A 72,089-nucleotide genomic window follows, 5' to 3' on the forward strand; every position below is an offset into this window, starting at 1 on the left:
GCAACACGTCTCAGCAGTTCTATCTTGGCCTTCATGCGTGCAGTTCGGAGAAATCTGACATTATTTTTTAAATTGTGTACTTGACTCGCCAGGTTCACGATACTTAAAGGCTTGTTGATTTGATACAAAGGATTCGACTGTTCCTCACTGCATACAGTTTGGGACAATATCCCAACAAAAGCAAGAAATACTAATAACATTCTTTCTTTGTGATAAATTGCCACAGAGTATTCCAACGCAACCATATAGGTCTGCAAACAAGCAGTAAGCATGTGCATTTCTTCACGCTTATCAAATCGTAGCGTGGGTGTAGTACCTGCTGACAAACCTACTTGAGTTGATGACTTGTATTGTTACCTCCTTGGTTGATAACAAGAAGTAGAGCAGCATGTATGTTTTTATTTCGAGATTTCATGGATTCTTGGTTAATTGTTTCTACGACTTTACGTAATACCGAAACCCAAATTTCCCCTGGAATTCCCATTCGGTGGTAGACTGAATTTTGTATCACAACTTTTACGTTGTTGGTTATTAATGTACACATAGTGTTTGTAGCTTTTACTGTAAGTCCACGAAAATAGTCGATTTTAAATACTTTTTGGTTGTAAAGTGTTGATTGATTTGTTAGGGAATGTCTCGTTAAGCCGCTTTGTCTGAAGTATTCTTCCGCAGTAATTATCAATATAAGGTTTTTATTTTTGGTTGAGTGTCAAATCTTTCTACTTTAGATGTCTAGGTAGAAGGATAGATGATGCTCGGTAGTTACAAATTAACATTTCAACACAAAGCAAATCCAAAATCAATTAGAGACAAAATAAAGAAAATATTCACGTGGATATCCTTGAAATTATGAAAGGAAAATTTGAACATGTGATGCGGAATGGTAAGCGTCTTCTTCTTAATCGACAACACTCCAAATATCAATGTTAGTCAATCCAAGGTTATGACATGTTCTCAAACGCCTTGAACGTTTCAAAATTACTTTATCTTATATCAACATACAAACAAAAATACTGACTCGCCAACAGATTTACAATTCAAACTTAAAATAAGAGATCTTTAATGAAAAATTCTAACCAGAATAGGACCAAGTGTTCCTGAGGAAGCTGCGTCATTGCCGACACTCACTAAGAATACTTAAATAATAAACACTATTGTTCACTAAAACAACGACGGTCCATGTGCATTGATGGTATGTTGTCATCTTATAACACTTCAAGGCCACTGGTTATCTTCAGCGTCAGCCTATAACATTAACCTCGATTTTTAAAATCTATTTTGATTACGAATTTCGCCTCCTTTTACAGTGGCTATGTATTCCTACTACTTAATTCGATGCACATGGTCTGGGTATGATTTTTAAAGGATAGATACTGATTGCTGACGAACAACTGACAACAACATATTTTGAGAGTTACATGTTGATAAGGAATGGATAACTTTGGTTAGAATTATCCGTATGTTTGATTGAATGTGCATATTAGCTCTAAATGACCCCAGGAGTCTGATGTGCGGAGCCGAAATCGGACTTATTGACCTTAATTTTGATAATCTTTTCACGAATCAGATATAGTAGAGTCCCATACCTTTGTTACATTTGTATATGGAAGGGTCTAAAGGTGTTTTCCTAAAATAGAATTATTCGTTGTCCCATGGTGTCAGGGTGTAAAATAGAGGTCATTGTAGTTTTGTATTATTTACACACCGATTCCTAATCACCGTTAAGCTGGACTGTCTGGATGAAGCATCAATGACAAATCTAAAAGATCTTATTCTAAACTGAGGACTACGTACAAAAGAGAACTGTTTCATGGCGACATTTGAAAAAGTACATGGATAATTTAGAATACTATATAACCACACTAGTTTGTTAAAACCATCCTGTCTTCGTGTACAACTCTGCACATCAATTTTATTCACTGTATCAAACATCAATAAAAGAAAGCTTCCCTTATTTTATATATAACGCAGACGTTAGTTGTCCTCTTTTAAAAATGACCTTAACCATCTGTTTCAATACCCACGGCATTATCTGAACAAGCAGTGGGTGACTTTTTAACATCACTATTTATCATGGAACGCAAAAACTTCGTACTGAAAGCCTTAGTCGCTGTGTCTTCCGAGTGAAGGGTAAGCATGTTGACTAGAAAGGTTCTAATTGTATTGGTGGCAAGCGTGATGCTGTCAATGGCCTATTCCGAAGGTCTAGGTAATCCGACACTGTCCAACCTCATCGAGAGCTTCAACGATTTGGCTATATATATCCACGATATGGAAAGCGCAAGTGGAAAAGATTTACGTGAACTGGAAAACCGTGTTGAGGAACTGGAAAAAGCGCGCAAATCGGACATACACAAGTTTTCTGAAAGTGTTTTAGAATTGCAAGGACTACACGAGGCCGATAAAGAGGCTGTCAGACAGTTGACTGATGAAATGACCGAACTAATTGCAGAAAACAAATATATACTTGAAGAGTTTCATGTTACGAAACAATCGTTTCCATTTCATTCAGACAAGTCACGTGACATTCACTCAGCACCCCCTAAGTCAGTTCCCCTTGAAATGATGCGCGCAGGTAAGTCCAGAAAACTGTGGTAAAACTGAATTTTGAAACTATCGCAGTTATCACCACTTAAAAATTGTTGATATCGATTTTTTAAAACCACGGCCTGCATTTACCATCCTTTGATTCATTGTCGTATTGATTATATTTGTTCAGGGAGGGAGTATTTCTGTACATGTTACCCAAATGTAAATACACTTCGTGTTCAATTGAACTGTAATGGTATATCGAGAGCAGTAGGTGGCGCCACTAGGCGTCACTGACAACGCATTAACGACAAATAACTCCAAGAGCAAATGATTTCATTGGCCTTTTTATTTACTATATGCAAATACAAATACAATATAGTGTGCAGATGTCTTACATGCCAACTCACTATCAAATCACGTGTATGTAATTTATGTAAGCATTTATCGTGCGTTTACAACTGATATAGATAATATCTGTATGTATTCTGTTATGCCTTGCGTACATGTTGATAGATGCATGCGTTGTAGTTGGTATGCTGCACCCAGAGCTTATGCAACTCGGGTGCTCACATTGATGTTTGGCTGATGTGATACCTAATGTGTATCAGGATTTCATATTTATATATTTTAGGACCCTCACTAGTTGCTGTTGCTTTCTATGCGATAATGACTCGGCAAATGCTTAATCCCGGAGTTCATCAGAACATTGTTTTTGACTCTATCGTGACCAATGTGAACGCTCAGATCAGTAATTACACTGGCGTATTTACGTGTTCCCAGCCAGGAGTTCACGTGTTTGCATGGCAGACATTGCTGAACGATCCCGACTATGTTATCACCGAACTCGTTCGGAACGGTGTCGCCCTTGCCTCGGAAGAGATTGGTAATTCAGGGGCTCCAGAATCTGGATCCTCAACAGCTGTATTAAACTTAGCAAGAACAGACGAAGTGTGGGTAAGAGTAGCCGCTCACTCCATCGGTGCAGATATACAACCCCATCTCACTACTTTCGCCGGTTTCAGACTTCCTTAGCAATAACTGTGGCAGATACAACAATTTTTCTCAATCTGTAAACCGTACAATCTCTCTCTCTATGAATACGGTTTACAAGATTTCGCAAGACTGTCTGGAATTTTTAACAAAATAATTATGCTACTATGTGAATATTCAGAAAAATACCATTCAAACGAGTTGTTAAATTTGTGGTGAAAAATGCAAAAAATAAACAAACGATATTTCTTCAAATTTGATTTTTTTTTCGTCATTTTTTCCTTGAAAGGCTCTGAAAATCGTAAAGAAATAATAAACTAAAAAACAAATTTACATTTTCTTTACAAATATTTTAAATATGATAAAATATACAAAACAGCGTTTAAAAGTTAAAAAAAACTACAAATAAAAGCTTGAAACATTATAACATATATAGAATTGTTCCAGGGTACCGTTTTGAAATGAATTCAAGTAAAACACATGTAAATAACACATAACATAGGGAATCGAAATACAAAGAAGGTAACGAACAGTAATGATGGGGATACAGATAAGAGAAAGGTGGAAAGGGAGACAACCGACGGAGGAAAAATGATGTTAGATACAATTCTTAGTTACAAATAAATATCTCGTATCACTCTTAAGAAGGTTCAATAGTTCGAAAAGAGGAAAAATACGTGTTCCCGGTTATACTTATTGGACAGGAAGCGAGTTAACTGCTCCAATAATCAAAAAACCGATAACAAAGAATGATATGTCTGCAATCAGAGACAAACATCACAGTCGTCTTTATCAAAGTCATGTCGGTGCATTCACAAGTACTAAAATATTGTTTTTATCACTTCATTATAAACATGATATATAGGTTGACTACTTAATATACAGAGTATCGGGCTATGATACAACACAAGGGAAATAACTCTTACTAGTATAATTTGGCCATGGTTATTCTCCCACTGCCTACCTATTGACTAAATAATTTTGATGTGACTATGTATGTATGTGTGTGTGTGTGTGTGTGTGTGTGTGTGTGTGTGTGTGTGTGTGTGTGTGTGTGTGTGTGTGTGTGTATGTGTGTGTATTTAAATATAAAGGTTGAATTCACAATGTTTGAAATATATTAAAATAACTGTAAACAACACGCTGTTGCTCTCCATGAAGATTCAGATATGAATGCATTGTTCAACGTGCTATTTGAAGTTATTTTAATATATATATACATAATCTAGTAAGTAATATCGACGGTATGGCCCAATGTTGGTACTGGATCCTAACAAATGTTCGTTATATGCGTCTTACTGGAATAGATATATGATCAATGAAGTAACAACGACAGTACTGACAAGTGAATTGTCAAATTTTCGAGGCAATCTATCCCTTTATCAGGAAAATATTACATAGAACATAAAACAAATACAAAGTTATGAATTAAACACAAAAGCATGTCCCTACAGATGAGGTGGTCTTGGGGAAATATGTATCCGTTGTCCCGGGAAAAAGAATAATTGTTTACTTTCGGATAGAGACAGATACTTCTACATCTATAAAAAAAATTGTATGACGTCACATGCATTAAATTTGACTGTATTTGAATGTCAACAGTATACCGATGATATACCAGTCTGTGATGTAATTCAGGCATCTCCATAGTAAATAAAACATAGCCACCAGTTACTTCTCGGTACACGTAATCACGGAAAATTAAAGTAACTTTAGGAAATATTTCAATCATGACATAATAAATGGATTGCAAAAATCTAATTTGACTCGGTGTTTTCAAAGCATTAAGTTACCTACACTACGATATGATAATCCACGCGTGTAATCTGATATTGACAGAATTTCCTGGTGGTCGTTGTAATTTATTGACAAGACCGGCTTTTATCTATATCAAGAGATGACATCAACAAAATCTGCATGTCCAGTGATATCTTGGCAAGTCGATATTTTCCTCTGTACATGAAATGTTTATATGTGTCTCTTTACACCATAAACTTGTTGATCTCTTTTCACGACACAAATGTTTATTTGTATCGTGCATGACTTGTTTGTATGATAAGATTACTTTCTTCAGTAAAGTAGGGTTTGTTTGTGTTTAGCACATGACACGCTGTTTTCTCTCACGAAGATTAAAAGTAATGAATAACGACTTTGGTCAAAACAATTTTTGCACATATAAAGGCAGCAACCGGACCCTCTGTCCTAAACACACGATCCAGTAACTATCAGTCTGGATGGATGGAATTTCGAAACATATATATGGTAATATTTATTACTATGTAGTCACATTTAATTCATAAACAAAATTGCATTTCCTTTCACTATGAAAATCTCAAAAAATTGTTTATCTGCTTCCTAATACTCACTGAAATTTCCAATAACAAACTGACCCAAAACATCTCGTATGTCATCAAATTGATATGTTTTCTCTTCATGTCAATTAACTAATTTCAATAATCATATCGGTATCTCGAAAACAAATGAAAGATAAATAAAAGAATATATGATACAAATAATTTTAAGGTACATCATCATGTGGATATCTATTAACCAGTGTTTAGGAGTTACTTCCCCTGGCTGTCGTAACAGTATTTCCTGTTTTTAGAATTCGCTATAAGTATTTTCTGTTTTTAGAATTCGCTATAAGTATTTTATGGACATCGTACATTCACGATGTGAATACGGTAGAGGTAATGAAAAGAAGCTTAAAGAATTCCCAATTCAACAGGAGATAACAAAGACATTCCCACAAAACACCGGGATCGATGAAAGGTTTAAGGAGGCCTAAATTAATCGCCATATATCGTCTCCCTTTAACTAGCATTTTAATATGTAAACAATACAGCAACGCTATAATGATCCGGTGTGATTTCATAACAACATAGATAATGTAGTCTCAACTGATCTGAGAAGACAGGGACGTTAAATGTCATCATTCATATCATCATAGATTATTTGTTATATTTAGTAACATTTCTATGAAAATATGTTGATTATTACTAATTACAAAAAAATACTTCCTCAACTCAAAGTCAAGTTATGTGCGTCACAAATGTCGAGTTAAGTTCATTATCACCAAATATCAACCCCTCCTTTAATTATTAGAATAGTCGAGTTAAGTTCATTATCACCAAATATCAACCCCTCCTTTAATTATTAGAATAGTCGAGTTAAGTTCATTATCACCAAATATGAAACAGTAACAGAAAAGTACTTGTGTAATGATTTATTTTCTTTAAGCTATGTTATAATCATATTTAAACGTTCGAAACATATATATATATATATAATATCTGTTAGGGAATCCGATCTCTCTCCTTCAGAAGAATCCGATCTCTCTCCTTCAGAAAAATCCGATCTCTCTCCTTCAGAAAAATCCGATCACTCTCCTTCAGAAAAATCCAGTATCTCTCCTTCAGAAAAATCCGATCTCTCTCCTTCAGAAAAATCCGATCACTCGCCTTCAGAAAAATCCGATCACTCGCCTTCAGAAAAATCCGATCTCTCTCCTTCAGAAAAATCCGATCTCTCCCCTTCAGAAGAATCCGATACCATGTTTTAGGTCTAGAGGACTTCTGTTCTGCACCAACTGTCGATAATGTCAGTATTGTGAATTTAACTCTGCAGATCAATTGCGGTTTAGGTTGTTTTTTATATTAAAAAAAGTAAAAAAAAAAATCAATTATTTGTTTCAGTTATACATGCAATTGCTAATCGGATAGAGGCACACGCCATTGTTTACCTATACAATATATATATAAATATGTAAAATACAAGATTCCTATATCTATAAAGTACGTAATTCACTAACACAGGGAGACAGTTACCTTTATCTAGTAACAGTTACATACACAGACAAAGTCACCCTGTACATGTATTTCCTTGTACTGGGATACGACACCTGAGAGTAAACATGTCCTACAACAGGTGGAAATCTAGAACGCTGGCACTCTGTCAGGTCAACATATCTTTTATCATTCCATGTGACTACCTGTAAATTGTGGAGGTATTATCAAAGTATTCAGGAAACAAGAAAAATGTATTTAATGAAACTTTATGTGATATATTTTAACATCCATACATATCTAGATTTTATAAGTTGTTTCATATGATTTACCAGGTATTACACAAAATACTGTAAATATTGTTGTTGATACAGTTATAGTATCATGTATTTTTAAAAAAACGTATAATTTGTATAACATGCACAAAATACATTTCGGAAAAGTTTCTCCAATTTGGTGAAATATATGCAAAACTTGTTCTTACTTAAAACCAATTATAATTTTGAGTTAACATTGAATATGTGTTCTTATATCACAACACCCGGAAAATTACTTGTAAATAAATATTCTTGTGTAACAATTTAAATCTTTTTTTGTGTGTGTGAACTGTTGTTTTTGTATCACATCCAAACATATTTTTAACAGATTTAAATGTAAAAATATCTATTCGATATTTATTACTCGAAAGATATGTGTCAACATGACTTGCCATCGTGTCTAAGTAAGTATTCGCCATATCTACAATTATTAAGGATTTCAATTAGGTAGAATTTGTCTTCTATAACAACCACCTGTCTTTGTCCAATAATGTAACATCAGATAAAAAACACACAAAAAAACAAAAAACAAAAAACAAAAAAAAAAACAAAACAAAAAAACAAAAAACAAAAACAAAACAAAAACAAAAAGAAAGTATCGACTTGTCAACGTCATCATAATCCAAACTCAAATTCATTAGAACTAGGACCAGATATGAACAAAAGAAAGATCTACACAGAGACTTTTGAAAATGTACCAGGATAATAAAATAGGGTGTTCCGGAAGAGCAAGCGCCTTCTGCTTCATCGAGTTATGGCATGTTCTCAAATGAGAGCAAGGTATACATTAACGGAAGCAACAGGTAAACGATTGTTTCCTCGCATTCAGTTTAATTTTTAAAAGCATTCCAACGAATGTGCATGGTAAAACTAACAAGTCAAATTGAAAATGATTTTAGTCCGTGATACTTGTACATATCATATTTATAAATACACCTACAAAAACAAAGAAAATGTCGACATGATCTTAATGCAAACTCACATCCAATGGAACTATGGATAATATGAACAAAAGAAATATTTTAACGGAGACTGCAGAAAAAAGAAAAATAAAACCAGGTGATCCGGGAAGATATATGTCTTCATCAACTACACCCGCTACTTGAATCTTGATGAAACTGCAATTTTGGTGTTAAACTGATTTCTATATCTACAAAACGAAGATTTCCGTTCGAATAATTATATACATATAAATACATGTTATACCTTATAAGTGACATTTCAAAATTATGTTTTTACCATTAAACCATGGCTGTGGTGTTTAAAGATATACTTATATACCATTCAATAAGGTAACAACGTGATCTTATAAAATAAGCATATATACATCATGTTTAATTAATAGAGTTTAGCAATTCATTCCAAAATAGGTTTCGTCCAACTGGATCATTTGTCCACTCTATTGCAGATTTGTTCTGAAGTAGGATCCCTAGTGGACCGGACATCTGGTGTAAAGCCACTCTCTCTAGCATAACAAGAATAACGGCATTAGACCCTTCTCTAAGAAATCTACTCTGAGCCATCAATAGTTCAAACTGACACCACTCGTCGGAGGTAAACGATTTAGATAAAATCAAAATCAACTTCCGACTTTTGTGCATATTATCAACGATGTTGTCAGCAATTAATTTCCCAAGATCAAAGCCTGAATTTCTGCTGTTTTTCTAAGAATGGCATTAGTTTTGTCATCACCCACGTACAATCTCCACTGTTGTAGGATACAAAGGCATCAAAGTGGAAGTTGTCTTCTTCTGAAATCTTTCTATATCCCTTTCGCGCACAACAGACGTACATATAGTATTTTATGTGCCATCTATATCTGTAAAGCCAAATTCCTATGAACGTAATGACAAAAAGACACACAGATAAGACTATGGCCATCACTACCAAGGGGTCCAAACAGCTAGCAGCACTCGGGTTGTATTCATCAACCTGTCGACTCTTCATATTTTTTGGTGACTCACAGTAGTACTTATTCGGGTACTGTCGTAGCGTTTTGTAGTTAGCAGGGATCCATACCCGTCTAAACCAGTATAATGAACAGGAACACACGAATGGATTCTTTGTTAGATCCAGCATTAACAAATTATTCCATACGTCAGTCGGGAAGGAGTTTTCGTCGATATCTGTTATGTGATTGAAGCCGAAATCTATATAACGCAGCGACTTAGATGAGGGGAAAATGTTATTATCCCATTTGCTGAAGACGTTTCCAACGAGTGTGAGGGATGTTAAGTTCGGAGTATGGTCAAGAAAACGTTCTGGTAGACTTCCGATATCTGCAAACTTCAATGTCAGATTCCTTAGATTTTTCAGGGGAGAGATAAGCTGTTTAAGATAGGTAGGATGATTCATAGGAAATTTGAGTTGAATGGTGGTCAGATTTGTTAGGAGGGTTGTGTTCTGAAACAAATTCATCGAGTCATTGCTGACTTGGAATGACTTAGCACTCCCAACAAGAATAATTTCCAATGATGAAGATTCAAATGCTTTTGGGTATATGTTCCTAAGTCGACCAATAAAATCCATCGAGAGTCTTTTTAGTGATGTAAACTTTGAAAATGTGTTATTTGGAATCTTTCGAAGAGGTAGGTAATCCAAAAATAGTGAGCTTAAGTTGGGAAAACAGTGACCATGATGTTGAAATTCTGACAAGCTTGTCAGGAAGTTCTTTGATACATCCAGCGATTCCAGAGAGTAGTTGACACCAGACCCACAAGACAGATTCAAATCTATTAGCTCGTTACCTCGGACCGATAAGACAGTGATATTTCTGGGCAGACTTTGAAACGGTATTGTTCTGATCCGGTTGCCATTGGCGATTAGAGTGTTCAACTTTCGAAACATAGACGGAAATCCATTTCCATCAATTTTACGAAAGCTGTTTCCAGATATGTCTAACGTTGTGATGTTAACAGTGCCGAAGAGAGAAAGGTTAGATCAATGATTACCACTTAGATTTAAACTTGTTAGGCTTGGCAGTTCATCAAAGACATCTCTATCGATGTCATTTATATCACTGTAACTGACATCGAGATGGATGATTTTCAGGCGTTTCACGTACATGAATGTGGTCTGTGATAGATGATAGACTGGATTATGATCATACAGTATTGTTGTTACATCCAATGGTAATGACGGAATATATGAAATGCCTATTCCGGAGCAGTTGGCGATTTGGCCTGTGACAGAACAGCTATGGGCGCGCGGTATAATTCGTTGAAAGTTCGAGTACGGTTTTGCCACGACAAATAAACTCAGTGTGCTGGTTATACATAGTGTTATAAATACGACCATGCTGATAACGTGGTCTTCTTAGATGTACTACTAGTAGTATACTAAATTTTCACCCGCGTGATCGCTTTTTTAAAAGAAAACAAGATAAGATGGTGTAAACAAGGAAGTGAAACGCGTCACGATGACATTTTATAAATTCGGACCTCTAGCGTGTCTTCTACGAGGAAGTACAGATATATTATACAATGGACGTCAATTTAGAGAAGGAAGTTAAACCAAAACATTTTTGAAATATATTGCTTAACAGATTATGTTAATGAATACCTCAAATTTGACGGGTAGTTTTTAAAATTAAATTTTACAATTGTATACTGCAAATGTTGTTTTAATTTTAGCTTATTGAAAAAAGTAAACATTGTACCTAAATCGATAGAAGTCACGATGTTTACGGCGCAACTATTTTTATGAATTGGTTAACAAATCTCATGATCACGTTTCAAGTATGCAGAGTTAAGAATTACAATGTAATTACAATGCATTGTATAAGAAATTTTACCAGATTCCGTGAGAAACGCATCATCGCTTTTATCTTTTAAACAAAGTGCCAAAAAGTTTTTTATGGACTCCTCTTAATTTGCTGTGGATTCTTTAACTGATGCACTTTTCCCCTGCTTTCTTAAATGTTTTCTGTTTTATGTACATTTTGTAATTATTGTACATTTTATGTATACTTGACCAGAAGGTAGACAAGTCTTTGACTCATTCTGTTATCAAGTATAAATAAAGACTATTATTATTATTATTGTTATTATTATTAATGAATGCCTATATACATTTAACAATAATACTTCCAGTAAGTATGATTTCTTATCCGAAGGCCCAGCGATTCGTCTCTGTAGATCCAATTACATTTTGCTGCCTTTTCGAATAGAATTTTGGAAGGTTACTGCAAGTATAATTGAAAACAACTTTAAGCCTGCTGCTACGGACGTTTTTATAGAAGTAGAAGCACGGGCGAGTAACGCGAAAGAGTTACATCCACATTAACATCAATGTCTTCAAAAATTCTTTCAAAAAAGCGACATTGTAGCCTATATAGAAATGGAGGCAACAGTATCCTTAATATTCAGAATAAATCCAGCAATCTGAATTTTAAGGTCACCTTGACAATTTGGACAATAAATCATTAAAATATCTCATTTTTATAAAAATATTGCTGTAACCTCGCCTAAAAATATTTCCTGGACACAACATACGACATCGATATCGATGTTACCGTTGATCCCTATCAATTTCTCGTGACAAACGCAAGGCACATATCCTTAAACGTCAATATGATGATGGAGGTGACACAGATAGCTACTTCAGGGTGTATGATCCCTGTGCCGGATAGGAGTTGATGAAACCAAGGCTGTAAATGGACGTTGGTGTAATTTCATTAATGGAACACTGAACAGCAATATAAGTGGTGATAATTTAGCAATAAAGTTTTCCAACCATTCGTTTTGGAAATTGATAGGCACTTGTTACTGAATACCTGTAATCAAACGAAACCAGTAACAGTTTGTGTTCCGAATGTTGACTTCATATTAGTACACTGACCCAGAGCAATGTTGTTAAGGATAATGTTGTAAATGCTTGACAACAGTCAATGGCTATTTCAGGCTATCGGTCTCATTTTATTCATTATATACAACACATTTATGGTTCAAGGTGACTATCTTGCAGTTTAAAATTACATAATTGGACCTCTGCTATCATCTAATTGAGAACATCCATTTACAGTGTAGTCCGGCAGACAACAGAAAAAAGGAAAAATGATAATAAGAATAACTATAACAAAAAATAAACCTAGTTTTTCATTAAGTTATACCCTTCAATATATCTATATAATAACTCAAATAACAAAAACATTTCGTATCGAACATATCAAAATATACAATGCTTAACAAATATGAAATGAAAATAAACATTGCTTTGGCAAAAATAATTTTTGAGTCATCAGATAGTATTTTTATTTGTGTGTGTGTGTGTATGTGTGTGTGTGGGGTGTGTGTGTGTGTGTGTGTGTGTGTGTGTGTGTGTGTGTGTGTGTGTGTGTGTGTGTGTGTGTGTGTGTGTGTGTGTGTGTGTGTGTGTGTGTGTGTTATTGCTTACAGGACCAGAAAATATTATAAAGTTGGTATAGTGGTTTCTTCATACTAAGATTTTTTCCTATTTGATAAGTGAAACCAAATAGCTGGGCTAGTCTCTTCCTAATGTTTTTAATCGATATATTATAGTGTCTCTATGTAAACAGTTAGTAAATACTTCTTCCTGATACTCAAACCATAAAATACTTGACAATTCTGTGCAAAGATATGGGTCTCTACCTTATATAAACATACATAATATGGATGAATACCTGTGGGTCTTTAACTTTAAACATTAGAAGAGGTTGTGATATGTGTATGATATATTATCAATAGTCTGAGTCAGATCATTTCCATGTTAAAGCAATGAAAGAATCTTAACTCAGAATTGTCACGCAAATGCATTTGTGTACTTGTTTTTTACCGAACTAATTTATGTTTATGAATTCATATTTTATTCCTCTAAGCTCTTTTCATCTACATTTTGACATGACTGTTCTTTCGTCCCTTTTCCTAAACCACGTGTTTACATTTGACTTTTTGTGTACTGTTATGTATCTTTAGTACATAGATTATGTCATATGCTATCAGTATATGTTTACATAGCAATATAGATTGGCTTAGTGTTGAGTCTGCTACCTGATTAATCCCCTTTTCTGATGCTGAGATTGAGTATAAAAAAGTCCATGTTTTTATTCGAGTACATATTGCAGTCAAGATGTCATGTTACATGTAATAGCCATGTACGTGTAGTTGCATACTGATAGAAAATGTAGTCCTTGCTTATCAGGAAATATTTTATCAATACCATTTAGGATTCTTCATCTCAATTTACTATCATACGAAACATAGGCTGTCTTTATTCGATGTCATACTTGTAACTCGCTATCAATAGAAAACACGTGCATCATTTCGGGAAAGGCCGACTGGTTATCACATTCAAAGGAAACACTGTTACTAAAAACACGAAGCTGATACATCAGTAAGTTGTGATATATTCTTTATCAGTGCTTGTAGAGTGATGTGAGCACAATGTACACTACTTCAATCTTATAATTGGACGTCCAAGTTTGTTAACTTTAGTCATGAGACGTGCAGTGTCTTCTGAAGTTGTGATTCTTCGGAGCGGTACGAGAGTTACATGAAAAGGTTAAAATTGGTGATGAAATTATGAAACATGTACTTCCACATGTTAAATTTTTAATTGTCTCCAATATAACTTTTTTGAATATACATTGATACATTCCGACAGTGAAAATGGTTGCTAAATGTCGAAACTTCAGCGAGTAATGAAACATTCAATGGAGTGTCCCATTATTACAATAGTACAATTGACAGAACACAATTCTATTACGGATCAAATACTCACGTCATAGCATATAAACAAAGACATATTATCAAAAGGTTTTAGTAAGTCATGATTAAACATGAATGAAAACACGTGAACATGTACCGTATCTAAGAGGGTTTGTCATGCAAGCCTTCTTACGGAAGTTTCTAAAGGTTATGGGATTTTCTTGAATTAAATGCTATTACCAATGTTTTCATGGACATCTAATCACGATCTCAAATAACCGATTCTAACTGTTACCATCTGAAATAAACGGCCCTAACCTATCGCCATCTCAAATAACAAGTCCTAACTAACACCATCTCACAGAGCCGGTCCTAACCGATCAGCATCTCGAATAACCGGTTCTAACTTATCACCATCTCAAGCAGCCGGCTGTTATCGGTCACTATTTTCAAACAACCAGTCTTACCCTAGCACTTTCTCAAACCTAACCTATCACCATCTCCAATGACTAGTGCTTCCTTATAACCACCTCAAATAGCCTTTCTTAGCTACCTCACATACCCATTCCAATAATACCATATCTCAAATTATCACTCCTTACCTGTCACCATCTCCAATAACCAGTCCAAAGTTACGACCATCTCAAGTAACGATCCATCAGCATCTCAAATTACCACCTCTAACCTATCACCATCTTAACCTCTCCGTTCTCATTTAACAATCCAATCAATCGTTTATTCCAACTACCCCTAATAACGGATTGGTTCATCAGTTCATCAGTTTTATCATTTCTTAAACACGTCGAAGATGCGGTTAGATATTAAACGTCTTGAAGATGCGGCGAGTTCTTAAACATCTTGAAAATGAGGTTAGATTTAGAATATGGACCATTTGGTCAATTCGAACTAACTCAAACTATTTGGTCACTTCCTCAACATCGGTTCGGTCAGAATTTTCAGTATCGTTATTTAATTTATTCTCAAGTGCCCAAACATTTGGACAATTCGACAACATTGAACATCGTGAGATAAAAAAATTAGTTTACTCATATCTTAAGCATATGATCGGTTAACTAACACACACATTCAGTCATAAAAAATTCTTGTGTATATCCGTCCTATATCATTTACTTCAATATCAAAGCTGACAATTATAATACATAATGAAAATTATAAAGAAACCAGAATGATATCTAATGTATGGTGACATATTCAGAAGAATTCGGTTGAAATATATCTGTCATAGTATCATTGAATACAAAAGAAATGCACACATCTCTATAATCAAGCGCCTGATGTTGGGACATTGCCATCACCTGTAGGATGTCATATTTCGAGTTAGATGGATATGATATCACATCCAGGTCCCTTAAAGAAGGCACTGCCTGGATGACCAGGGAGTCTGTAACACATGGTCCGAGATCCGTCATGTTAAATATAGCAGTATACAAGGTGTAGTCCACACCAGACACAGTGAAATTTAACGTGTCGCGTTCAAACACAACAGACGAATAATTAGCTTCTCCAATTGAACTGTTCAGACAAACACAGTAACTTGGAAATCCCAATGAGATGTCGCCTAGATGGTAAAACTGCTGGGTATTCTCAAACACCAATACTAATAGTACGAGTGAAAGTAAGCCTGCTTCAGCTCGTCTGATAGTGTTGACTGGAACTGGCATTTCCTTCTTTGTGTTAGTATTTTTCATCATCCAACATTTGTTGACCTGTATGAAATGTATGCCATCTTTCTACATCGTTTTATCCGTCACCATAATGCATTCACAATCTTTTACTGAAATAAATCCAATGCATACTCCATTGAAGAGACTTTGAAGTGGAGGTATATTTTCTGGTTACGATAACAGATATTAGTGTTTAGGAGAGTATGAGTGTAACTACTAGTCATTGTTGAATAGTCAATAAACCCCTCGATATATAATAATGTCGCCAGCAGACGTGGAAAGAACACACTAGCAATAAGCTCATAACGATGCTCACTGATGCATAAGTGTTTTGTTATTTTCTAAGCGTCATATTCCTTTCCAATTATAACAAATTACCTGTTATTATCACTACATGTTCACGGATCGACAAATGTCATACAGTTCAGTTAAAGGCAATATCGACTTTGTTAAAATTTTAGCTCATTTCCACTACTTGCCAATATTTTTCAGTATTCCAACATATAAATTATTTATCACGCATGTATCCATTACATCAAGAAGCGTATTTGGAAAGTCAGTTAACATTGATCATAATGTCCACTCCTTTACCAGGTTACACGCCATACAATAAATAAGTGCCTGAATAGAATCTCTCGTCAGTTTCAACCTAACAACAGCACAAAGTCCTGATTTATAGACTATATATCACTGCTGGTATCTACTACTTGTAACAACTGTTTTGTTATGTCAATATTGAACCAGTACTTGGGTTGCGCAATGACACATACATCCGGCAGGTCGCTGTTGTAGTCCATAGGTGATGGACGTTAAGTGTTCTTAATACGGCTTTCTATCTGTAGTAAAGATTATCAGTTTAAACATTGTTAACCCACTTTTTATGTCAGTCTTCAATATATTTTAAAATTATTTTTATCAAATTTTAATTATACGGTGTACGAAACCATTATCGTTATAATAAATAAAACATGCTCGACATTTTCTCATTGACTTCCACTCGCAGTATGCTGGCCAGGCGATATAAGTAGATGTCCACAGACAACCAACAGTAAACAACATATGTACAGTTATATCACAATGATCCTTTAAGAATACTGTTGAGAAGACGAGATGATGCGAATCAAACATGAGCTTTTTTTGGAATGACTGCATTCAGTTTTACGAGATTTTGTTAAAAATGAGCTATCTGATTCAATAAAGTCTATTAAGTCTTCATTGCCTGATTGGCTTATTGACTTAAAAACGACAGAAAATTCATACAATATTACTATACGTCTGTTCACGATTATTGGTTGTGTTTAATAGCCTACAATTTGCAGCTTGAGCATCAAAATTTTACACCATTACAACTTTTTGAGTTTATTACATGTTTTATATATACACTAGGGTGATGATGTTCGTATTTTCATTTTATACCAGTTTATCCGGGGAAGTTCCCCACCAGTGGCTGTTTTGAAGCTGAGAAACGGACCAGGCTGTGCTGACATGCCTGTGCTGTTTGACAAGCCACTTAATCTGATTGCTCTAGCTGGCATTCGACGGGTCTCCCGTATGTTGTTCAGCAGTGAAGCAACATATATTGACATCGGGACAAGACATATCACTATTTCACTTAACTAATTTTTTTTAAAAAAATTTCCAACATTTATATTTGTCTCAAAAACATTGTTAACACGAATAATGAATGGTTCTTTTACAACAATGATATGTCTTTCCATATCACAAATCCTATAAATTTCAGTAACATGTTTTGTTCTTGTAATAGGTCTGGCCGCAATACCAGTCTAATAATCTGCTATCCAGTATCACGTACAGATATGTCACTACCACATACAGCCTATACCACTATAAATTACCACTATATCAGAACAAATGACCGCTATATCTTTACCATCTTTACCACGCCGGTGATATCTGTATCACTGCCATATACAAAACTTTACTAACACAACACATTATATTAGTACTACAAAAACGCTGTGTAAATACTGGAGAAAATAGTTACTTATGTTTTATAGCTGTAATTAAAGCATAATTCGAATTAATATCAAACACAATGAAGAGTTTTCAAATGAGCAATAGGACAGGTTCTGAAGTTTGAAATCAAGTCGTAGTCTCTTATTAGAAATCCTGAAATTGGAATCAGCTGGAAGTAGAATTAAGTACATAGGATACACAGGTGTCAGTTAAAAATGACGTTTGTAAATGATGATAAGCAAGCTGTTGAAGCACGTCCTGTTGTGTTGTCATAACTTGAGCTGATAAATCCAAATTCGTGATAGAATGGAATGCAGTTGTCAGAATAGAATTAGTTGCACAGTATCCTAGGCTTTTATCGATGTCGAACACCACACTGTACAGCGAGTACTCTCTGTTGTCCACTGCTGTAGCCAAGGTGTCTCTTGAGAACACCACAGAACCACCATTCTCCCCAGATGAAGAACTGCTGTCACTTTCTTCTTCAATACAGATGCAATAACTTGGAAGACTAAAACGACTATCACCTAGGTAGTATGTGGATTCCACCATTAGTACTGATGATAAGACAACGACTATATGTAAGCCGGACATCACTGTTGTCATGATAAATATTGGTATCTTATCGCTTGCTCCAGGCTGAATTTGTAAACCCACAAAAGTGAATGTGGAATGGTAGTTAGAGTTTGTAGACATCAACTTACGTGTACCCTGCACTCGTTACATGCTTTATCAATCATCTGAAAATGAATTGATTAATTTTGTATTCACCGAACCGAGGACTACTTGTAAGTAAAATAGTACAATGTAAGTAAGGCTGTCCTAGAGAGATATATCGTTATTGTGAATTTCACACATACTCAATGATCAGTATAAGACTGGTGGACGGTAATTATGCAGCAGGTACATAGTACATAATTCTCATGTTTGTTTATGTATTCTTTGGTCCTGTTTATCATAATAAACCATTTATATCGTAGTCTTACAACTTCAAAATTGATTTCTGCTGTCTACAATAGAAGAAAAGGTTTTAAATTTAAATATTTACAGAAGGCCTTTGGTGACAATTTCACTGGAGTCACCGGCTACCGTGTCCGCCTTTCCTGGCTTATCTTAATATATTCATGCTGTTTGTATTCACTGTTATATATTTAGTACATATATGGAAGCTGCCGTAGTATCTGAAATATCATACTCGAAGCTGTATCAATGATATAACTCTCAAACATGATATCCATTTGTGTGTATGAACTTTGACCTTCTGTCCTCTCTTATTGAAGCAAGGATAATGAATAACTGAAGATTAAAAGTGCTAAACTTTAGAGTATTTCGTAATAAAGCACGAGAAATGATTTGACGACTTAAAAAACTATGATAAAAACAAGAAACGATTAAGTCTGTGGTAATGTTAGTTATCAATACACAGTCGTTAGATAAACATTAGCGAGACAAGCGTTTTTTTCAGTTCTGAATTACTTGTCCTTTAAATGTTTTATTAGCAGGTTTACTTGTGTAGGAAATTATGTTTACACAAGTACCCATATGGAATATTGGTGTGGTTATGAAGGACACCTGTAAAATAAACCCAAGTTTGTAACCCTAATCTAGAGCGTGAATTCGTTCTTACGCAAATCTTTAATTGGATTGCTTAAGTAAGTCAAATAATGGTTTTGTGTCAGCAAACTTTGAAATAAAATTTTATACTCTTTTATTTTTGATTCATTATTCATCACGATGATTCAAGTTTCACGACACTGACACCGGATCTGTCGGTTATCTTACGTTACTGATTGGTGTACGGTAGACACGTATTCCCGCACAAGTAGAGGTCGGTTATCTTACGTTACTGATTGGTTTACGGTAGACAAGTATTCCCGCACAAGTAGAGGTCGGTTATCTCTCGTTACTGATTGGTTTACCGTAGACACGTATTCCCGCACAAGTAGAGGTCGGTTATCTTACGTTACTGATTGGTTTACACTAGACACGTATTCCCGCACAAGTAGAGGTCGGTTATCTCTCGTTACTGATTGGTTTACCGTAGACAAGTATTCCCGCACAAGTAGAGGTCGGTAATCTTACGTTACTGATTGGTTTACGGTAGACACGTATTCCCGCACAAGTAGAGGTCGGTTATCTCTCGTTACTGATTGGTTTACCGTAGACACGTATTCCCGCACAAGTAGAGGTCGGTTATCTTACGTAACTGATTGGTGTACGGTAGACACGTATTCACGCACAAGTAGAGGTCGGTTATCTTACGTTACTGATTGGTGTACGGTAGACACGTATTCCCGCACAAGTAGAGGTCGGTTATCTGATGTTACTGATTGGTGTACGGTAGACACGTATTCCCGCACAAGTAGAGGTCGGTTATCTGATGTTACTGATTGGTGTACGGTAGACACGTATTCCCGCACAAGTAGAGGTCGGTTATCGTACGTGACTGATTGGTGTACGGTAGACACGTATTCCCGCACAAGTAGAGGTCGGTTATCTCTCGTTACTGATTGGTTTACCGTAGACACGTATTCCCGCACAAGTAGAGGTCGGTTATCTTACGTAACTGATTGGTGTACGGTAGACACGTATTCACGCACAAGTAGAGGTCGGTTATCTTACGTTACTGATTGGTGTACGGTAGACACGTATTCCCGCACAAGTAGAGGTCGGTTATCTGATGTTACTGATTGGTTTAAGGTTGTAACATATTCCCGCACAAGTGGAGGTTGGTTACTTCTACACCCATTCACATTTATAGCAAATGGGAAATTAATATATACGATGTCTTTTTGAAACGGATTTTAACTGCTAGTATTTGTTGAAAATACTACTTGAGGGGAACAGAATGGACCATATGTAGGTTCCTCTTGGTTTCTAGGGCAGTAGTTTTGTTCTGTATTAAGTCTGATAAAAAACGACCATCTTTTATTTGCCATTAGTTAATATTATTACTTTTTCTCGGAAGAATTTTTCAGTTTTCCTATAATTCAGAGATAAAAATGAAAGAAAGAAGAGAAAAGAAGAAAAAGATCCAAAGAACAAATAAAGATTAAACAATGGTTGACGTCAAGATCCCTCTAACATGTCTTATATCACTGTTAATCTTAGGTTTCGTGTATGTATTATAAGTACACGTAATATCTTTTTTTAAAAAAAAGATCTGAAATGTTTTGAAAGCTCAACAGTATTTTCCTTAATTTGCGACTGAACTTGAATACGCTGTTAATTGTTGTACCCTCATGTCAATTATATGACAACAATTAGATAATTTGATAATTTATTGAGGAAGAAAATTGAATATGTACATAAACTATAGGTACAAATAACAAAAACACTATTATAAACAAGGCTATCTGTCTACAAATGCATGATTTTATGAGACGGTTGCGAAACACCTGAGTGGCAAAAACAACGATACGTTTGAAAATCTTGTAAACAGTTACATGATCATAGCTTAATTCAGATATCTTTTCAGTTATTGAGAATTGATAAGAACACGTTGGTGACAGACTAACAACGTTTGTCTAAATCAATGATCCCTCCCAAGGATTTTTTAGGCCGGAAAACAGCGCTGTAAGTATGATATATATAACAGCATGGATACACGATGATTCGGGGCGAACGATTCGGAAAGTGACCAGCGCAACATTGGGAGTCAAATCATTAACGGAATAGTAATATTGAAAAAAAATAGGCAAATTCCTGTTACAAATTAGTGATTGGATGGTGGTTTAGACGAAGTAGAGGGTAACGTACGTAGATTAAAGGGCTGACAAAAATCAATATGGTTGTGGTCGGTTGTGATATAACAAATGACTAGATACAAGTTCTGAGTACAAGTTGATCAATCAGTAAACACTATCTTCATTGTGTGTTTTCTATATCACACAGGCGGTAGTTCCTATATTGCCCCAATACACACCGTGTTATTATGGGACACTATCAGTCAAACTCCACCTTTATTGCATGTAATCAAACACTGTGTACGACTCATCCCACTTGAATCACAGTCTCTGTTTTCTTCTGTGGTCGAGAAAAATGTAGACATCGCCTTCTCAAAGTCACATTTTACACAAGTAGTTTTAATGTTATTCCACTATTCTACTTCAGAAGTCGCTTTGAACACGTGTCGTTAAGAATTTCACTGCCAAAATATAAATATCCCTGTACCTTATCCAACTTTCACTGTCACGTTATACACGTGCAGATAGGAAATGCACCCGTTTGTATAAGATAAAGAAAGAAATTGAGACACCGCCATGGCCTTCAGCACATCATGAATGGATGTAATCGAATTCTTACTTAAATCCACACTATGGATGGATGGGAAGGATTTCAGGTCTAAGGCGTTCGCAACACAATATCCCAGCGTGGAAACATTGGAAACGACACTGTACAATCTATATGCTGTTCCTGGTGTCGTAGTATTTAGTGTGTCGCGCTGAAATAATACCGATGAGTTATGTCCATGTTTATTATACCTCATACAAATACAGTAACTTGGGTAGCCAAGACGTTGATCACCAAGAAAAAAACTGGCCGAAGTTATCATTACCAGACATAAAAGGCATAATCCACAGATGTTTCTTCTCAAAGACAGCATGTTAGTGTTGACTGCTGGATCTTTACAACAGATGTCTTACTCCTGGATTTAGAACTCGTTCTATGTAAAATGTTCTGAATATCATTCTATCTCCTGTACCCTTCCCAGACATTAGTTATTACTTTTAAAACAAAATGGCGATCGTTTGGTCTGTCAACTTAAACAAGAATTTCTGATAAGATTGTTTGATGTATCGATCTCTTTTATCCCTCCCGACCTAGGGGCTAGATCATACGTCATTTACACCATATAGGAGATACAGAACACATGGTAGTATTGAAGTGTATGACGATCTAGTACCTGGTAAAGCTGATGTGAGACGCAGTCCATGTAAACATAATGGCTAATCCGATAAACTAAAGCTAAATAGAAATTTCCTGTTCAGTTGACAGCAACACATTTAACCAATAAACATGGTGGCCGACATAAAATTTTGATATATACACATATATCCACAATCTAAACGGGGCAAGTAAACTTTTTCATATAATTGTAATCTTTCCCGTCTTAAATCTGTCTTTATCATTATACCCTCTAAATGTTCATAATCATATACTGATGTATCTATTATATGTAAATAATTATTTTCCAGCCAAGCCTTCTGACAGTGTAAAGATGACCAGTCAATGATGACAAAGGTAGGAAGGGGATGAAATGGAGACTTACGGTAAACATTGGTCAAGGGTAGGATAAGATAGAGACGAGGGTCATCTTAGGTGATTAACTCTGTATCACTTCGATCCTATGCAAAGGCAGTATGACACGTTTGTAAGATAAAGAAGATTCTTTTTTGAGCTTAACGTCCTTGTTCCGGGTATAAGATAAAGAAGACCTATAGACCGCCGTCTTTATCGATAATATTGAACCACGTGACTTGTTGCACTGAACATTTGATTGGATGATCACATTCTTTAGCGTGTAATTAAAGCACAACGAGTAAAGCGGTTCGTCTGTCCACCATCCCAACATGAACATCGTTTCACCTGATCGTGCACGTGATTTGTGATAGCGAAATGCAAACACTTTTCAGCGAGAAATGTGTGTCTATCTTATATCGCTATTATATCTAAACATCTTGTTTGTCATAAGCAGAATGTAAAGAATGCATTTCTCTTATCTTGTTAACAATGTTGCTTCTAACTGATAGATTAAATCATCCGATAGAACGCCACGTGAAGGCCGCCGATACATCTATAGTCGGCAGATTTAAACAAGGCACGATAATGTTGTTTGTGTACCAATGTCATCAGGGTTTGCATAGATTAGACAATAATGAACAGAAGAAGTCGATATGAGATGAAATGATGTCATTTCTTTATCTTTTGACTTAAATCTAACTTTAAACTTCATATATTGTGTGTACAATAAAAGAAGAAAGAAAACGGCCTACTTCAATCATAAGACAGAAATAAATGTTTCCTCGTGTTTTACGTAATGCCAATCTGGCGGTATCATATACATGCAAGTTTTGTAAATCTGATTTTCCGGCTGTTAATGAAGTCCTCCAAGGAAGTAAAACAATGTTTTCAAACATAGGGCGTAAGTATTGTTATAAACATAGGGCGTAAGTATTGATATAAACATAGGGTCTAAGTATTGATATAAACATAGGGTCTAAGTATTGATATAAACATAGGGCGTAAGTATTGATATATATATATATATATATATATATAGGGCCTAAGTATTGATATAAACATGGGGTCTAAGTATTGATATAAACATAGGGTCTAAGTATTGATATAAACACAGGGCCTAAGTATTGATATAACGATACGGTCTAAGTATTGATATAAACACAGGGCCTAAGTATTGATATAAACATAGGGCCTAAGTATTGATATAAACATAGGGCCTAAGTATTGATATATATATATATATATATATATATATATATAGGGTCTAAGTATTAATATAAACATAGGGCCTAAGTATTGATATAAACATAGGGCCTAGGTATTGATATAAACATAGGGCCTAAGTATTGATATAAACACAGGGTCTAAGTATTGATATAAACATAGGGTCTAAGTATTGATATAAACACAGGGCCTAAGTATTGATATAAACACAGGGCCTAAGTATTGATATAAACACAGGGCCTAAGTATTGATATAAACATAGGGCCTAAGTATTGATATAAACACAGGGCCTAAGTATTGATATAAACACAGGGCCTAAGTATTGATATAAACATAGGGCCTAAGTATTGATATAAACATAGGGCGTAAGTATTGATATAAACACAGGGCCTAAGTATTGATATAGACATAGGGCCTAAGTATTGATATAAACATAGGGCTTAAGTATTGATATATATATATATATATATATAGGGTCTAAGTATTAATATAAACATAGGGCCTAAGTATTGATATAAACATAGGGCCTAGGTATTGATATAAACATAGGGCCTAAGTATTGATATAAACACAGGGTCTAAGTATTGATATAAACATAGGGTCTAAGTATTGATATAAACACAGGGCCTAAGTATTGATATAAACACAGGGCCTAAGTATTGATATAAACATAGGGCCTAAGTATTGATATAAACACAGGGCCTAAGTATTGATATAAACATAGGGTCTAAGTATTAATATAAACAAAGGGCCTACGTATTGATATAACCATAGAGCATGAGTATTGATATAAACATCAATATTTACTCATATTAAAACGCTTTCTTTAATAAACTTAAGTCGTGAAGACCAGACAATCGTTTAATTCTATTACCTACTTTGGTTATATAATTGTTAGATGCCCTTTTCACTAGTTTGTTGCATTAAAATGAATTAGTGTTTGATAGTCAGCTGGATAATGATTCCCATCTACTTCAGGTCAACTTTATGATATTGCTCGTGAAAACTTTTTAGTCTCCTTGATATCCATGTTTTGTTGGCAAAACAAAGACAAGAAGCGAAAAGAAAGTCTTTGGTACGATAGTCAAAGGGCGATAATTGGAGAAAGCTTGTGAGAATGTTGCTTCTGTGTGGATGTGTTGTGCGTGTTGCAGTTATCGCCCTTCTGTCGTGAATCAAAATTCCGTCATAGTTAGGCACGAAAGTCAAAATCATCACCAATGAAGTGTGAAACTGTTCTGGATAACGGAAAGAATAAACATTTACATAAATAATATTACTTATCTGGGATCTACACACACATTTTTGGAGCATCTGTTGGTTTTTGTGATGTACTTTCTTCTGTTCTATTCTTAGAATGTATAAAGCTATATTGTATAAATATTATGTAACAATAATTTATTGATCAAGAAGCAGTACATACTGAATACAACTTAACATCCAAATAACCGTGAGAAGTGTATAGCATTTTGACTTAATAACGTACCAGCACTCTACATGAAAGCAAAGCTTTGGTGAAACCGACGGAGACCTGTCTCATCACTTCCCTAAAACCACGACAAGACTGATATAAATATTGCAGCTTGTGGTTACCTTCTAAAGCAGTGGTTCATAGCGTAAACAATTTCAACTGTCTCAAAATATTTCCATATTAAAAAGGAACCAATAAATAAGCTATACAGGCATCCGTGTAGGTCAGTATAGGAAAATGCAACAAAGCGACAGCCCCGAACATATCTTGTCGTGTGAGAATTGTGCTGTTGGTGGCGGCCAGGGGTTTGAATGACGGAAAATGTCCTCGCTGTAGGTATTCCGTGACACAGTACCCGAGTTTTGTATTGATACTAAATGCTATACTGTATATAGTATAGGCTGTCTTAGACACTGTTAAGTCCAGATTATCACGTTCAAACACTACTGACGTCCTGTTAATTCTCCTGTTAGTCTCCTGACAGATACAGTAACTGGGATACTTAAATGTTGTATCACCTAAATGGTAGGGAGATGTTTCCACACCTGTCAACAACATCAGGGTAATCCATAAGTACACAAGGAATATACTCTCACATCCCATCCTGACGGTTGTCCCAGCTATAAATGTTGATTAACTTTGACCGATTTGTTTGATTTTATACCCACATCTGAAAAAAAGAAAACAAAACATGATTCATTATTTTGATAATATTTTGTTTGTCAGTAAGCGTTGTCAAGGTAAACCACACGTTATGTAGTGATAATGGACGTTGATATTAATGTAATACCCACCTTCAGCCCTGACCTTGTAAAGACATATTGACATACTACATATACAACGGTAAGTAAATCAACACTTAATTAAAGACACATATTGCTGTATAGTTTTTTTTAAATATATATATATGCAGATATTTTCGTCGCGATAAATTCATCCAAGTGAATGACAAGAGAAAGAGTTCAAAAACATATTGATATGTTTCAGTAAATAATTCTAAATATTATATAAAAAAAGAATTAGGAACAGTGAATCACGTGTATAGTAGCAGACTCGATGTTCTCTAGGAACTTATGAAGTAACTTAATTGAATTTTTTGAATTAAACATATTTTATTGCAAAAATTATTACAACAGGATTAGGTACAAGTTATTACAACTTATGAAACACTCTCTAGAAACTTGTGAAATAATTAGTAATTATCTCAGATTTCTGATACTATACGCTGCTGAAGTCGCTAGAAGTATAACTACAATCATGTATAAATGTAGCATTAATGACTTTCTCATAAATACGTTTGTATTATTCTTACTGACAATCCCTTTTCACGACAGATATTGTTTGAACAATTGGTTTGTCTGGGAGGAATTTCAAATCACCTTCAATAAATGCCACTTTCTGCGTATCCTTAAGAAATTTGATTTTGGTATTGTTTTTACCAAAACGTTTAGACAAAAACACGCAAAAATTTAGAAAACATTATTTTAAGTAAAGTACAGGTTTTTTTGTTTTCTGTTTTCTGTTTTTTTTTATACATAAATTCTTTTTTTTTTTAAATATGCTTAATATATTTCTTTTCTGAGAAAAACAACAACAATCTAGCCTTGATTATCATGAAATGTTATCTACTGATGAGTGCTTGTAAATAACGGTTCTTTTTTTGTTTCTCTTTTCTTCATACTTACATAATTGCTTATATGAATCCTGCCACCGCTGACCTTCACTGTTAGTAAAATATACAAGTGTTGTTATTATCTATTTATTTCAGTCCATACATTTACTTTACTACTTACAGAAAAAAAATCAGCATTTGAACATATAGACAGACATTTCTGTATAAAAATTGTAATTACGGTGGTAAAATTGAACTTACCTTGTGAGAAATTCCAAATGTGTGACGACTGCGTCGTACCGGCTGATTTTGTAAATTTGTGTGGATGAAGATAACATTGTGTTGCTTTTCAACACGTGTAATCTATGAATGACGGTTGCTGTGTTCACAATTTTACAAATAGGTCCATGTCTACGTGAAGTGTGTTTATCAATGTAACAACCTCTCTAGAACTACCCAAGTCACAAAGGACGTTGATACAATGTCTGGCCCCTGTCCTCATTTATACAGTTTATTTTGATTTTAGAAGTTCTACTACCCCGGTCTGTGACGACAGTTCCACGAATGTTCTGTCTTAATTAAAGTGTATTAATAAATTATATCTATGTCGTTACTACAAAGATGCCGGTATGTATATCCTGCAATATATAGATGGTAAGTAACTTACACAACTCACTGACCAGGTATACCTATCACCAACACTACATACCTTGTTCTGTAGTAATAATGACTTGAAGAAATATATATCAAAAGATCATTTTATTAAGAAACTTCTAGGTTAAAGCATGTGCTAGTAAAATAAATGAGATGCGATATCATAATCATCAACATGATGACCTTGTATCAAAACCATGCAGGATACATTTATAATACGTAAATATACATCAACCAGTTCTATAAAATCATACAAAGATCTGTTATATAACACCTTACATTAACCTGTTATATAAACTCATACGTACACCTGTTATATTAACTCATACATACAACTGTTATATACACCAATATGTACACCTGTTATAAACACCAATATGTACTCCTTATATATACACCCATACATACACCTGTTATATACACCAATACGTACACCTGTTATATATACTCATACGTACACCTGTTATATACACCCATACGCCCACCTGTTATTTATACACATACGTACACATGTTATATACACCCATACGTACACCAGTTATATACACTCATACGTACACCTGTTATATACACCCATACGTACACATGTTATATACACCCATACGTACACCTGTTATATACACCCATACGTACACCTGTTATATACACCAATACGTACACCTGTTATATACACCCATACATACACCTGTTATATACACCCATACGTACACCTGTTATATACACCCATACGTACACCTGTTATATACACCAATACGTACACCTGTTATATACACCCATACATACACCTGTTATATATACTCATACGTACACCTGTTATATACACCCATACGTACACCTGTTATATACACCAATACGTACACCTGTTATATACACACATACATACACCTGTTATATACACACATACATACACCTGTTATATACACACATACATACATCTGTTATATACACCAATACGTACACCTGTTATATACACCCATACATACACCTGTTATATACACACATACATACACCTGTTATATACACCCATACATACACCTGTTATATACACACATACATACATCTGTTATATACACCCATACATACACCTGTTATATACACACATACATACACCTGTTATATACACCCATACATACACCTGTTATATACACACATACATACACCTGTTATATACACACATACATACATCTGTTATATACACACATACATACATCTGTTATATACACCCATACATACACCTGTTATATACACCCATACGTACACCTGTTATATACACCCATACATACACCTGTTATATACACACATACGTACACCTGTTATATACACCCATACGTACACATGTTATATACACCCATACGTACACCTGTTATATACACCCATACGTACACATGTTATATACACCCATACATACACCTGTTATATACACCCATACATACACCTGTTATATACACCCATACATACACCTGTTATATACACACATACATACACATGTTATATACACCCATACGTACACCTGTTATATACACCCATACATACACCTGTTATATACACCCATACATACACCTGTTATATACACCCATACATACACCTGTTATATACACCCATACATACACCTGTTATATACACCCATACATACACCTGTTATATACACACATATATACATCTGTTATATACACACATACATACACCTGTTATATACACACATACATACATCTGTTATATACACACATACATACATCTGTTATATACACCAATACGTACACCTGTTATATACACCCATACGTACACCTGTTATATACACCAATACGTACACCTGTTATATACACACATACATACACCTGTTATATACACACATACATACACCTGTTATATACACACATACATACACCTGTTATATACACACATACATACATCTGTTATATACACCCATACATACACCTGTTATATACACACATACATACACCTGTTATATACACACATACATACATCTGTTATATACACACATACGTACATCTGTTATATACACACATACATACACCTGTTATATACACACATACATACACCTGTTATATACACACATACATACATCTGTTATATACACCCATACATACATCTGTTATATACACACATACGTACATCTGTTATATACACACATACATACACCTGTTATATACACACATACATACACCTGTTATATACACACATACATACATCTGTTATATACACCCATACATACACCTGTTATATACACCCATACGTACACATGTTATATACACCCATACGTACACCTGTTATATACACCCATACGTACACCTGTTATATACACCAATACGTACACCTGTTATATACACACATACGTACACCTGTTATATACACACATACGTACATCTGTTATATACACACATACATACACCTGTTATATACACACATACATACACCTGTTATATACACACATACGTACACCTGTTATATACACACATACGTACATCTGTTATATACACACATACATACACCTGTTATATACACACATACATACACCTGTTATATACACACATACATACACCTGTTATATACACACATACATACATCTGTTATATACACCCATACATACATCTGTTATATACACCCATACGTACACCTGTTATATACACCCATACGTACACCTGTTATATACACACATACATACACCTGTTATATACACCAATACGTACACCTGTTATATACACACATACATACATCTGTTATATACACCAATAGGTACACCGGTACTACAAAACTACATGTATATTACTCATAGGAAAGGGAAAGCTCTGAACTCGCCCACACAGACATTTGTGTTTTTTCGTTGAGATCACCAAATCGATTTTAATTCAAAGTAAACACTGACGGGATTGATATTTATTTACTCACAGGCTTTAGATTAAAACTAGCCATGGTTCTCTATAAAGCAGTGACTGTTTTGACAGTGGCTTACAATGGAAATGTCGAATAGATAACGGGCTGTTGAAAGGCATATATCGGTAGGCTAGAGATATTTAACAGAAAGATTTTTTTTTTTATTTAATTTGTATGAATTTTTTCCTTAATAACAAGTTTATCATATTTAAGATCTTGAGAAGCTGACAGTGATCGATCAGTCCACGCTATGATTTGCAGGGGAAATAGATCGTCTTTATTTCGGAAATTGTTAGTCCTTTTGTTAGGTTAGAGGTTGTATGTGGATCTAAATTTAGTTGCAATGTAGTTTATTACGTATCTTTGTTGTAACAATAGTGCTGGAGCATATATCATGTTGATAATTCACAACGATTGTACCAGGGATAGTGTTTAGTGATAGGTCTGTCATCGTCTCAACCACACGTAATATAAAATATCCTATATGATGTTGCTGGCATAGTTTGCATGTATATAGATGTTAATGAATTTTAGATGAAATAACAGTGTATTTACATAACGTAACTTAAAATTTATTTACATTTTATACGATATATATATATATAAATTGTCCTGATATTGATACCAAGGTCACAAGTCTTTGCGTCAACTTTGGTCTTTACTAACAAAGAAAACACATCTACTGTATATACCAGCCTGATATTGGCACAAAGGACACTACAGCCCCGTCTACATCTATCTAGATATTTACTGTACCAGCCTGATATTGACACAAAGGACACTACAGACCCTTCTTAGTGGGTCTACATCTATCTAGATATTTACTGTACCAGCCTGATATTGACACAAAGGACAATACAGACCCTTCTTAGTGGGTCTACATCTATCTAGATATTTACTGTACCAGCCTGATATTGACACAAAGGACACTACAGACCCTTCTTAGTGGGTCTTCATCTATCTATATATTTACTATACCAGCCTGATATTGACACAAAGGACACTACAGACCCTTCTTAGTGGGTCTTCATCTATCTAGATATTTACTGTACCAGCCTGATATTGACACAAAGGACAATACAGCCCCTTCTTAGTGGGTCTTCATCTATCTAGATATTTACTGTACCAGTCTGATATTGACACAAAGGACACTACATATACTTCTACATCTATCAAGATATTTACTGTACCAGCCTGATGTTGACACATAGGCCACTACAGCCCCTTCTACATCTATCTAGATATTTACTATACCAGGCTGTTAGTGACATAACGGACAATACAGATGATCAAACATCTATTTTAAAATAATAGTACGAATAACAAAACAGAAAATAATGAAAAGCTCCACTTTTGACACAAATACGTTTATCAAGAATCTTGAAATGGCTTAAGCCGTGTACAGTGGTGCCATTGCGGTACCGCAATGCACTCTGGGAGAGATGGTACCTGACGTTGACGGACGTCAAAGTAATTGCTCCGCACGGAAATATAGTACCAAACTTCATTAAATATAACAGCGATTTTATGAATTTTCATAGGTCGACATATTCATTACAACACGTAACATCGCTGATTTCAGCAACTATTTATATTTCTAAATGTAATATTTAAGTAAATTCAGAGAATAACTCGAGCTATTTTCCGTCAATACCGAATACAACAAAGATATAAGTGACAGGTGTATTCCGACAAGGATCAAGAAGAGTATATAATCCAGAACATATTTATTATAAACATGCTGCTGTTTGTTGAAACTTATTTTTATAAATACCGCACAATGTATAACGACAAGACGGATGAAAAATTCTGATAACTTTCTTTATCGCCTTCTGTCATAATGAGTTTTCATTTCATATAAGATTTTATACAACGAATCTTAGAAGTCTTGTTATCTTGGTGTACAGTGGCAAATCAAAATTAAAACTTCAATAAAATGTGTTATAAAACCTCATCAAAAATGAAAACGATTGTAAGATACTTCTTATCGTGTGGAAGTTTGCAAGGTTAAATGGACAATTCAGTGGAATTAGAACGTTACTGTGAACGTCGTTATTTTCGAAGGGTCGTATTTTTTTTAAAGACTCAGTAAAGAAAGCAATTGTTGATTTCATGAGTTCCGCAAAAGATACATTTCTTTTGCATCAGGCTTTAAATAAAAGTGCAAAAAAATGAAACATCGAGAAAAAAAAAACTTATCAAATGTCTTAACATATTTCAGCAAAGGAACGTTAGTCCCCATTTTGTGTCAGTTGGTATGTGATATGTGTTCAATACACGTGGTATACGTGTGAAATAAATCAATGATAAACAGATTTACTCAGAAATCCAAACGATGGATTCTTTTATATAAATTTGTTACAAACACAAAGGCACTGCACAGAAATATCACTATTGATACACAAACTCCAGAAAGGCGATCTGCATAAACATAAAGTCACTGCCGATGTGAGATCGCTACAAAATTACTGCCGATATAGGATCACCATGGAAACAAAATCACTGTGGTTATAGGATCACCATGGATACAAAGTGTCAATGAATGATTACAAGTCGCTGTGATCACTACATCACTGATCCCAAAATCACTATGAATACAGAAGAGCTTCCGATTGAAGATCATGTTAAATGTAAGATAATAATAATTAATACATACCTTGTTCGTGACGACATATTGCCATGATAAATTATTTATCAGTGTCGGTTGACAGGGGTATATTTTGTTACCACGCTGTCGATGTCATTACGGCCATGAATGTCGAGACCCGCCAGCTTGTAAACACTTCAGCCTAGGTATATAGTGTCCCTACAGTATGACTTTCTGACAAAGTCCTTTGACAATGAAAATTACCATGTGTATTCATTGGCCTTTAAGTCTATATTGTACCAGTCCAATTATACTGGTTTGTATGATATACAAGGTCTTTTGTACGTAAATTTGAAAGTCCAGAAAGTTAGAATATAATTTGTTTTTAGAGAATAAGACATAGTCGTCATACGTTAGCAATAATAATAAACAGGTGAATGGATTGTCGCCGACATAATAGGTGGTCTGAAGCAAAGTACGTAAACACCATTACTCCTGTGATATTTACATTGTAAATTTATTTCCAAAGTGGAGTCCATTAGCAATTTCAAAGTACACATCATATTGATTTTAACTTTCACACAAAATGGAAACGTGTAAATGCGATGCCTTCGTGAGGTGTCTGTTTGATAGTGGTCTCTTGGGTAATGAAAATGCAAATAAGTCCGATAACTTTGATAAAAATCAACTGAATTGTAATTAAAGCCGTCGATATGTATCCAATGTAAATGTTTTTTATGAATTCTAAAATAAAATGAATATTTAAGGTATATGTAATACTTCCGTATTAGGCCTGACATAAGCTGTCAATTCACGTTATCGTATCTTCTGTTTAACACTTGAGAACTTTGATTAAGTAAATACACAAACAAAAAATGATAAATAATCTTACAACGTCCTCATATGAAACATAATTGTACTTTACTTTATCATAAATTATATTCATACATAATCATACAAACGGTCTGAAACTCATTTCAGTGGGTTACCTCCGACAGAAAGACCCTTGGCGCGATTCCATCTTAGCCAACAAGAGTGATTAATACAAGCTTAAAGCTTGTAATTATTGTAAAATAGAAAATAAAGTTAATATATAATATCAGTAATGGCTGTTATTAGGCTTAATTGCAAGATTCAGGTAACATTTAAATAAACATGTTATCTTACATATGTCCTTAGGATATAACACAAATTGTAGATATAAATATCACATATTACACTGTACATATACAGTATACTATCACATATGTCAACAGATATAACACACATTGTAGATATAAATATCACATATTACACTGTACATATACAGTATACTATTACATATGTCAACAGATATAACACACATTGTAGATATAAATATCACATATTACACTGTACATATACAGTATACTATTACATATGTCAACAGATATAACACACATTGTAGATATAAATATCACATATTACACTGTACATATACAGTATACTATTACATATGTCAACAGATATAACACACATTGTAGATATAAATATCACATATTACACTGTACATATACAGTATACTATCACATATGTCAACAGATATAACACACATTGTAGATATAAATATCACATATTACACTGTACATATACAGTATACTATTACATATGTCAACAGATATAACACACATTGTAGATATAAATATCACACATTACACTGTACATATACAGTATACTATCACATATGTCAACAGATATAACACACATTGTAGATATAAATATCACATATTACACTGTACATATACAGTATACTATTACACACGTCAACAGATATAACACAAATTGTAGATATATATAACATATTACACTGTACATATACAGTATGCTATTACATAGATGTAACACTGATACAGTGTAGTTATATAAATGTATATGTATCATAAATAACATGCTTATTTGTTTTGTATACGTCATCAACTATAAAAAGCAGTAACAAATTATATTGTTTATATTTGCCTTCGTGTAAGTCCATAAATCTAGACCATACTACAGTTACAAATTGCATTGTTCATAAATATAATAATATCACATACCTCCTTAAGTAGAACACAAATACTGACGAGATAAACAACTTTATACCAGTAGCATCTAGCTCTGGTGTTTAATAACGATCTCTCTATTGCAGTCTCAAAACGACAACGTTTTGTCCGATATCTCATCATGCCACTCCACTATATGGTACATGCAACAGTAAGACCACATCTTACAATTTCATAAAGATCTTTTGATTTAAGTCTCAGTCACAACACATCTAGCCCAGTATTTTATTATGACATTTTGACTTTAGTCTCAAACAGATCACAACTAAGTAACAAACTAGCCTAGTGTAAAATCCCTATGTTGACATACTTCAATACTTTAGCTAGTTCTAGAGGTTGGTGATAAACTAACCTGTTGGAACATCACAATGTTGTCAAAATCTAGCTAGTTCTAGAGGTTGGTGACAAATTAGCCTGTTGGAACATCACAATGTTGACAAACTCTAGCTAGTTCTAGAGGTTGGTGACAAACCAGCTTGTTGGTTCACCACAATGTTGACAAACTCTAGCTAGTTCTAGAGGTTGGTGACAAATTAGCCTGTTGGAACATCACAATATTGACAAACTCTAGCTAGTTCTAGAGTGTGGTGACAAACTAGCTTGTTGGAACATCACACTGTTGACAAACTCTAGCTAGTTCTAGAGGTTGGTGACGAACTAGCTTGTTAGAACATCACAATGTTGACAAACTCTAGCTAGTTCTAGAGGTTGGTGACAAATAAGCCTGTTGGAACATCACAATGTTGACAAAATCTAGCTAGTTCTAGAGGTTGGTGACAAACTAGCTTGTTGGAACATCACAGTGTTGACAAACTCTAGCTAGTTCTAGAGTGTGGTGACAAATAAGCCTGTTGGAACATCACATTGTTGACAAACTAGCTAGTTCTAGAGGTTGGTGACGAACAAGCTTGTTGGAACATCACAATGTTGACAAACTCTAGCTAGTTCTAGAGGTCGGTGACAAACTAGCCTGTTGGAACATCACAATGTTGACAATGTTAGTACGGAAATAGAACATAAACTATACACGCGTCCGTGTAGGAGAGAGTAGTGAATTGTTCGGATGACACTGCCCGGAACAGGTCCTGTTGTGTGGTTAGGTTAGTCCTGTCAATATCTTTGATTGATGGAAAATTGTCTCTTCTTAATGCTTCTATCACACAGTATCCAAGATCTGCGTCAATGCTGAATGCAGCACTAAACAGCGTATACTGTGATGACGACACCGCTGTGGTTAGTGTGTCACTTTCGTAAACTATGGATGTCGTGTTACCGGACGAGCTCGACTCCTGACAAATACAGTAGCTGGGATAGGGATATAAAGTGGTTCCATAGTATGTGGCGGACTCCACAAGCACTGATGAGAACAGAGTCAATGTCAGTACCACTAGTCTCTGAAGAAGATCCATGCTATCATTCAGTATGTCTTTTGCCAATATGTTGTTATAGAAGATCTAGTTTGTCGGGAAAGTGAAATCTGAAACGGATACAAAAAAGCATGTTTCAGCGATAGTTTTTAATTTCTGTCATATCAAAATATGATTTGCTCTTTTCTATACTTACCCCACACTACCTAATGCTCTCGCTTTGACTTCCAGCTGTTAAGATTTACAAAAGACAAGAACACCTTTTGACACAGATTGATTAGAAACAGAAGAACCAAACAGTGAATTCAACTGCAATATAGAGCTATTTCGTCGTTCTAGAACTCGTTAGTAATGCTAAGGACCTTAAGTGTTTGAAGCCAAGATGGCGATTGAGAAAATCGAAAAAAAGTCATAACCTAAATGGGGAGAAGCAGTAGCCCCATAATTCAACAAATTTGTATATGTCTGATTATTTTAGAACAATGTCAGGAATATAAGTATATTATACATAAATATTTACTCTTCTGGAAAGAACAGCAATCCTATCCCACGATTTCTTAGCTATCTACTCCAATATACCTAACCCATTCTCGTTCTTACCCCCACTTACAAAAATAAAAAGTATTTTTCTCTCCTTACACTGTTACATATAAAACATTTTCTTTGGATCTATACAAATTTCATCGCATTATTACTTGTTGTTTTTCAAAGTATTTAGATAATGAAGAAAACACTTCCGGAACACCTGGTCTTATTATCCTTGTATGTTTTAAGGAATCCCAGTGTTAATCTTTTTTTTTCATATTTTACCCTAATTATATTAAATCTGAGTTTGGAGAACGATTATTTTAACGCAAAACGTTTAGTAGAAAAAGTATTAAAACAAACTTACCGCTAGTATATGTACTTTTACACTATTCCACATTATACGTCTATTGATATTGATATTCCGCCTGTACAAACAAAGGCTACATTCGTCTCCCTTTCTAACCGCCTTAAGTGATTATATATACCTGTTCTGATGAATACTATCCAAGTGTTGTTTCATTATTGCTCGAGAGAGATTTGAAGATTGATACTCATATGTCTAGAAAACTTGCGGAAAAACAGCGACACGTTGAAACACACTGTAGTAGATTTGTTAAAAAATAAATTGTGATTCGTTACGTTTACTTAGGACGTTACTATTCACGTTGACATGCAGTATGATAACAAGTAGTGCTTACCGTTCGAGTCAGATGTGTATTCCAATCCGATATTTCTTTTATTTTATTCTTCTAATCCTCAAACTTGGATTCAAGACATCAGTTAGTATATTGTCACTTTTCCTTAACATATTGTCACGCCTGTCCATCCTTGCCTGTTCTAAAGAATTAGTTAATTTGCGGGGCGTATCTCCGTCATATCCAATAAGCTGTTACATACACCTACAGAATATAAATGAAAATTTCTATAGCGAGACCGAAGATGACAAGAAATGCATTGGCCTTTTATTTGAATGAATTACGCGTCCTTTAAAATTTCAATAAATATAACCCTTTCCGCATATCTCGTTGGTAAATCTAGTGTTCAAGAGAAAAAGTCTTTATGCCAGTGTGTCAATTAAGTACAAAAAGGCAATTAATGAGTTTTTGATTACAAGAAATGGAAATCATTTTTTTTTTCAAATCAAATAGATGAATCCATTTAATATTAAGGTATAGTGTCTTGTTTACAGATATCGTTTTTGATTCAGAACATTGCAACAACTTTGAAAATAAGGTCGAAAACTGTAACAAAATAATGGCTTTGAGGATCGCTTTTAAACATTGAACTAGCTAATAATTTTCTAACATCTCTGAAGGCCAAAACAGCTTTATAAAGCAAGCTAAACTATGTTTTGGTATTTTGTATTCGATTGTTTCGATAAAGTAAATGACTTTAAACATATTATTGCCTAAGGGGCCAAACATGTCATACTCTATTAAGTACTTTTTGGGATTACCAAAACAGGAAATATACATATGATTTATAATAAAATAAAGAAAAAGAAATCCCATTTTTTATATGGTGACATTGACCAATCACTACGTCCAAAACAATACATATATTAACATATATACTTTTTCGTCTACAACAAGCTGACATAAAAGGCTAGAACGCTTGTTTAAATGGGTTACAAATACTTACCCGAGGATCTTACTAATAAAATACATATGATCAAATATTCAACTACCTTTAAGTTCGATTGGACCAGAGTCATAGGACCTTTTATTTCTGTTACTACCTGCTGATACAAAAGCTGATAGATTAAATTTGTAACTTAAATTCAAATTCATGGTTTTCCATAAAGTTACTTATATATTGAACTGCATGTCAAATTCCAATATCTTAGATATTAAAGACGGGCGCGCATGTAGATTAGAAATATCTGATATGTTATTTGTTGGGATATCACTCCCACAAAACGTTATACCTCAGTTTAAAATCTGACATGAGCAATAACAAACATATTAAAGTTACTGAGCGCGATGTATATTGATGAAAAGTCGCTTACCTGTTGAAATTGTTGAAATTATCAAAAAATATGTTGGTTTGGTGTGTACAGACTTACTGACTGTCACGTGTTTCCCTATTTTCCATTCGATGGTACAAGACAAAACTACTCATATTGACCTTTATTTCTAACTGTAGCTCCTCGAATTTCAATCAATACTCAATATTCTCAATGGTTGACCTTCCCACAAAGGCACGGTAATTCATGACGAGATGGAACAAGATGGCTCTCGACCAGTGTGTAAACACTTAGAATTTATTGGAAGATGTGGATTTAAAATACGTTTAACGATTTGATGTGTGTTTAAGAGCACCCTTACGTTCTACCTAGACAGTGACACATTTTCAAATTTTACCTCGGGACAATCAACTTTATTATTGGTGCCCTTTACTTTCGTGTTACTTGGGTAGGGAAAAGTCATTTGTGAAACGTTAGATAACTTGTATAGTGGAGCGAGCGGATAATGTACATTTTTATGAAAACATTATATTAGGCACATATATGCTGAACAATAACGAAATTTATTGAAAAGGCTACTGGATATTCAAATCTGAATTTTAACTTTCCGTTTGATCAATTTTACTTTTCTGTAATTGCCTTTTTAGTTTTGCGGTTAAGGCCGTTAGCACCTCTGACGAGTAGTAGTATGAAACAACAATGTTAACCATAATGTATAATGCTTGATTCTCTTACACGTGATACATATAACATAACGATATAAACGTGGAATAATCACCTTCAGGCTTATGTCAAAGAAGAAGAGGTAGGGGTAATTACAGATCTATACATGATATTTAAGATTTATTTCAAACAATTATTGTCAGAGAACGTACTCAGATAATATTATAACATAGTATTTCACAACATAGACTGACTAGTTTCCCTTCTATGTTTTTACAGGGGTTTACCTTATGTATGCATGAGGTTTGACTTTTTATTGCCTACAACAGCAGGAATACACGTGTACTTGACATTGTTCTACAACTATCTAATATGAAAATTATTTAATTTATTTGATTAAAGGGCTTTAATGCACCTCCCATCTATATTTGGACATTTCTTTTGGTCACTTTAGATTTTCCCCAGTCACTTCCTAGGCTTAAAAATTATGCCCATAGCATCACTGATGATTCCTAGGAGGACGACACAGTTGTAATTAATTGATGCAATTTAATTAATTGTTTGGCTCTATTGTATCTAACTCTAAATTTGCAGTTAAAGGTGCTTTCATATGTGTGTCTTTCTTACCATCTTTGAAACAAAAGGCTGTTTTTACCCATAAAAGTTCAACTTATCAAGTGAATCATATTCATAAAGACAACGAAACACTGGTTCATAATTTTAACATTCCATTAGGCTGAGGTCGGTTATCATAACACTATCAAGTGTCCAGATTATATCACAGTGACCGGATAATGAAATAAGTACACCTCCACTTGTATTCTAGGGTGATTAACATTTTCATATTTTAGGGTGATTAACATTTTTATATTTTAGGGTGATTAACATTTTTATATTTTAGGGTGATTAACATTTTCATATTTTAGGGTGATTAACATTTTTATATTTTAGGGTAATTAACATTTTCATATTTTAGGGTGATTAACATTTTTATATTTTAGGGTGATTAACATTTTTATATTTTAGGGTGATTAACATTTTTATATTTTAGGGTGATTAACATTTTTATATTTTAGGGTGATTAACATTTTTATATTTTAGGGTGATTAACATTTTTGTATTTTAGGGTGATTAACATTTTCATATTTTAGGGTTATTAATATGTGTTTTTCTCAACTTCCCTATGAACTGTTAACTATATTTTGACATTTAAATGTATTATTCATTTAGTGACGTTTTACATTCCTTGGTAATATAAACGTGTAAAACATTAAAGCAAATATAGCCCTGGACATTAGAAGATTTGGCGTTCTTACTGACCCTTGTGAATTCATTCTTTGAGCATTTATTATGTCACATTTTGTGTTCTTTTTTTACAAGGGAAACAGAACAATATCACCATAATTTAAATCTAAATTTACATTTAAATGAATGCGAACACAGCTGGTGCTCGTTATATATCGCTAGAAAGAAATCTAGTTTTTAAATTCTGTTAGCAGTAACTAAAATATTTCACAATTATGAGGTGTAAACTTTCTAAAAAAAAAAAAAATCATTTTCGCAATAATTGATAAATGTCATACTACAACAGGATGTTAACTTGCTACGAAAAAATATATGTTATTGAAACCATATTTGAAGGTCGGTCGCGCAATTTTAGTGGTAATTAATATACAATAGGTATCAAAAGATGTAAACTTACTCTTAAACCACCCAATAATGTTTCGGAACACCTACCTGAAGTGTCTGTTGCGTAGCAAATCCAAGTGCAAACCCAACCACAACCATATTTCCCTTATATATAACACGATGTGTTGCCTGCTTTCACATTTATATCTATTCAGGCTAATTACACAAGGTGAATGTCTCTCTGTAAACTTACCTTACTGACACTAAATTAAATATGTTATCATTGTGTAGGTAATGTATAGCAGGAAGGGCTTTACAGAAAATTTAAACGAAAAATAGAACCAAGATATCAAATTATAATGATAGAGATTGTAATATAATATAATATGTTCTGGTGATCTGCATAAAACAGTAAAAAGGGAAAGTAAATATCTTTATTGCCAAGCTTGGTCAGATTGAAAACCATCGTTACGCTGACAAATCTTTTCTAGACGGAGGCCCCCTTTTACAAAGAAATCTGATAAAATTTGTAAACTCCTTCATTAAAACGTTCGACATTTTCACGGGGACGTAATGACACATATCGCTTTCAAGGTGGTTCATTGAAGATTCGCGGACGAACGACTGACAGTAATGAGAATTCTATGCTATCTTTCAAGTTAATCACAGTTGGATATTGAATTTCTTTCACAAATTACCAAGATATAATTGAACATTCAAAATCAAAAACTTTGGCCTTTCATACATTATATGTGGATGTCAATTTTAAAAGTCATTGCCTTAAATGCTAAACTTAAACATATGCAAAGCTAATCGATTAAGCACACATAGCAGAAAATCATTCACTTTGTATACAATTGATTTCAAAGAACAACTCTTTTAATCAAATTTGTTTAATGGACTTTTACTACTACCTCTTTGTTCTAACACATTTATATCGATTTCACTTAAGGTTACATAAACTACTACCTCTCTGTCCTCATACTTTGATATCAACTTACTGAAGGGTGCCTAAATGACTACCTCTCTGTCCGCTGTCCGCTGTCCGCACACTTTTAAATGAAGTTTACAAACTTTTTTTTTTTTTTTTATTCAAGTTTTTCTCCATAATCACATACAACTATACAATCTCACCTCACAATGATCCAAATTTCTGTACACACATACATTTTAGTAGCATACTGTACTGTACAACTTACACATAATAATATAAATTTGTATACACATATACTTCTTAATAGCATACTGTACTATATAAATTACACATAATGATATAAATTTGTATACATACATACTTTTTAATAGTATACTGTACTTTACATCTTACACACAATGATATAAATCTGTATACACACATACTTTGTAGTAGTATACTGTACTATACAACTTACACACAATGATATAAATCTGTATACACACATACTTTGTAGTAGTACACTGTACTATACAACTTACACACAGTGATATAAATCTGTATACACACATACTTTGTAGTAGTATACTGTACTATACAACTTACACACAGTGATATAAATTTGTATACACACATACTTTTAAATATAAACTTTATTTGTTTTACAACAATTGCGAAACAAGTTATTTAAACTTATACTAATCACTCTTGTTGGCCCCTCGCGCGCTTACATCCGGGCCAACACATACTTTTAAATAGTATACTGTACTATACAACTTACACATAATGATATAAATTTGTATATACAGGTACTTTAAAGGTACACATATGTATATTGTACTTACATCTTACACATAATGATATAAATTTGTATACACGTGTGCATATATCTGTATGTCAGGTTGGTAACTTAAAGTATAGTTGTTTTTTTATCTTTTTTTTTTGTTTTTTATATGTATATGCATATATTCCCATATCTTCTATTTTATCATAATAGTTAATGTACTTTACTGTAGGGTGCCTAATGTACTGCCTCTCTGTCCGCTGTTCGCACACTTTTAAATCAAGTTTACAGAATTACACCTAATGTACTACCTCTCTGTCCGCTGTCCGCACACTTTTAAATCAAGTTTACAGAATTACACCTAATGTACTACCTCTCTGTCCGCTGTCCGCACACTTTTAAATCAAGTTTACAGAATTACACCTAATGTACTACCTCTCTGTCCGCTGTCCGCAAACTTTTAAATCAAATTTACAGAATTACACCTAATGTACTACCTCTCTGTCCGCTGTCCGCACACTTTTAAATCAAGTTTACAGAATTACACCTAATGTACTACCTTACTGTCCTCCTACTTTGATATCAACTATAATTGAGGCTACCTAAAGGACTGCGTAACTTTACACAGCCTTACAGAAGGGTACCTAAACTACTACATCTCTGTCCTCCTACTTCGATATCCACTTTACAAAAGGAAACCTAAAGTACTACCTCCGTGTCCTCATACTTGGATATCACCTTTACTGAAGGGTATCTAAAGTTCTGACTCTCTGTCCTCATACTTTGATATCAAGGGTATATAAACCTAACTACCCTCATATTTTTATTTGAACTTTACGGAAGGTTATCTAAAGTACTGCCTCACGTTTATGAAAATTTTACTTTGGGGGTATCTAAATCACTTCTTCATGTCTTGCTCTAGCGCTAAATAATAAAACGTGCACTTCTGCAATGGCATCGGAATGATTAAGGCTTCTTCGACAGAACCGAAGACTGGAGATGTGATGTTTGAAAGTCCGTTCTAGAGAGCTGGCTCGACTCTAGCAACGTATCGAATGAAAAGGGCCTTGTCTCACCAGAGCTGGGGTTAACACGGTACAACCTGCCATTCTGCTGAACACTGATTACATAGGAGAACGCGGACGTTAAGTCTGTCAACCAGCTAATCGACAGTGATTATCGCACAACAGAGCAATACGCCTGTCATTGCGGTTTCTCTTCTCGGGTATGTGGAGCAGTGATAACCGTTTTTATCCCGCAACTATAACTGCCATTGACGGAATACACGTGCAACATATATTTTGTTGTATTCGGCAGTGACGGAAAGCAGCTTTTTAGCACGTGCGTTTATTCGACAGAATTACTTTCTTTAATTACTTTAAAATTACGTTTAACAATGGAAATAACTTGAAATAAGTGATTTCATTCGATATAATGAACTAGGTTATTTAAGAAAATTTATAAAATCGCTGTCATATCCTTTAAAGTTTGGAACTATATTTCTGCGCGGAGCAATTATTCCGCTTCAGCAAAAAAATCAGCGTAACGTCAATGTAAGGTGCAAAAGATTGATCAGCAAAACTGTTGAAGTTTTGATTGATTCTTAAACAATGTCGCAGGATAAATAGTATTCAAATTCAATGTCTTAAAATATGAACTGTATTTTGACGAGAAATGGCCCATTAGAGACTGACCACTTTGTCTTTATTCACACTCGCCGAAATACAGAGCTGACATTATAAGACTTTTTAAAAGCTCCAATGTAGTGATATGATGATTTAGAGATCCGTAAAAAGACCGAAAGGAGCGAGTGTAAAACCGTGACGTTTTGTACTGTATTGTACCTTTCTACTCGTGCATTAAAATATCTCCCCAATTATATAACTAAAAAGACTATTGTTGTTTTACGCCTTGGAATTGAGAGGTGGGACCCCGAATACTCGAACTTTGGGGTTGTTGCGTCGTATTTACAGTACAATTATTAAACCTACTGGTTTGGTAGATTCATAAGCACTCTTAATCATAATTCAGAATGACAAAAACTAAGACATATTTATTTGTGATCTCTGTTTATGCGTGTTACAGTGGAAAAAAGAAGTATCTTCTTTGTTTCAGTAAATTCAATACTCACTTCCTTGTTTGTGAAACGCAGGAAGTAAAACATTTGTTTAGAAACAAGAGTGACACATTTGTATTTTTCACCATACCAGAGTTTGGGACCTATCATCGGTTTCTCTATGATATAGATTCCCGATGCACATGATTACATCTTAAGTACAGTAGTGTATGTTCTTGAATAACTTCCTTTCAACATTTCATCGTTTATATATAAATAACAAACATAAGTATGATATATACACATTGATGATTGTTTATCAAATTTTAATTGACATAATTTCCTGTAACTGTACTTTTATCTAATACATGATATATGTACAATACGTATCAATTTACATACATACAACCTTACTTATACGTGTCACTTGTAGTAAATATAACAAGCTGTTCACAAGGACGATACTTGCTACTATTCATGTTAGGAAATAATGGTTAGATATAAAATGATATAAATTGTATTGGGCTGTATGATCAGTAAACACGAAAATGTAACAGCCATTTTGATTTACTGATAATGCGTAGTTGATTGTTTGACAACATTTCATTATTATTGGTTCATTTTTATATAATCTACCAAAGAGAATGGAATGTATGGGAAAATGATTACTATTATCAAATAAAAACATCTCTTCATTATGGAATCATATTGAAACAGCTTCATTAATACATACATATTAGCAAAATCATTATTTATATAAAAGGTTGTTGTTTATATTTTGATGATGACGTAAAGACATTAGTTGATAAATTATTTTGTTGTTAGTGATGTCAGCCTGAACATTGCTGATATTCAACAAGCATTTAGGGCTTAATAAACACGATAGCTTGGATTTAAAACTAGAGATCATGCATTTGTCTGTCACCAGAATGAAACCTCTCATGACAGTCTTCATATAAATCATTTAATCATCCAGTTATTTTTTTTTTTATTTTTTTTCCCGTTTATTTACATACAAACAAACATCAGAAAAGATTATTGCAGTGATTCCAGCAACTTCCCCCAAAACATTTCATTTCCTGCAGGATCTTTAGACCACTCAATATATGTCATTGACTGAAGCAGTAGGCTTAAAGGACCATTCAGGTGACGAGAACTAACGTCTTCTAGCATCACTAGAACCAGCGACGACGCGCCCTGTTCAAAGAATCGATTCTGTGCCATCAACGTTTCAAATTGACACCATTGACTCTTTGCAAATTCATCAGTCAGAATGAGTATCACTTTCCTACTCAGTTGGATATTTTCTATGATGTTATCAATGATCAACCTCCCTGCACTGAAGTCTCGTTCGTGAAGGCAAAGTTTCATATTATGTTGAGCTTCAAGAAATTCCTTTAACTTTGATATAACCCAGATACGGTCCGTAGAGTTGTAGGCTACAAACGCGTCGTAGACGAAGCGGTCATCTCCTGGAATTTGCTTGTATCCTTGTTTTGCGCGTAGCAGGTAGATGTAGTATTTGATATGCCATCTGTTCCTGTAGAGAATGACAGCTAGAACGGCTAGAAAAACAAGAACACATGCACATGAAATCAGTGCAATGGTGAGTGTGGGTAGAGGGTGACACTCGCGATACGATGGATTATAATTTGACAGCATTCTGTCTTTGTATTTGGAAGGTGACTTGCAAAAGTAGACTTTCGGATATGTCTTAACCTTGTAACTGTTCTTGTTGAGCCACTTCCTAAACCAGTATAACTCACAGGAACAATCAAAGGGGTTGAAAGCAAGGTCAAGAATTTCAATTTGTTTCCAAAGAAATGTTGGTAAAAACGATTCATTCAAATGTGTAATATGATTGTAACTTAATATCAACGTTTTTAACGCTGTCGCGTTCTTGAACGCCACTGATTGCCAGGACGAAAGAAAATTCTTTCTCGCGTCGAGATAAACCAAATTCTGCACGTTTGGAAGAAAATGTGTTGGAATGAGCGAGATCTGTGAATTGAAGAGCGTCAAATGTTTCAGTTTCAGCAATGAGGAAAACAGTTTCCGCATCTTTTGTAATGGCCATTTGTAAAAGGAGACTCCTGCAAGTGTTAGAGAACTTAAATTTCCACAGTAATCGAACATATTGTCACTTACTGTAAATATCTTTTGAATGGTGCCAAGTGTCAGGTTTTGAAGGGACGTAGAATTGAATGCTGTTTGATGGATAATCAGACGTTTTGTGTTAATCATATTTAAAGATAGCGTTCGTAGTTTTGGGAAACCTGTAAAAGCATTTTCACTAATTCTGAAAAAATGATTGTTATCCATCAGCAATGTCTCTATGTTTTGTACACATAGTTTTGAGTGATTGAGGTGTCTTAAAGAAGTCATGAGATTCGCAGAAATCGACAGGGTTCGTAGCGCTGGCAGTGCCGCCGTTGTATAACTTTCCTTTAAGCAGAATGAAGGGACCTCAGTGAGAACATTCTCGTCGATATACAGTTCTTTTAACTTATATTGTACGTCAGAAAATGAAATCTTCCTGATGAAGTTTCCTGTTAGGATTAACTTCTGTAAATTTGGGCAGCTGTTCTTCAAACTGCCATCCAGAACCTTCAGACTGTTATCTTGAAGATTAAGTGTACGAATTGGCACGCTCGATAGGAGCTTTAATGTGCTGAAGTTGGAGAAGTGTAGAGAGGTATTGGATAAGTCGAGAAGCTGCAGTTTGGTTGCTGCTAGTGCTCTGAACACCTTAGTCGGGCTGGAAAATCGGTTGTCACTGAGGTCCAAGTTTACAAGGTTTACTGAATCGTTGAATGTGTCTCGGTCAATGTCATTTATAAAATTATGACTTAGTTTCAGCGTTTCGATATGGGAAGATACATTTCGAAACGTCCTTGATGACAGATTCCCGAGTCTATTGTTTGACAGGTCCAGTGTCCTAATCGTCACTGGAAGTTGTGGTACCTCCATAAGATCCAAATTAGAGCAATTCGCTTTAGTGAGAGTACACTTGCATGGAGGGCAAGTGAGTATCGACGATGAAAACATTGGGATGAACAGGCAGAAAATTACCCAGTAACGTACAGCAACAGGAGAGCACATCATGTGTTTTATTGTTGATTTTATTGTCGAGAAGAAAAACATACCTGGAATTCAAAAAATAATCATTGTTATTTCTGTTGAGTTTGATAAGTACAACATTGATAAAGGCTAACATAGCCAGTACAAGCTTAGCATATTGTAATATACAATTTTGTCAGCTAATATTTGCTTTTTGTTTTATTTTCCATTTTATAACTTTGAAGATTTTTGAAAACTAGAAAAAAATATGCGTGTCTTGAAGATCGATTTTTCACAAACCAAATGTTCTTATTGACAGAAGGTTATGTAAGTTACAATGCAGGTAAAAGAAAGTATTCATAAGACTGACACATTAAGTAAAGGTACGTGATCAGTTACATGTCGGAAGAAATCTGCCAACTTCCTGTTCTATATCTGTGGTCAGATTGTTTGCCGTGAATTCTATTGTCGGCCTCAAAAGGGATTCGTGAAAATAATGGAATTTGCCCAAATTTTGAGGAATATGGAACCAGGCCGGAAGGAGAACGGTTAAACATTATCTTTGACTAACTCCGACCGGAGATTAAGATAGAAATCTGTACATGGGTTGACTGAACATGAAAGGTGGTATGGTAGATCTGAATACATATATCAGTAGGGTGTCACTCGATTCGATAAACGGTGCTCATGATGTTATAAAGACGGTGTATACAGATCATGAACAAATCAATCACACTAACAATTATCATTGACATAACGATATCTTTTTCATGGAACATAATCTTTATCTTTGCAAGCTAAATGCTTATTATTGCGATCAAACGCGGAAAATAAGCTATATTAGGCTTATTTCTTTTATCTGTGCCGAGATTTATCCATTCAGGTTCCTTCATTCAATTTTCGATCGATTCTTAAAATATGAGTAACAATGAAACGTTAAGCAGTGTTTTCAAATAATTGGTAGGTTATTCACTTTGGCTGTTTTCCCTTTTTTAACTTGTTTAGATCCCTAACTTCAGCTTTCAACTGATTTCTGTTAAACTTGGCAGGGTTCTTCAAAATTACATGATGTTATGCCGTTTTTATTGAAAACCCTAAGAAACGTTTACCATATAGTGATGAAGTTTAATTCTTTGTTTGACTCTACTGTTTTTATCTAAATTTGTTTAAAAATGTGCTATTCACCTGTGTGTCTTTTACAATATACAAACATATGTATTCAGCTAGTTTACATACACAAATACGAGTAAACAAATTGTTGTTCATTATTTATGAACAATTGCGAATTCCTCTTCAATATTATAATGATTATAAAAAGGAAATAAAAGCTCACCTACCCAGACTGTCATCAACTCCTTCTATAGCCGCCGGCCTGGAATGTTTGACAAGCACCTGGTATGGTGCTTTTATTCGATAACAACATTATCATATACATCATAAAAAAAACTTCCTGGTTTGTGCTCACGTGATAGTTTTTTCATAATTTTATAACTGGAACGTATTACAAATTATAATAATTTCCTGGCAGACGTATATGTAAAGAGATTTAAACTTCCTTTTTTATATGTCCATACAGACATTGTCGTAATTAATCTACTGGAATATTGTGTATGATTGTTGATGGTTCAATTATGACAATTAATCCTATCAACACAACGAAAAGTTCAATCTTTTATCATTTGAAGTCTTCTATTCAAGATGTGAAACATCACGCAATTAGACAGGGCGGCTAACAGGAATCTAAACAACGACGAAACAAAATGACATGTAAACGGAATTATAATTCAAACACAAATTCTACAAAACTACGGAGAAATATTAACAAAAAAGACAGAGGCTCCTACAAGGAGACTAAAGTCATGTGTTCCGGAAGAGTAAGCGTTTCATCGACGACACATGTCAATCTTGATCTATCTCAGTAAGTAATGTCACGTTCCAAAGAGAGAATAGGGTAATGAGAGAACAGGCACAAAGAGCGATATCTAAAAATATATCACTTTGAGGACTGTAAAACTTCCCTATAATTTTCATCACTCTCTTGAAACCATATGTAATATGTCTATTGTCGATTTCTTCAATGAAAATCGTGATACTGCGAACAGGTTCTTGAATACTGAACCAACTGCGACATGTTGCGACACCATCAGTTGGAGATGGAGAGTGTTGCTCTCAAGAAACGGAAAATTCACAAAAGGAAAAGTGAAATCATCAAGCTAAGTATACTTCTTCATGGAAAGTTTCATTGAAGAAAATAAGATCGAAGTATGCGGTTGATGTAGAGGGTCTGTTGTGCCAGTCTTATTTCTTATTATTTAAAGACAAGACGTCAGTAATTTATCCTAAATTTCAAGGACTTCGCAAAGTATTTGTGAACTTAAGAATGCTAGTTATGTCTTATTGCGCTAGATACAGAGAAATAGCACATTTGCTTCGAGCTTGATCATATATATGAAAATCCTCTATGTAAAATACAAAAAGTACAAAACCATTACTAAAGTAAACACTTTTTTTAATTTTCGAAGTAAACAAAAGCAGTAAAAATAAAAAATATGTATGTAAAATAAATAAAAGACACTGAACATAGCTCATTCGACACGGGACATTACGAATATTGATGTGATGTACATTCAATAAGCGGGAAATATATATCACTATGTATTATTATATAAACGATGCATGATGAAACAAATATAATTGCTAATTATGAAGATCTGCTCCTGTACCGAAGACGAGAAGTTTGATGACATGAAAAGCGATAATGAGTGACAGCGGATATGGAATCAAAGATCGTCCTGAAGAGACCCGACATGAGAGGGTGTCAAACCTAGAACAAACAAAGCAGGTCATGTGATTTAGTGTCATACTTAATAACACTATACTACTTAGAACACGAGGCGTGTGATTTGCATGTAGAAATGTGAATAACATCTCTATATAACATTGAGTAGTAGGTAAATGTGGATATCATGAAGAGGAGCTAATTAAACCAAATCGATGTTTACAAATATATGCTATTAAAGAGGAGTTGAAATATTTGGAATATAACATGTTTCAAAAAGATGTGTGTGTATTCACTGATATCAAGTCTCACCTTCTATTAGTGTAGTCGTAGATTAAAAGAATGTTATTTGTTTAAAACAGTTTGGATAGAAAAGATATGACATGATGTGGAATCAATATACAAATTAATGTATGGAGGCAATGCTATTAGAGTAAGTAATAAAAACAATTTGAAAAACCGTATCTAATCTCCATTTATAACATAAAACGAACTTAAGACTGTCACGGCTGTTCGCACCTCGATACTCCAGGGACTAAGCTCAATATCGCTCTTTCAGTCTACCTGAAACAATTCCTGGCAAAATTAAAGGCACAAGTGAAGTAATTTGATTTGTCTAGAGCGGGCCTCGGGAGAAAAACGACATATTCTACATTGGTATGCTCATTTGAAGAAGACAAAGGAGCGACATCCAACTTCAAATCCAGTACAAAATACCGTTATGCGACCTCGAGATTCGTTTGATGCACTAATCTTCCCGTCGTACCACAAGGTATCGCACCAGAAATCTTCAATTTTGCCATATGTTCCAGGGGTAAGAAGAGCGAAAGTGATCATAACCCTTAGTTTATCGAGGAAGGTTGTTCTTTAAGTCGTTCGTCCATGGTTGATATTAAAGCTGGACTAAACAATGAAACTGTGACCCGGAACAATCATAATCTACGTATCAAAGAGAGTGAAAAAGAAACACGAATTTGAAAGCGAACAGCTTTTAGGAACGTGTCACTAGAACGTATTAATGGATACTCATACAACAATGTATAGGAACATATGTATTAGTAGTGGGGATGTGTCTTGGTTGATATTTTTTCATAGTAAGCAAATACGGGTTTAATTATGCAAGAAAACACTGGTAAAGTTTAAGCTTAGACTTTTTTTATAAGTCGGCTTGTTTTTTTTTATTTTCACTGAAACTCAAAGTCCGAAGTAAATCGTTTGATATTAAATAGGTCATGGGACACACAAGTTCCTGAGAGCCAAATGGTAGGCGTCATCTAGAAATGACAGGTCAGTATAACCAGGAAAAATGTGACCATAATGATTCAAGAAGCATACAATATGCAAAGTATGTATAAGTTCCGGGAGATGATTTACAGAAATTATCATTTGGCAGAATCAATCTAAAGAATTATATAATGAAAGACTAGACGACGCAGACAATCCAACAAAATAATATCAGGACCTCGCGGAAGAAATAGCGGACATTGACATAATAGGACATTACATATGAAATACCTGTAAAGGCATTCTGTATGTGTAGTGTACCGATAAACTAAACAACAGCTGGGAAATAAAAATCGTTTAAATGAGATATAATAAGCTACACACTTATATCATAAATTAAAACATTAACTACAATTGTAAACTAAGGTTGATTGCATTGTTGTATACCTGAGCTATAAAGTAATAAATCATAATTAATCAGTCAACGATGTCATGGTATGTAAATAAACAATGAATAACAATGAGGAAATGTTTACATTTAAAACCATACAACGTACTTAAAGATCATTTTTGAGATTTCGATGTATCATGTTTCCTTGAGTTGACAGGTTTACTAAAATGTTTACCTGTCATATAGATAAATCTAAATAGGAATAAATAAATGATATCTCTATGTGATAAAATCTTATATGAATCAAGTGAAATGATATGCGTGTATCTTTGTTTTGTTTATACAGTCTAACCTCGTCAACTCGAAGAGGCCGGACCGTATGAAAACTTCCGACTTCTGAGTGTTCGAGTTAAACGACTTCCACTGTTTCGAATTAAACGATGTCTTCAAGTGACACCAGTTTGAGATAACCAGGTTCGACTATATGTATAACATACATACCGACTATATATCCCTTGTTGTTTCTTCTCATACTCTCTGTCTAAAAGGTAACCCTCATACCATCTCTTCTGGTCCTTAAATGGGTATTCAAACCCCGCCCGACAGTCGCAGCGATATGCTCCCCTTGTCATACCATAACCAGGTATTGCACGGCACTGTCAACACAGAGACAAACTTAATAGGATGATAACGTAAGAGATAAGCATATTCAGGCTTTGATTAAAACAGTGAACGTATTTGATAGTTAGTAAACATGCTATATACTGTGCACAGAGTACGATATACCAGTAAATGTTTCAGTTTTATTTAGCTGTGACACCTTCCTTTAATTCGAAAAAAAAACAATGTTCAAATAGTATTTGTTTATGATTTTTGAGATATAACAGTAACGTTGATAATAGCAGACATTAGATGACACACCATGCCCCACCAATGTTGTTATTACCTTGGTAGACTGGATGTGACACTTGGCTGTGTTCTTGAAAGCGTTGGCGATATAAAATGGTTGTGGACATTGGTTTATTTCCAGAAGATTCAATGGTACATCAACAGTCACCACACCACTGAATGTTTTATAAAACAAAAACATATAAATCATACAATCAAACAATTTTTTAATTATCATATCACTTGATTCGAACAACGTCGGGAATTTCTTCGCAAGAACACAAAGACAAATAATAAAAGGAACACATTAACACAGCCAACTGCTCAATGCTGGATGTCTTCAAAAGATGGCGGTAAACACTAGGCCTTTTATAGGTATGAATCGAACTGGTATATTTACCCTGCTACAGAGTACCCGTTATGACTGTGCCGTACACTTTAGTAGTTGTACCCTTAAAATCCATCTATATACGATATGACACGTTCTACTAGAAAATGTCAACCAAAATATAACTTCGGTTTGATAGCATTGTTTTCAGACATACAGTAAGGGTGATAACTCCCACTTAGTGGTGTTTGTTGCTCATGTCGATTTTATGTTGGTATTATTTACAACAGGTCACAGAGACGTATTACAAGAATAAACAAAAAATATCGAGGGCAGCTATATAAATATATTTTGTGCAGTTAAATAGTATAATGTAGTTTAAGAGGCTTTGTGCTACAATTATATCAATTAGGTCTTTTTCGCCTAACGGTTGACTTTCTATTTGTCTGTCACTAAACTTATATTGATATAGACTGTCTACTAGTATCTGATGACAGTTCAATGTTGAACTCCTAAAAGTGTCCGATACAAACACTCAGTATATGATAGGTAAGATACTTACGAGAACCGTAGCATTTGGAATGGACGCTCTATTCTAAAAAATGGTGATATGTAAGTCATAACCCAGTCGTCAATGTTTCCATCGCATCTAAACGTCGGCCCGATCCAGATTCCGTCAGAGTAGTCAGGTGCTTGATATGAAACTGGGAAATATTCAAATTTGACCGAACTACTTCCCTCTTGATCTGATCTCATCATCGACCTCATTTTGTAAGTCTTAAGAGAAGCAGTGTTTGTGCTCCAGCGTTCCCTTGCACGTCTGTACCATTGCTCGTCCACGTAAGGTCTCCTTAAACCAGCTGTGTCGATTGCGTAGCTTACTCCTTTCTTCTGGAAAGCAAATGGTCCGAAAAATTTCCTCTTAGAGCCGTCCATATTTTCAAATACATAAGGTTCATAATACACTCCACTTGACAAAATTTTATGGTCAGCCATAACGTTCGCGAGCACTTCGCCAAAAATGTGCTCCTGGTGTAATCTTCCCCCTCCTCTCATCCATCCAAATTTTTCATACGGGTTTATGTTTTGATGAAAATTATTGAGAAAATGTGCTAAACGTAGAGCAGTTCTTCCCTGAGATTCAAACTGTGTGTCCACGCCATACGCCACATCTCCAGAAAGATGCAAAGAACTTTCTGATAGAGTCATACAGTTCACAGAGGTAACCATCTTTATTTGTCGGAATATTGACATCATCTTATCATAGGCGGATTGTTTAAACTGCATATGGACAGCAGATCGCCTTCTTCTGCTTCCCATCTGTCCTTGTTTATAAGATGTCGTGTTTGTACTTATAACTTTAGATTCTTCCGATGTCATAAGTCGCGTGGACTCCACACCAATAGGTAGCACATGCAGATCTAGAAGATATGAAAATATTCATTTAAGAACAATAAAATGCCTATATAACGTCCATTCTATCTGTTAATGTTTTTGACAGATCGATTCATCTTGGGTCGCGTTGAATTCTGAGCTTGATCAATTTTGAAATATAGAAATTTTCTATTAAAGATTTCTGACTATGAGATATTACAGGACAAAATTTAATAACCTTTTCTCAACTAGATTTGTTTCCAAATTATTCACTTATCAAATGGCCTTCCTCTGTGGCTTTGCGTCAGAAAGACAATTGTATATGACGTCAATAAATTCTCAAAAAACATAGATTTAATATTTAAAAACAAAACAGAAAGGATAGTTCAATATGTATTGTGATATTTACAACGTCATGTCATACCATGAAATTAGCCCCATTGATATATAGAAGAATTTCTCTATTAGAACAGCAAATTAATTGAATGAATATAAAAGGCTTGCGTCAGCTATTCAAACTTACACTGAGTACGGATGCATGTAAATCCAGACATGTACTCGTCATAAGTTGCCTGCTCCACATTACGTCCCTTGTAATTCCGCTCGAAGAAGTGGGGCAAATAGAATCCCGACCTACAGGAACAGGTGTAGCTGTCACGTCGAAATCCTAGCCCTGATCGGTGTTTACACTGTCAGTAAATAGTAATAACCTCTTTAATCAATAATTGACACTATGTCTAGGACAGAATACAAATTCTCGACAGCATACTGATGGCTGCAGTATGGTTTAGATAACAAAGGACAAATAATGGAGAAAAGGTAATTTGTCATACGATTGTCAGTACTAATAAGACAATGGTCGTCCTCTGTTAGACATGTGATTCTTGTCAATATAAATAACAAAACCCATAACCAGAATTATGACCTGTATTTGCTGTGTGAAATTTACATTTTATTTGATTCAACTCTAATTAATTATGTTTATTAAGGAGATTATTAAAGTTAGGATGTCATTTATGTGACCTTCCTGTGACCATGATGTAACAAAATTAAATAAATGTGTTGAGACGTGACAGCACTTACCCTGGTGGAATCTCTACATTTAGCTATCCCTGCCAAGTAGCTGGGGCCTGGGTTCCCTATACCTACTGCACACGGATTGAAATCTATCTCCTTGAAATCAATGTCCATCACGATTACTCCAACAAACCTGAATGTGTAATTTGATATTTTTATACAATACATCTGTTTTGATTAGGAAATCGATTATATCTTACTGATACACTGTATATAAAGAAAATTAAGTTCTGGTCTCAGGGGAGTACAATGCCAGCGGTCAGTTTTTGAAGCGAGTCCACTTACTACATCGGACAAACTTTAAAAAGCAGTATAGTATCATTGTTCTTTAAAACCTTCTATAAATATTGCAGAAAAGCCAAACAAGAAAAGGGCAAAGAATATGTGTTTATTCTGAACCGTGCCACTATTCTAATGAATTAAAACGTGGTATGCAGGTTAGGCCAATCCTTGGGTACTAGAAGATTGAACAAATAACACACAAGTAAATAGCTCCTTGTAATACATATTTAGAGTAAGATGCAGTAGAGCCAATTAAACCTCACTATACAGCTATTTCGTCCATCTACGACTCGTGTTTAGGACCTAAATTTTGAAGTCTAGGAAGCGACTGGGGAACTCCAATGTAATCGAACTAAAATTGAAATTTAGATTTGGAAGGTGCACATGCCCAAAAATTTTGTAGTTTTCATATATGTGATGATTTTAGAAGAACGTTAAATATATTTGTAAATTTTTACTTTGAATCGTGCCTCATTGAATCTTGGGGATCAAAATTCACCAGCAGTGTTTATCACCTGCAGTGTTTATCACCTGCAGTGTCTATCACCTGGAGTGTCTATCACCTGCAATGTCTATCTCAAGCAATTTCTATCACCAGCGGTGTCTGCTAGCTGCAGTAATATTCATAAAATGAAAAGTTTTGAATTCAGTTAAAGAGCAGTGAAGCATTAACATCGGTATATTGTTCTTGATCGTCAGTGTTCGACAGTCAGAAACAATGTTTGAAGTGAAACGTGCAAGACATTTTAAAATTTAAGTGTAGAGGTGTTTTGAGTGAAAACTTTGTTGGCGTTTTGTTGTGTAAAAAGGTCAATACATAATACTTACCGAGGTCTACGCATGTGCGTCCAGTTCAGATATCTTGGCATGTAGTCAACAATTGGGGAAACGGCACTTGCTACCCACTTATTGGACTTGTTACAGTCAAAGTAAGGGCGTGTGAACCGTACCGGAAGAAGGGTGTCGTCATCTACTTCCTGTCCTGGGGAGTTGGGACCAAAGAAATTGAAAAGCTCAAATTCTTTATGTATAAATTTTCCTGTCTCATTAGAATACTTAATGCCGGTCCCGTAAGTGAATTTTTTCGCAGAATCCAAGAAAGCGTCATTATCCGGCAGCCAGAATTCATACCACGGGTTCATTTTGAATGACGCACTTGTGTAATTTTTCCCTGGTCCAGTGCCGACATCGTCTACAAATGCCACCTTCCGCGTTGGTTCACGGAGGAAGTTGTCCTGGTCCTCCGTATCGTCCCAGCGCCAGGCTTTTGGTCCAAATAGTGGGATTGTCGTGTTGAAGTCGCGCTCTGTGAACCAGTTAGGATAGTAACAGTTGTTGTCAAAGTATAAGGCACTTCCATTTATACCAGCAGGGTTGGCATTGACATCAGCGGTTACAGACATGTAAAGATAGTGGATGTTGGGTTGGATAGGAAAGGAGTCAGATGTGTTCATCTTCTGCAGAATATAACTGTAGAAGAAAGCTCTATTTAATGCCATATTATGGAGATGAAGTAAACTTGTTCGGTTTTTGTAGAAAATACGGTGCTTCAATTTATTGAATTTGGGGATTTGAGAAATTGTATCCACAGGAAACAGCATGTCGGATTTCGCTTTGGATCTACAGTTATCTTGGTGGACTGCAACCATCTTGTCGTCCAAGTCATCAAACTTATCTGGTTTAAGCCAATCAAACACGTGTGATGCCATACATGTGACGAAAAGCATCAATAGCAGAACAGGAACTACATCGGATATCATTCTTTGTGATCACGTGTTCTCCGATACAGGTGGGTAAATCTACACGGTGATATAGGTTCATATGGCCATGTTGCCATCGATACTCCATACATACGGCTTCCGGGGCTCTGAAACACAAACATACCATTGCCATATTTAAGCCCACCTCCAATCTAAGAACATTATAACCAAAAACAGACAATCCTAGTGATAACTAAACGACCCTCATCTCGAAGTCATGTAAGAAAATGGAACCTGCAAATAAGAATTGTGTTTTGTTTTTACTTTATTTTTTCCTTAATCCTCGTCGAACTATTGAATAAAACATTATGTTCCAAACATATTACGATAATCATCAATGCGTTGGTAACTTCTTTTTTTTTTGAAGAATTTACGCTTCGTGAATATATCTATATATCTATCCATCATAATAACGTTGACATATGAGTTGAATATAGAATCATTTCCTTCTTCCACTAGCAACATTTAATTAATTAAACAAATTTGATAACACTGATTAGCTGCGAAACTATCTATATTTTCTTCTTTTAATAACGTTGAGAGGAGTTAAATATGGACTTTTTCTTTTCTTCTTTCACTCGCAATGTTTAGCGTATTGATATTGAACAAACTTTGGTAACACTGATTAGCCGTTCTTCACATAATATTAGATATTAGATAGAGAGAATTGATATCAAGGAGTAAACATTGTGCATTAGATAGATAGGAACGCATTAGTGAATCGTGGCATTACAGGTATTTTTATATAGATGTAGTATAAGTTTTTAATAAATCCGGAACACCTGACCTTATTCTCCTTGTAGAATTCTCTCTTTTCAGGAGCATTTGACTTACTTTTGACCATATTTTCCCTAGTTTCATAGAATTTGTTTGAATTATAATTCCGTAAACATGTTGGTATATTCGTTGATGTTTTCATGGATGACACTTTGAATTTACCGCCCTGTTTAACTGCGTGCTCTGTTATCTTTCAGCAGAAAATATAGTATCACATCTAAAATACAAGTCTACAAATCATAAACATTGAACTTTCTTTTCTTGTTTTCATACGGCTAATGGAGTCTCCGTGTAAATCTTACTTGGTTTTTATAGAAGTGTGTATTACAATTACATTGACATGTTAGTTTACTCTTGTTTCTGCTCTAGCTTTTAATAAATTTAAATTTGGATTATGATTATGTTGACATATTGTTATTTTCTTGTTGTTATGCAAGCTTGATGTATGTTTCTTAGTTTTATCAATGAAATAATATATTGGACTTTGAAACAGTAGCAAGTGAAGTACTCACATCATCGGTTTCATTATTAAAACATTTTAAAGTCTTTCCTGTTAATTTCAAATTTCAGTTTTCGGTGCAAAATATTAACTAGCGGCGCCTTACGCGGTAGAGCTCAAAATTATTTTAAAAGATCAAGAGAAAAGAGGGGAAAAGAGGCAAAAAATTTGATAATTATATATCAAATTTAATTTTACAAAAGATACAAACTGTTGCTCACCTGAATAAAGACTTAAAATAAAATCATTATTATTTCTATTTTAAACAGATTTTACCAATCAAATAACGGCTGATTAACAATCAAAATATCTTACGAAAGTCGACATAACAACTGTCGCAGCCTTTTCAAAATCATAGTCTGCAAGGTGCTAAATATTATCAAGTCAAGAGAGAGTAAACTTCAAGAAATTATATAAGTATATTTGTTTCATTTGAATGTTAGTTTATATAAAAGAATTTGCGATACATACATTGAATAATAGGCTTAGTGCTCCCGTCCGAATATCAACACGGTTCGCTGAAAGGTAATCTGGGTCATTGTCCCATGTTGACTTCGTAAGATGTAGCTTTGATTTACACAAAATATTGGGAATTACATTTCCATTATCATTCACTGCATGCATATTTCATTGTCATTAAAATTGTTTGCGACATGCTAAAATCACGTGTTTTTGCTCTATTTTTTTAATAAAATGAAAAAATAAGACGGAGGAGAAAAGAAACAACAAGTTTAGATATGCATTGTGGGTGTAAAACTCCGAGACATCCCGAAAAGATTAAGTCATTCGGATTGCTTCGTCGAATGAATTATCCATTTTCATAATTAACGAACATGTCTATTGGTGAAACAAAACAAAAAAATACCATTTCTTACTTCGGAAATTTTGTTTACCTGAAATCAACGGTTCGTGCAGTCATGATATATCATAAAAACAAAATGATCGCCTAATGTGTAATGACGGTGAATCTGTTTTTTTGGTGACATGATTAATTACTGATAATAAACACATATCATCTGATCATACCTGCGCTAGTTGTCACGAACCCTGTACATAAACATCAGTCTCGTTGACTCTGCAATAGATGTAAATGTGCTCGGTTAAACAATTTCTACAATTTACCGCGTCACGCCTCTCTGTCACATGTCAGCACTTGACATGCATTAATGTTAATGTTTTGTTCTCAATTTGTCTTAAACAGTTCATGAGCTAATTGTTTGTTACAACACATTTACACAGCATAACTTACATACAGAACGCCATTGTTACAGTTACATATGTACACATATATATATCAGTCAGGCGTGGACGCGGGTAACTTGAATAAAAAAACACCTGTCCACTCCCTCGACATCAACACACCAGGTCACACAGAACGACGTACAAAAACGGCCATCATATCTCTTACCTGTGATAATGGATGACGTGATGGAGCTTTAATAATGTTCTTGGATGTAATGAACATAACATAATCCTCAATCGTTAGGTTTGTTTTCTGTAACTACGCAATATACTTCTCTGATACTAAGAGCACATACTTCAATATTAACGGTTACTGACGCGCTGTCCCGCTGTTACTGCCCCGGGGCCTTTTTTACCTACAGCTAACGCTAGCTAGTCATACGTACAAAATACAGGAAACCTACTAATGACAGGGGCAGCCTCATCGATGATGCAAGATATTCTACGACGTACAGGTAAGCCAGCCCAATTACTAAACAGCCTTGGACATATATTGTCCTTCCTGATGGCTGAGATATCGTAAAACTCCCGTATTACATCCTTTTGTCGTTAATTTAATAAATGATTCCTAACAGATGAAGAGTGGGCGAAACAAAGCAAACATACGTTCTAAATGGTCTATAAACGTGTCAAATAGGGTCAGTTGGTGTACACAGAGATTGGCTCAAAATACCATGAAAAAAACATTTAAATTGATAAAATGCATATAAATAATTAAATGATAATTTACAGATGGTAAAGCAGTATAAAATATCAAAAGAACTATGCAGATTTCAGTAACATCAATCTATCAAAATACGTTATCACTTATAAATCGAAAGCGGTTAAACTGACCTAAAGACAAACCATGGATGTGTTGCTGGTAAGTGCCACACAGTTATACCTACGTATATACATATACACGTATATGGAAATTATGTTGTTATGTTTGTCTTCCCTGTGCTTCCTTTGTCTCTGTGCCCCTCATTTCCTGCTTTTGAAGGTTGGCTATATAATATATATGTGTATATATTTGACGTAGTCACATTGTTGATAATGTGTTTGTTGAAGTGAGGGCCTCAAAGTGTTGACATATGACAAAAATTGACAAATAAAATATGTTTAATCTAAGACAAATTATTCAGAAGAAGTAGATGAGATACTTTGTAAAGATGAAAAATTCAAACCCATTAAAATACATTCACTATATCCTTAAACTTGAACAAAACTACTTAATATTTGATAAAAAAAATTACATAAAATACGACAAAGACCATGAAAATTGGATTGGAATATATCTCAAACTTCCGACGAAAACATGGATGTTTTCTGAACCACAAAGACAATGGCACATTAACAATTTATGAAGAATTTCTCGCGATTTTTCTATAAACCATATATAAATCTAATGAGCAAACCTCGTTAATTTACACCAGCTATGTATGTTAGTTTACTTGACCAGGTGGTGATAAGTTGTTACACAAAATACTCACGTTCGATTGCAGACTCAATACAGAAAAATACATTGGTAAAGAACTGCATATAATATAAATGTTAAAGCAATTTAAGATCACCTGTGTTGTTTGGTTATTTCCATGAGAAAAAAAATCAACCAATTTAGGGAAATGTTCCTTTTATGGAAATGAATATGTAATACAATATCATTATCGTCAGTATTAAGACATTAGTCATTATAAATATAATGAAATATATACCTTCACCGACTTGTAGTCCTGTCAGATTTTCATCTGTCTACCGGCTTTGGTCTGCGGAGGATATGTTCTAGGCGTTAATTTTCTAGTCGTATGCGCGATTACTTTCATAAAAGTATTATTAAAATGCACTCGCTCATGAACAATTTTCTCATCTGTCACATCTGGACATGTACACAAGCCCAGCCAAATATGGAAAACTACGAGCACCACCGAACGAGAACCGATATGAAACACAACAATGTGGCCAGGTACGAGGAAATATGAACGATATTGAACACTAGGTCAATTGTTTGATCAAGAGCTGCAATTTGAACACATGATTGATAAACACGTATCTTAATTTAACCTTTTACCAATACATATATGCTGTCAAATAAATCCTGACCTTGCCAAATATCGCTTACAAAACACCGGCGATGTCAGTAAATCTGACAAGTTCAAAACTTAATTAGCACTTCTATTATTGTCACCTCATTATAATATTAGTATATAAACAGAAAGTGAGTTAAATTATGTTACGAACGAAAGACAGGTCTTCTTTAAGCGATACTACAGTATAGTATCAAAATGCGACAAGAAATTGAAAATGATTAACTTGTAATAAAAAAATGTCAAGAAAACACCAGCACGGTCATCAATCATAATACAAACTCAAATTTAATAAAACCAAGATAAAATGTGAATAAGAGATAGATAAATAATGCTAACTGAAATCAAACAGTTGGATGTAGAAGGAAGGTAGAGTTCTTTTTTCCTCCTCTGGTCTGTTCAAAGAAGGTAATGTTGATGGTAAAAACAAAGAGTAGAACGCCTATAAGGTGGAACAAGCTAGTGATCACGGTTTCTAAGTTGATAGAGACTGTTAAAAGCAACCTTTTGGAGGAAAGAGCAGATGATGGGAGGTAATACTGTTTGACATCTTTCTTAACAACTGCAATTTTTCTCTTATTGTCTTCTGTCTGATAACTTCAAATATTTATCTATATCTAAGGGTAGTCACAGAATTTATTTTATAGTAAAATAAACAAGATATTTATATCTAAGGGTAGTCACAGAATTTACATCATATTAAAATGAACAAGACATTTATATCTAAGGCAGTCATAGAATTTACATCATATTAAAATAAACAAGATATTTGTATCTAAGGGTAGTCACAGAATTTACATCATATTAAAATAAACAGGATATTTATATCTAAGGCAGTCACAGAATTTACATCATGATTTAATAAATCACAATTTGATATCACAGGATAATACCAGAACTTGCAACACAATAATTTGTTGATACTGAACACCCGAGGCATCGATTTATCATTACAACTGTTTTTAACTAAATATTTTTTTAACCACTCGTGATATTAAACTTGAACACATTAATTGGTTAACGCAGCGAACTGATAGTTTTACTTCGTGTTTGTCGACTTCATCTTGCCAATCACTCACAAAGACAGTGACAACTGACACACGCTTGAACTAAACAGCATTTCTATTTAAATGACTGATCATCATTGGTGGTTCGAGTTAAATATCAACAAAACAGACAACATCCCACCTTACGTTTCCTAAAAACGCCCAAGATGTATTGGCGTCAGTGACAGTGAATGAGCGATTTAATGGAAACCCGCTTCATGCATTCACGGAAATCAGAACATCTAAAAAGTAGCTTGCGATTGTTTTGGTAATATTTCAATGTTTTATATTTTTTTTCTTTTGGAGATGTTAAACCCGTTAATAAATAATTGTGACTTAAAGTAGATTTCATCTATCAACCAGTTCACTAGTGATCATATCTTTATTCCCAATTCATAAAGTTAAAAAAAAACTCACATGGATACACAATAGGTGTAATACATCTTCAGAATAACTTCGCATTTCGTTTTCAATTCATACACAATTCATGTATTTTAGGTTGTTCTTACATTAGCTGATGTATAAAAAATAGAAATTTATTTGATTATTGGGCTGGTGCACCTCATCATCTAGACTTAATTTTTTTTTCATGCTCTTTGAATTTTTCTCGGTCGCCTCCTAGGCTTCAAAATTAAGGCCCTTAGCATCACCTTTTTAATTGTTGTTGAAATACAACCCATGTAAATAATGTCACGTTATCAAATGAGAACAATGTACACAACAGCAGAGCCAACAGGCAAATTAACGAGCATGAAACACACCCAGTTTCAAATCACACAAAGAAATCGGATATTTCTCAGTGATATCACAATGACGAACCTCTTGTACAAAAATCGTGATAATGAGAACAAAGGCACTTGAATATCTAATCAACTGCGACATGTGAAAACACCACAGGATGGGGATGTGACACAGGGATGCTGCTATTCAAAAATGGACAATTTACAATAGGAACCATCACGTTTATCCTGCAGTATTGTAGAAAGTTGTCCATGTTGGCTTCGTTGCAGTAAAAAAATCGAGATAAGCGGCCGAAGAGTATGTAGTGCCATTTATTTCCATCTCTGGTAGTTATAAACAATGGACGTGTTCAATAAATCTCGTGCTATTTAAAGACATGACGTCATCAATATATCCGAATTCTAAAATTAAACGACTTTGCAAGGTTTTCGTGACCTGTTTTAATTACCTTTTCGAGAAAATCGACCTCGTATGAAAACAAAAATAAGTCGGCCAACAGAGGGGTTTAGTTAGTTCGCATATGTATGCCGATAGACGGTTGAAAATTCTTACGATTAAAAACAACACAAATGTCGTCAACCAGAAACTCTATCATTATTTTTATTTCGGCCTCCGTATACGTCTTCCTTGATTTGGGCGTATTCTGTGATAGGTTGCGGTGATGTGAACGATGGTCTTATAGAAAAAAATGCTTTTAGAAGAAGGTATGGAAGCACTTTTGAGCATAAACAGTATTACAATAAGACTGTAACCCAAATTTTATATCACCAAAATTGTAGTAAGCAGTTTTGACAAAGGTTTGGTGGAACAGCTAGAGGAGCAAGCAGTAAAACATGAAATTTAGTTATCCAATGTAAACGAAGGATGTCCGTATCCTGACCAACAAGCTTTTTGTTATTTTATGATAGTTCTTTCTTCTCTCACGATGGTTATTTCTCAAAAGTTACAAAAATCACTCGATAAAGATCGTGTTTTTGTGTAGTTTAAAAAAAAATATCCAACTTGGTTGAAAAAAATGTTACATACAATCACTTGTCATGTTATCTTCATGAACATTACAGTAAAATCAGTCGGATACTATATAAAAAGGCTATTTTCAAATGATAACACAATAAAACAGAAAAAATAGTTCAAGATAGTCGCACGAAAAGCATTTCTAAATTTCCATTTAGAACAAAATGAACAAATTACATATGGCAAGTTACTGAAACGGTCGGTTTCTTTCTTCAGTACGAGATTACCGGGTCAAAGTGAGCATGGTGGTACTTTTAAAGAGTTTTTTCATATATATATCACTCAAGGACACAAATAGATATCATTGCCTTCATTGTTCTGTAAAAACGTTTAATATATACATTGTTCTGATTATTTGATTTACTTATTAGCATTCCCAGGGTGTGGCTTTCAAATTCCGCTAAATGATCACTCATGTACAGAAATGTCAGGCATGTTGTTCATCAAACAAAATTTAAAAACAACAAGAAAATACCGACATTGAAGTTGTTTAATATTCCTGTGAACACAATGTATGCCAATGTGCAAAAAGACACGTGCTTTCGTTAAAGATACAGGGAGTAACAGCATTTCATAACGTTGACGGATGTTTTAATTGCTTACTTGAGATAAATTACAATCTTTTAGGTTTTTATGAAGCCGTCTTATCAATCTGATGTGTTTATCATCTATAAGTGCAAAAGCCAAGAACATGGAAATAGGACAAAAGTTAAAACTTCGTGCATTTGCATGTCAGTTTAATCATGAGTTTTTGTAAGGAAGTCGCTGATGAATATTGATCAATGTGTTTATGTGTATCAGTTGACGCCATGGTTTATTAATGTGAATTATTTTTCACCTTTATTCCGCTGTTTCTATTGGCCATAAATTCACATGTGATGAAGTATAAAAAGTAGTATATCATGCTAAAAATAGCATGAAAAAACCCTAGCGCTTCTAAAAATAGATTTATTAAAACAAAAGTTAACTTTCAAGTTTTGAAACGCCTCTAACTTTATCCACTTCGGTGTTTGCTGCTGACTAAACAACAGTATGTGCTTGTTAGGTTTGTTTCTTGAGTGAATTAGGAACCCGTAGAGCGGGTTTGACTCTGCTATTACAAAACAGACAGCCATGACAACTGTAAAACCGTTCACAGTATTTGACATAAAAAAACTCTTGTGTAGATTCTGGATTTTTTTCTCAAAGAAAGGATGTGCAGATTTAAAACATTTACATGGGGTCTGCCGGATTTCTACATCGAGATGGTAAACCACCTCCCCCTGTAAACATTTGTTCATACTTTTTGATAAATTACCTGCCATTTTCCACTCGAAATAAATACCATGAGTTTTTTATATTGGCTGTTTACATTGTTCGAAAAACCAAGTCCAAATTAAAAGTTTGTTTCCAATCAGTAATCTTTATCCATGTATTATGGTGAAATAATAAAGCAGCTCTTAGTTGGTGAGATTACGGATTGACCACATCGACATGCTATAACTGTATGTTATTGTTAAATTATAGTGTATTGCAGTTCTCTACTACTGCTGTTGATTTTGTTTGTAGTTCAGAATGACCAAGACATCAAACATCTGCACGAAGTTGTCGCGTTTAACCAATGTCGATCAGGATATGGAAACGTCCCCCACAGGAGTATCACTCATGAATCAGATGGCAAATGCCTGCTGATGCTTCCGCCGTTGCTGTTTTACCTTTAAGAATACAGGTGGTATAAATTGCTGGTTGTCTTTTAGTCTCTGAGATTAATCGTAACATGCAGGCCACATCTTATTGTTGTTCAAAAAATGGCAGGGTTACATGCGCTTAGTACTCTTTTGAAGTTATCAGTTATATGAAAATTTCGAATATTGTTTTTAATTAATTAGTGCTAGTGCTTCTTCTCATCCAGGCTTTGATTTCTGTTTTGATCAATCTTTATCTTCCTCAGTCGCCCTCTGTGCTTCAAAATTAGGCCCTGGGCATCACTAACGAGTCCATGACGTTTTATGAGGTAATTTACATAATTATTTGGATTTTTGTACAATCTTCCTAACATTTGACCAGCGCGAGAGCTGTTTCGGAATGCAACTATGAAAGACACGAGACGCGTTTTTTCTGTTCACGTGACACCTTTTTTTTTTTGGCAGAGTGCGTGGTGACGATGTTGTCTGAACAGGAGAAACTGTTAAGAAGGTACCTTACTGAGGGTATCCATTATTTGAGTCAGCTGTTGTTTATTTATTTTGTGTCTTTTGTATAATGTTTCCGTTTCTCTCATTCAGTTTCTTTGTAGACCTAGATATTGTATAGATATTGTTTATTTACGAGCAGCCCTTGTGTACCATGTTGATATTTTTTTAATCTATACACAACCCTCAGTTATGGTATTGATTTTGATCTGGGCGGTCCTTAGGTGTCGTGTTGATATTGTTATATCTGGGCAGGCCGTAGGTGTCGTGTTGATATTGTTATATCCGGGCAGCCCTCAGGTGTCGTGTTGATATTGTTATATCTGGGCAGGCCTTAGGTGTCGTGTTGATATTGTTATATCTGGGCAGGCCTTAGGTGTCGTGTTGATATTGTTATATCCGGGCAGCCCTCAGGTGTCGTGTTGATATTGTTATATCTGGGCAGGCCTTAGGTGTCGTGTTGATATTGTTATATCTGGGCAGGCCTTAGGTGTCGTGTTGATATTGTTATATCTGGGCAGACCTTAGGTGTCGTGCTGATATTGTTATATCTGGGCAGCCCTTAGATGTCGTGTTGATATTGTTATATGTGGGCAGGCCTAAGGTGTCGTGTTGATATTGTTATATCTGGGCAGCCCTTAGGTGTCGTGTTGATATTGTTATATCTGGGCATCCTTTAGGTGTCGTGTTGATATTGCTATATCTGGGCAGCCCTTTGATGTCGTGTTGATATTGTTATATCTGGGCAGGCCAAAGGTGTCGTGTTGATATTGCTACATCTGGGCAGCCCCCAGGTGTGGTGTTGATATTGCTATATCTGGGCAGCCCTTTGATGTGGTGTTGATATTGCTATATCTGGGCAAGCCTTAGGTGTCGTGTTGATATTGTTATATCTGGGCAGGCCTTTGAGGTCGTGTTGATATTGTTATATCTGGGCAGTCCTTAGGTGTCGTGTTGATATTGTTATATCTGGACAGGCCTTTGATGTGGTGTTGATATTGTTATATCTGGGCAGGCCAAAGGTGTCGTGTTGATATTGCTACATCTAGGCAGCCCTTTGATGTCGTGTTGATATTGCTATATCTGGGCAGCCCTTAGGTGTCGTGTTGATATTGTTATATCTGGGCAGCCCCCAGGTGTCGTGTTGAAATTGCTATATCTGGGAAGCCCTTTGATGTCGTGTTGATATTGCTATATCTGGGCAGGCCTCAGGTGTCGTGTTGATATTGTTATATTTGGGCAGGCCTCAGGTGTCGTGTTGATATTGTTATATCTGGGCAGCCCTTAGGTGTCGTGTTGATATTGTTATATTTGGGCAGGCCTCAGGTGTCGTGTTGATATTGTTATGTGTGAATAGACCTTAGGTGTCGTAATGAGGATGGTTATTTCTGATATGCGTTTTGAACAAACTATCAAATGATTAGCCTTTCATTGCCTGATATTAATATACGTCAAATGAAATCTAAAGGAGTGTCGCAGCGGAAAAAATAATGAAATGTTTTGTGTCCATTGGAAATTAATAATATATTACATTTTCTGTCGTATGTACCATTCGTCATCTGTTTGTGCTCATTACTGCGATACAATTCCATAATGAATTTATTTGGTAATGCGCTGTAGAATTTACTTTTCACGTAGTATGATATATAGATAAATATTATATATAGAAAAACATAGATATTATAGATAAATATATCTGAATATTATATATATCATACACGGAATAATTACGACAGGTACATATATGTATATATATACAATGTATGTATATTTATATATAATATTTATGTATATCTATATATGATATTTGGGACATTTTAACACAACTCACGAAGGAATGCCATTTTTGACGCGTATACATGGTTGTCCAAGGAACACGTATCATACACGATACAATTATGACAGGTATTTCAAATCTGGATTTGTTGATTCTATACATTGTGATCAAGATGTTCATATCATGTAGTAGACAATTTGTCACTTTGATCACAACGAGAGTTGTTAGCTGTAACAACAAGTTCCGAACCACCTTTTTTGGGGATGTAGTGGTGGTGTATGGTTAAACAGTAGTATAATTTCTTAGCTAGGCGATTTGGTGCCGTGAATCGAGGTTAGGATTTGGCCCGATTCAAAAATTGCCTCCCATCGTCCACCATGTCCAAAATATCAATAAATTAACACGATGTATCATATACAGTAATGTTGTTGATCCTAAGGCTCCAGATTTGAATGTCCTGTGGTAATTACCGTACCGTGTACCATACATGTTCCTTGTGTAATCCATGTATACAATGTCCTAAATATCGTATATAGACATACACAAACATTACACACATAATTATATACATAAAATTACATATATACATAAGTATCATATATAGATATAAATAATGACATATTCCTACAGATCAACAATTGAACTGTAAGTATGTGAGTGAGAAAATATCTATTTTATACTAGATTTATTTCTGATATCCTGTATATGATATATTATGTAAAATATTTCATAACAAGCAATATTTTATACCATTAAAAACTAATCGATACTCGTATTTATAAGCATAGTAATTTTGAATGAAAAAATTATCGGTGAACTTATCCACATTGTTATGACTGTTGTAACCAGTGATGTTTTACGAAAATTCTTAGAATACTTGGAAATTCATTGTGTATTTGAAGTTCTGAACTACATCAATGATGACAACCATTAAACACACCCATCGTCTTCACCAACCTGTATCTTTTGAAACTTGAAGTCTTTCCGACAGTTGTTGACATCTCAAACGTGACATTGGGTACACGCCCTTTTATTGAGATGTACTAATATATATGTCTATAATATAGTTAGTATGAATCAAATGGACTAATTGCGACCACACCACAAACAGTAAAACGATAAACAAGTATCATGTAACCAGTCAGATCAAAGACATCCATACAGGGCCTTTATTCCTAACAGCATGAGGTACACATAACAAAAACTACATATTACCACTATACTTAGCTTATGTATACTTGTACACTAATATAACCACACATACCACGTCTATGTTTCGTGTATTCTACCAATGTTCACAGTTACATATTGCACATCCTTGTATTACATAATTGAATTATAACCAGGTAATTAAATTGAGCATTATTCATAAGTAATACCAGGTTAAACAATGCAGATTACTTGCCTTATTAATAGCCCTGAGCTTGTATCTATGTGAGCACGTGTTTGTAAACCACTAACACTGGTTATATAAGGCCCATCGTCATGTATTTGCTATCACAATATCATCTGAACAAACTCAGATGGCACGTTCATATCATTATTGAATGCCTTTACACGATCATAACATTCAACTAACATTTTAAAATACTACTGTCGAACGATTTCCCGGTACTAATAATTTGAATTCAGTATGAAATCATTCATACTTAGCAAATGCTTACTGTTTCCATTTGGATATCATGCTAAAAACAAATTATTATACGATAAGATCAATCGGTTTTGTGCTGTTTAATCTCCAAAATAAGACACACGTCAAATCTTAAGTATATGAATATACCACATCACGCATTTAACACGAATGGACATGCAAAGCATATATCATTGCTATCACTATGGAAACATACATAATGTTTGGAATAAATATAACAAAATAATTACCTTTTCACAGACTAAAAGTCATGTCACGTACCAGAAGCTGTTTCTTTTTTGGACAGCGGATGGAGTGTCATGAATGTTGACCTTCAGTCATGTGAATAGCTAGGTGATGACACACCA

The 72,089-nt window shown here is 34.6% G+C and overlaps 4 protein-coding genes and 1 pseudogene across 4 annotated transcripts in view; 1 reads left to right on the plus strand and 4 right to left on the minus strand.

Moving 5' to 3' along the window:
* LOC132563264 (uncharacterized) overlaps window positions 1-245 on the minus strand; it is a 1,881-nt gene extending 1,636 nt beyond the window's left edge. Inside the window, exon 1 of the mRNA XM_060228023.1 lies at window positions 1-245. This exon is cut by the window's left edge and continues 174 nt beyond it. Within this exon, the coding sequence (XP_060084006.1) occupies window positions 1-245 (245 nt within the window).
* Window positions 246-2,136: 1,891 nt separating this feature from the next.
* LOC132563265 (uncharacterized) lies at window positions 2,137-3,564 on the plus strand. The gene is made up of 2 exons (XM_060228025.1): window positions 2,137-2,575; window positions 3,164-3,564. The coding sequence occupies exons 1-2, from the start codon at window positions 2,137-2,139 to the stop codon at window positions 3,562-3,564; spliced, it is 840 nt and encodes a 279-aa protein (XP_060084008.1).
* Window positions 3,565-8,958: 5,394 nt separating this feature from the next.
* Window positions 8,959-10,921, minus strand: LOC132563266 (toll-like receptor 3; annotated as a pseudogene).
* Window positions 10,922-46,633: 35,712 nt separating this feature from the next.
* Window positions 46,634-48,703, minus strand: LOC132563273 (toll-like receptor 2). The gene has a single exon (XM_060228031.1). The coding sequence runs from the start codon at window positions 48,701-48,703 to the stop codon at window positions 46,634-46,636; it is 2,070 nt and encodes a 689-aa protein (XP_060084014.1).
* A 2,652-nt stretch (window positions 48,704-51,355) lies between these two features.
* Window positions 51,356-58,761, minus strand: LOC132563267 (uncharacterized). Its single transcript, XM_060228026.1, has 7 exons — window positions 57,830-58,761; window positions 56,726-56,852; window positions 56,166-56,331; window positions 54,831-55,689; window positions 53,999-54,116; window positions 53,554-53,708; window positions 51,356-51,482 (listed from the first exon to the last, which is right to left on the minus strand). Exons 1-7 carry the CDS (start codon window positions 58,759-58,761, stop codon window positions 51,356-51,358), a joined length of 2,484 nt encoding a protein of 827 aa, XP_060084009.1.
* Window positions 58,762-72,089: the final 13,328 nt, after the last annotated feature.

This window comes from Ylistrum balloti, unplaced genomic scaffold, assembly GCF_031769215.1.
Source record: "Ylistrum balloti isolate Yb309-2 unplaced genomic scaffold, AGI_CSIRO_Ybal_v1 Utg371666, whole genome shotgun sequence".
NCBI classification, from domain to species: domain Eukaryota; kingdom Metazoa; phylum Mollusca; class Bivalvia; order Pectinida; family Pectinidae; genus Ylistrum; species Ylistrum balloti.

Excerpts from the sequence above, each read along its gene's own strand:
- LOC132563265 (XM_060228025.1), top strand. The coding sequence starts at position 2,137 with ATGTTGACTAGAAAGGTTCTAATTGTATTGGTGGCAAGCGTGATGCTG. Across the intron at positions 2,576-3,163 it reads CCTTGAAATGATGCGCGCAG|GACCCTCACTAGTTGCTGTT; the intron begins GTAAGTCCAGAA and ends TATATATTTTAG.
- LOC132563273 (XM_060228031.1), bottom strand. The coding sequence starts at position 48,703 with ATGATGTGCTCTCCTGTTGCTGTACGTTACTGGGTAATTTTCTGCCTG.
- LOC132563267 (XM_060228026.1), bottom strand. The coding sequence starts at position 58,761 with ATGATATCCGATGTAGTTCCTGTTCTGCTATTGATGCTTTTCGTCACA. Across the intron at positions 56,332-56,725 it reads AATGTAGAGATTCCACCAGG|TGTAAACACCGATCAGGGCT; the intron begins GTAAGTGCTGTC and ends ATTTACTGACAG. Across the intron at positions 54,117-54,830 it reads TTCCAAATGCTACGGTTCTC|TGGTGTGGTGACTGTTGATG; the intron begins GTAAGTATCTTA and ends TAAAACATTCAG.